The sequence below is a fragment of the Anas acuta genome, chromosome 9 (genome assembly GCF_963932015.1).
Source record: "Anas acuta chromosome 9, bAnaAcu1.1, whole genome shotgun sequence".
NCBI lineage: Eukaryota > Metazoa > Chordata > Aves > Anseriformes > Anatidae > Anas > Anas acuta.
Genome location: NC_088987.1, coordinates 7,758,706 through 7,830,794, shown reverse-complemented (window position 1 = coordinate 7,830,794; position 72,089 = coordinate 7,758,706). Strand labels below are relative to the sequence as shown.

The 72,089-nt window shown below is 37.4% G+C and overlaps 2 protein-coding genes across 3 annotated transcripts; one reads left to right on the top strand and one right to left on the bottom strand.

The window, feature by feature from the left end:
- The first annotated feature begins 34,187 nt into the window (after nucleotides 1-34,187).
- CCDC39 (coiled-coil domain 39 molecular ruler complex subunit) lies at nucleotides 34,188-54,779 on the top strand. Of its 2 annotated transcripts, none has more exons than XM_068692421.1 (20): nucleotides 34,188-34,286; nucleotides 35,478-35,597; nucleotides 36,705-36,851; nucleotides 37,908-38,066; nucleotides 39,001-39,093; nucleotides 39,179-39,307; nucleotides 40,898-41,089; nucleotides 41,885-41,988; nucleotides 42,352-42,484; nucleotides 45,268-45,462; nucleotides 46,166-46,330; nucleotides 46,823-46,960; nucleotides 47,345-47,553; nucleotides 48,792-48,915; nucleotides 49,561-49,720; nucleotides 50,642-50,748; nucleotides 52,015-52,155; nucleotides 52,300-52,479; nucleotides 52,713-52,810; nucleotides 53,512-54,779. In XM_068692421.1, the coding sequence occupies exons 2-20, from the start codon at nucleotides 35,487-35,489 to the stop codon at nucleotides 53,660-53,662; spliced, it is 2,736 nt and encodes a 911-aa protein (XP_068548522.1). In that variant the 5' UTR covers nucleotides 34,188-34,286; nucleotides 35,478-35,486; the 3' UTR covers nucleotides 53,663-54,779. The 2 variants fall into 2 exon arrangements, with proteins under 2 accessions (XP_068548522.1, XP_068548521.1); XM_068692420.1 differs by lacking the exon at nucleotides 34,188-34,286 and adding an exon at nucleotides 34,312-34,921.
- Nucleotides 54,595-63,269, bottom strand: TTC14 (tetratricopeptide repeat domain 14). The gene is made up of 12 exons (XM_068692422.1): nucleotides 63,049-63,269; nucleotides 62,821-62,942; nucleotides 62,464-62,663; nucleotides 61,799-61,883; nucleotides 61,584-61,713; nucleotides 60,847-60,999; nucleotides 60,074-60,145; nucleotides 59,648-59,767; nucleotides 59,434-59,556; nucleotides 58,665-58,782; nucleotides 56,610-56,719; nucleotides 54,595-56,069 (listed from the first exon to the last, which is right to left on the bottom strand). The coding sequence occupies exons 1-12, from the start codon at nucleotides 63,213-63,215 to the stop codon at nucleotides 55,112-55,114; spliced, it is 2,358 nt and encodes a 785-aa protein (XP_068548523.1). The 5' UTR covers nucleotides 63,216-63,269; the 3' UTR covers nucleotides 54,595-55,111.
- Nucleotides 63,270-72,089: the final 8,820 nt, after the last annotated feature.

The window sequence follows — 72,089 nt, the reverse complement described above, 5'->3', positions numbered from 1 at the left end:
AAAAGAACAAAATCAGCTTGATGCACTTGTTTAAAAAGTCTATGCTCTGAAGTTTTGTCTAATCTCTAAAATAGCTATCATTTAGCTATTCCAGCATATTTTCTATCATGGGGTATTTTATTCTAGAATAATTTTATTTCAGAAAAAATATTGTTATTCTAAACCAGAGAATTTATTTCAGAATAAAGTAATTCACAATCTGAAATAATACTTATGTGGGGGAATTAGTCCAGAGTGGCAAGAGTGAAATAATTTTTCTGGGATGGTTATAGAAGCCAATTTCTTAGTGTTGCCAAACTGTGAATCAACAGAATATGACCAAAATGCAGCTCTTACATGCTTGAGGTGGTAGATTAATTAGAGCAGTGAAAAAACAGAAAATGCATTGAAGTCTTGTGCGTGGATGGCTATTTCCCATGCTATTAGCTATGTTTCCAGTATCATTATCATAATTTTATCCTTATTTAGTTGTACTATAATAAGTCCAGAGACTTGAATGAGGCTACTTTGCTAGTTAGTGTTCAGGCAGACTTGATGTGGCATTCTCTCCTGGAGGGAACTTGGTAAGCCATGTAAGTAACCACAGAAAAGTAATAACTTCAAAAGGTGCTCACACAAGGAATTATCCAAGATTTTAGGCCTGAATTTAGAAACAATTTGCCCTTTTGTCTTCAAACAAGTTTTTTTTGTTGTTGTTTTGTTTTGTTTTGTTTTTTCCCTATTGCCCAGGTTTTTTTTCTATCTGATATCACCGTGAAGACATAAAAGTGAATTTGCAAAATCACAGCCATTTCCATGGCAACAGATTGTGATGTTATGAGGTCCACTGTTGCAGCAAACAAAAGAAGTGACCAAGCTGTTGGGATAAGGAAGGAGTGGGAGTATTTTATAACCGTAAAGATGTATTTACTGGTTATTGTCATATCTATTTCATAGACATTCACTATCACTTTCCTTTGAGGCCATAATCCTTTACATAAGTTAAAATGATGAGTTTAAGGGCTGATCTAATAAATAGTGAAGTCAATGCAAAGCGTGCCACTGTTTTCTTGGGAAGTGGATGGACAAGAGAACATGGCACCATGAATGGGACTTATGTAAGTATTATTATTCCTGTTCAAAGGGGACATAAAGTAACTTGATTCCTTGTGATTTATCCAGCATCATGTACTAGTTATCTGAAAGACCTATCATGGGAATGGAAAATTACAGAATTTCTGTCCTTTTTTATTGTTTGTTTTAATAAATTACAATCTAGCTTTAATATTCCACCAACTCTTCAGGTTTGTATATGTCCAATAAGGTGAAATCTACTCATAAGCAGTGAGCTTCTGTATTCTTTAGGAGATAAAATTATTGTCAATATTATGGGTTAAATTTAAAACTTGCTTTACAGTTCAAGCTTAAATGCACATTTATATTTCCATAAATTCCATAAAACTAGAATGAAAAAAAAAAAAAAAGAAAAAAGAAAAGAGGGAAAAATTAATTCTGTTTCCTTATACTAGTAACTAACTTGAATGTTATATTATTTGTAAAAATATAAATGTTATTTTTAAAACTATGGAACTCAGTTCTGCTGTCATTGAAGCCAATGGAGATTTTGTTTCCATCATCCCCACTGCCATGTTTATATTAAATATATATATATATATTAAAGATATATATATATAGATAGAAGGTGCTCCTTTGATAAATGGTGGCAGCAGAATGAAATCTCTGAATAACCTCTTTGAAACCTGCAGTTTTATGAGCGCAATGCTTTCTGAAGCTCCTAAAACAGTTATAGACAAATGGAGCCAGCTAAGGCTTTGCACACTTACATCAAACACAAGTGAGTGACTAAGTTAAGATGGCCATTAAAACTTCAAAGGTGAAGTGCAACCTGAATATTACTTGTGATAGCAAAAAATTTGCTAGTGAGTGGACCTGATCAACTTTTTTTTCCCAATTATAATCTCTCTGCCAAATGCCATGACTTAGATATTCAGTCTCAAATAAATATTTATTCCTAAGATTTCACTTCAGATAGCAGTGAAAGCAAGCACTTTCAAGCACTATCTGGATATTCATACAATGTTGGCTCCCTCTCCTTGCTTCCAGCTGAAGCTTGTCTCTGTCTTGCTAAAGATGCTGTCTTCATAAGCTATTCTCTTCTTCCTATCTGTCATGGTATTTTTGCCCAGAAAGCCTTTCCTTCTTCATGCCATAAAATTTCTTACAAATTTCTCTTCACAGCTCACTTTCGCCCAGTATTTCTCAAAGTATGACCAAACCTTAAGTTATTTGGACAGCTTACTGGCATGCATAAAGCTGGATGTTTGAGCCCAGAAGTTATTGCTTACTGCTCATCCAGAAAGACAGAAAAATGCGGGAATGCTTGTTACCCATCTGGAAGGCTACCATTTTGATAGACCAGTCATGGGGAGAATGGAAACGATCAAAAAAAATGTACATCAACTGCCAATGAGGGTGGTATTCGGTGAAAAACACTCAGAGAACCATTGCCACAGCCAAAACTAATTTCTCCAGAATCGCCAGATCTTTCCTTTTTAAGTATTTTTTTTAGAAAATTACATGACCCCTGACTGCATATATACTATAGAAAAGAAATATGCTAGGAAGCTGAAAATATAGGACATTTAATGGTTTTGAAGTGGAATTTAAGGCTCATTAATAGACTTTGGTTCCATTACTGGAGGAAGCTTTCAAGGGCAGCAGAGAGCTTAGAAACTTTTGAACTCTGCAATTTCCAGTTTAGAAAACACAAACTATCTTTAGAACAAAAAAGGATCCTTCTGTCTTCAAGTGAGTTCTTGGCCCCTCCCATTAGCCGTAAGAAGCCTTTTTGCTTGCCAGAGTATCTGCAGGAATGTCAGTCATAGTTTTTCTAGCTATAAGCAATGATAAATGGACACATTTCTCTTATTGTTTTAGCAAGCAAGGTTCCCTGTAATTAGGAGAATTCAAATGCAGGTGCAATGGCATGAGTCCCTAAAACTGATGAAGGGAAAAGTACTTTAGACAAAACCCTTAAAATACCAATCTTTCAACTGTTTTATTAATGTAATATGTTGCTCACAACAGAGAGATGACTATGAATTTGATATGATGTAACCTAGAGTGAGCATAAATTATGTTGTTATGCTAATAAAATAAATTTGAAATATTGTTTTAAAATCTCCTCTGTGCAGTTCCTGATTATTAGATTGACACTAAATAATTCTTAAAACCAAGTAGCAAGTTTCATGTCCATTAGTTGGAAACCTATCTCCAGAGGTAATACAAATGTTACATAATACACAGTTGAGTCAATAAAATTGGTCGTACTAGATTTAAAAAAATAAAATAAAATAGGGGGATGGGGAGAAAAGTTTTTTAAAAAATGAATTTTCAGTTGGAAGTTCACAGAATCGCAGTATATTTGAGGTTGGAAGGGACATATAGAGATAATCAAGCAGGGTCACCCAGAGCACATTGCACAGGATGGCATCCAGGCAGGTTTTGAGTATTTCCAGAGAAGGAGACACCACAGCTTTTCTGGGTAACCTTTGCCAGTTCTCTGTCACCTGCACAGTAAGGGAGGGTTTTCTCATATTCGGCTGGAACTCCCATGGAAATTCATGAGACAAGCAACAACTAGCAGCTCAGAGAGACAGCTACAAGTAATCTCTGAAAAAGATGGGGTAAAATCTTCTTGGGGTAAAATACAATGATGTCAGCACCTGTGGCTAAGTTGTCTGAAAGGTCCCAAGTGAGAAGTAGGAAGGGAGTCTTGATCACGGGAGACTTCTCTTTGAAAATATACATCAATTTTGAAGTCAATAACTTTATATTTGGCTTTGCTAGAATTCCTGCATCATTTTCACAATTAAGTTTTTATAATGTTAAGATTAAATTTAGATGAAACAGGCAATTATGGAATGCATCGTTGCTTCTCCAGAAGAAACCCTAGACTTTTAAAAGTTAACCAGAAGTGAGCTTAATTGCCCCTATGGTATTCTGCCAGGAGGCACTTCCATGGCTGTTGTTTACAAGTATCATCTTCAAGAGAAATCTGCTATAGCTAATATAAACCAGTAAAAACAGCAAGCAGCCAACAAATGGACCGTAATGTTGGCCATCTCAGCTTTCACAGAAGACAGTAAGACATCAAATGAAAAGCTAGCCAAAAAAAAAAAAAAAAAAAGTCCAGATTTATTACTGTTTATTACTGAAGGTGATTTTCCAGGTAGTGGGCACCATTTGATATTTGAAATACTCAAATGAGCATTTGTTGTATGAAAGTACAGCTCTACATGTACATATACATCACAAATTAGTTTGTAGCATCCTTACAAGTCCTCCATGATGGTGTATTTGGAGCAACCTGCAGTGACCAGTCCAGTAGGAAGTGCTGAGAACATAAGATTTGCCATCCTGGACTGAACCAAAGGTCTCTTCTGTAATTATTTCCTGACAGTGGCCAACAGCAAATCTTCAGCGGCAGCAACAAATGTTATTAATATAGGGCAAGTAAAGACAAAGGCAAATTCCCTTTAGAATGTGTTGGTGACTTGTAAAAAAAAACACTACAGGACTTGGAAGAGGAAGGAAATGTGCGTTTTACTTATTCATCCAATGCACACTCAAAAGAAGATATTAGAGTGCATGCTATTGCCTGATTACACACCAATTTAGAGGTATTAAAATGCCAATAGTAAGCTCATGAAAGTAAACCAACAGCCAACAATGGTAAACTTCTGCAGATCAGACTTTTAAATTATAAATTCTTCAAGGTGTCTTTCTTCCTGACAGCAAGATTTCTGTCATGCTTTTTAGTTTATTTGTTCTGTAGATACCTCTTGGGGCCCCTCAAAGCTTTTCCTTGAATGCTCTACTGGGTACAGAGCTGGGGGCCCAGAAATGAGAATTATTCCAGTCTTCAAGAATCAGCTATGAGCTTACTCACAGATTCTGGGAATCTTTCTGGAAATAGAAGAATCAGTGGCATGTAATCTCTGGGCTACCTCTCTTTCCTCTCTGCCCTGTTCCAGCCACCACTTTCCCCTACCCAGAGGCATGTTTCATTGGAGGCTTGTGAACAGATTTTTGGCCATGTCTGCATCTGTCTTTGGGAGTAACTGCAATGAAATCTTGCAGAACAGATAAGATATCTCCAATCTATTGCTTTCTGAAGGATCTCCAAGGATCAAGGGACAGCACCTGTTCTCTGGGCCTTATATTCATCCAATCTGTGGCCCTTTACACTTCCTCCTTTTCAATACAAGAACCCAAGAGGAGAAATAGTCCCACATCATATTGACCACATCTGTTAATGAGAAACAAGAATATCTGATCTTAAGAAGATTATATAATAAAGTAATGAATTACTAGGTCATTTGGAATCAGCTACCAGTTTCAAGCTTTATTGCTTTAATGGCAACTAGCAGACCTCATTTTTTAAAATTGAGTAAATAACTGTATTATATCACCACTTAATCACAGAATTACAGAATCATAGACTATGCTGAGTTGGAAGGGACCCACAGGGATCAGATGCAACTATTTATCCATTTCTTCTTGTGCATGAACTACCTCCAAATCTCCATAATTAAAGGATTTTTGCATAGAGTACTTCCCAGATATGCAAAGGCCTAACTTACTTTCCTTCAATACTCTTGCAAACATTCCTGTATTCATTTAACAACAACAACAAGTATGTATATCATGGGTGTTATATTTATATATGTGTGTATACCTATACAGACACACAAATTTATACTTATGCAAATATATGTACATATAAATGTACAGGGATTGCTCGAGATGCTTGCTCAGGCCATGCACAGTAGCTCATGTTGATGTATAATGAAGCACCACTAGACAGAACAGTCACTTGTGGCAGGTAGCTAAGAAATTTCAATAAAGTAAACTCTCAGTATTATCAAAATTATACATTTGGGGCTGTTAGCATGGCCTAGAAAAAGATGAGGACAGGCTCATCTCATTAAATGAGAAGAAATAGTGGAATTAGCTTGAATCTAATTACAAGCCACACTATCTAATGTAAAAACATGACTGTTTTTTCACTCCCATTCATTTTGGCTAGTAATTAGTTTTGGCCTCTAAAATGCCACCCTTTAATCATCCAAACACAGATGTGATTTGCCGTGCAATTTAATCTTGCTTTAATGAAGAACTAATGGACGCATCGCAAATTACTTTCCCTGTTGGAGAAAAATTCTATTTCCTGCTTTTCAAAAGATCAAGAGTATCTTGTGATAATAGCCCAAGCGGCCCTGGCAGCCTCGTCGCACAGAGCAAACAAGCTCTTTTACTCAACTCCCAATTCAATGGAGAAAAAGAGGCTACAATTAGCAACAAAGCAGGGGAAACGCGGCATTACAGCCGAATCACTTTCTGCAGCTCAACCCCCAGCAACCACTGCCTTGTTAGAGCCAGGTCTAAAGTGTCAGGAGCGAACAATGTGCTGTGATAAATTACTCTCTTCAAACAGCTGCACTGCTAATTTTCAATTATACACACAAATGGCTCTCAGATTGGAAGAAAATGGAGTGCATGGGGAGAACAGTAGTAGATTTCTATGTTTGTTTGGTGGTGAGTGTGGAGGCGGGAGAGTGACATCCTGAAAAGAAAGCTGTAGCATGTGGAGTTGGTATTTCAACACCGGATGATGAGCCCTCCCAAATCTTACAGAACCTGGTGGCTTCCTTCTCACATCTATGCTAGGCTGGTGGAGAAAAAGACACAGAACCAGTTAGATCCACTTTTAGAATAAAGAACTTTGACCACTGGCTACATCAGCAGCCTTTGCAGCAGATGCAAGACAGCTGATCAAGTTGGAGACAGAGCTTTGAATCCCGGAAGAGCTGATTCCATTTCTCAGCTTTTCAACAAAAGGGCAGTGGATTCCTTGTGCATCTTTAAGCGTGAGATGTGCTGAAGTAGCATAACCCATGATTCTGTGTAGACACTGATGATATGTGTTTGATACCACCACAAATTTGCCCATGATCAAGGTAAAACTCTTTTGCCATACAATCAACAACCAATTTTTTAAAAGTCAATTTTTTAATGCCTTAAAAACTTTCATTGTCCCACGGAAGACAACAGGTATACTTGATTTTGGCCCAACAAGAAAGTTTTGATTGATGTTTAATCATGATTTGGTTTCTTAAAGATGGGGAACAAGTATCAGACCTCTGCAAAATCAAGCAGCTTGCATCAAGGTAATGAGTTCAGAATGAGTTTCACCAAAACCAGGAAAAATACGACTGTTTCCCTTGCATCATTTTGCTTGACCTTAGTTTTGATGAACAGCAGCATTTTTTTAGTGTGGAAAGTGTCTTTTTAATATGTTTAAATGACTAAATTGAAATAACCTTTCAAATAATTTTCTTAAAATCTGATACTCAGATTTTGATTCTTGATATCAGAATTGAACTCCAGAAAGTAAACATTAAGATCATTTAAAAATCTTGGGCAATTTGTACATTTTCATATGGGCAGAGAGAGAAAAAGTGATTTTGACAGATCAGAGTAGTGAGTCTACAATTTGAAAAATTGAAAATAGCAACGTTGCCTGAATCAATGACAAGTTTCCTAAAATTCTTTATTTGTAGTATACCATCAGCCTTTTGCCAAAAAATGGCTATTCAGCACAGCTCTCATAAAGGCACAGGAAAGAGAATAGCTCACTGTATAAAAGGCAAACATGCAAAGCTAGATTCTCAACAACTGTGTTATTATAGTTCCGTTGATTTCATTATGAAACAACAGCAATGTGATTTACATCCTCTAAAGTTCTGATTCAAAATGTTCTCTCTTTGCACACCTTCATTAGCATCATACTAACCCTAAGTTCAGAGGGAGTTTTGAAACAGATTTTATGGTAATTGCACTCCATAGTATCACTGAGACAGTCAAATATGACATACGTTATTAAAATGTTTGTGGAAAAGGTTGGCAAAGTCATCATATTTGTTTTATAAATAGCTATCATTTCAAATGAAATGGGCAAAAAAAATTTAGTTGATTTTAATACTTTTCACCCTAGCTTTTTTTTTTTTTTACTTCCAATAAATACTCATATTGTGTCTCGTAATTATAAAGCACATTACCATACAAAAAGGATTATTCTTAAATTTAAAAATGCCAGTCACAATTTAAAATTACTTTTCTCAAATATGGCTCCTCAGAGAAGCTAAAGAGAGAAGAGAAAGTAAGGGGGGTTGGAATGAGAGGGGGAGAGAGAGAGGATGCAATATTGAATTGTAACAAGACACTTTTATTTTTTTGCTGAAGTGGGATTTCACTCCCTCTAGTTTATAATCGTTACAGAAATTTAAACCTCAAACCATTTCAGTCCAAGCTTATACTAAGCTTGTTAGTGGTTTCTGATGCTGCATATGATAGTGCTACAGCATTACCATAAATCAGCAGAATTAACTATGATCTTCAGAAGCATGCCTGAAAGTGGGTGACAGAAGTCTGCAATTTGGTGCTCTGAATATTATGATAACATTCTATATTAAATGTTTATAATCTACTTAGAGCTGAGCTTCAAGTATATTTTATATTTGTGCTTTACCCAATATTAGAAATCATGGACTATTATGGCCTTCCATGCCTATGTTGTTTGTAATATCCAAAATTATAGAAAATACAAAAACACAAGGTGAGCAAGAGTTTGTTTTCTCACCAATGCAATGTTATAAATATTAAGAAGTTAAAGTTTACCTACAGGTTTGGACATTTAAATGTACCTTGCAATAAATACACTTTACTCCTTTCCATTCATAAATAAAATAATCTACAGCACTGACCGGATTTTAGAAACTCCATCCTAATACAATTTAGAAACTCTCTGCTGGTGTTGGAGATACAGACTCAATTTTCCTTCCAGTCTTCATAAAAGTAACATATCTAAATTATTAATCTAAGGGTAAATAATGATGATGATTTGCAGAGAATAAAATTACAAACTCAACAGTTTTGCTGGCCAGTATAAAAATCAAGGTTGCCACCTTACACAAATAAATATTCTGATCCTAAGCAAGCATGATCCAAAAAAAAAAAAAAAAAAAAAAAAAAAAGTCCTGTCTGTACTAGGTAGAGGATCCCATTGCTATCCTCTCAACTTAAAAAAATAAAAAATAAAAAATAAAAAAAATTGAAGTAGCTAGTATTTTCCTACATATATATAGATATATAATTACAACTGGCTGCAGGATAGCAGCTTTTTTTTTTACATGCTTTTTTTATCACAGACTTGCTGCATAAACAGTCTGAGAGACACAAATTATATCCTCAAATCAATATCTCCGGGCATTCTTGCAAAAGTAGGTCAAATTTATACCAGCTGATAATCTAACTTCATGACTTTTCATGCCATTCTGAGCAAAAGCTAGAAAACAATGCTGCCTTTATTGCTTAAAAATGTGTTTAAGAGCAGCTTACTTCAGATGCAAACTACCAGAAATATGAACTAAGTAGGTGCTACTACACATTTTTTGTGGAAGGACCAATACAAACATCAACAGGCTGAACTTGCTGCGCTAGTTATCGGACGTGGAAGGCAAAACAAGGATACCTGACATATTTTGTTGTGCAACAAGATGAATTAAGCCTGAATCAGAAAAAGTTTTTTTAATTAATAGACAAGAAAAACAGAAATGAACAAGTTCATTGCTGTTTCTGCACCATCACTAGGCCCCAAATTGCCTACCATCACCAGCAACAAATGGAAAAAGGAACGAGAATGCCACCTCCATAGCATATGAACCCTGTGCTCTCCTGTATGCCCAGATTATTAGCACCCTGTCTGGTATGCTCTTAACACAGTTTACAAAGCAGGTGAAGAGACCAAAGGGGATTGTGCTGTGTTTGGGGATGCTTTTTCAGAGCAGCGTAGGGCAGCAGCCAGGATTCTCGGTGATTCGGTTCTTATACAAGTAAGCACATTCCCTTATCTCACACTGGTTCTGTTCGATATGCCCAGGGCTTTTTGTGATCTCAGCTATGATCTTATCTCGCTGCTGGAAAGATTCAAAGAACACCAAACAACACAATATGATTGTAAAAGTATGGAAAAATGGGAATTAAAGGCAAATATGTTGGAAAATTTAAAAGTAGCATTCAATGTTTTGGATTCGTAATTGCTGAAAAGGAAATTATCTTCTGCAAAGATCGCTTCACAAATTCTAACGAGACTGTAGGACCTATTGATCTGCTGTGTAAGTGCTGGTCATGCAAGTTACAGCTGTGCAGAGATAGCCCAGCCAGCGTTTCAGTCTATCTCAATTCCCCTCTCTTTCTTTCACACATGTGTATCCCACACTTGCCTCTAACAACTGTGAAATTTTGTCTGATTTTTTTTTGTTATTTGTGTAGTTACAGAAAAATAAATCTGTATGTCTGCATAGCCCATGAACCTTCAAGATGAACTAAAGCTGAAAATAAGGACAAATTGACACAGCAACATCTGCGGATGACATTTTCACACATACGTATCATGAAATGAAAGAGCACAGTGTGCCTGGTTCATCCCTAATAAGAGTAAACAGTGTCCACTCAGTGTGCTCTCTCCCAGCCAATCCTGCCCACCTGTGCTCTACACTCGCCACATGAAACCATGCACAGGTGCCTATGTGTTCTGCCCGGATGGGCTGGCTTTTTGCCTTGTAGATCCATACATAGTTAAATCATGTTGGTTCCCCTGTGGTTCAGTACTAGCGAATGACCTTGATGGTGCAGCTTTAGCACTGTTAAAGATGAACTACACCAATGGACAATAGCTACTCACCATGATACATGGCAGATAAAAGAGCAGCAAATGCCACCTCTTCTTTCATTACCTTCGTCCCCACCCTAGACTATTTTGGAGGTTCTTTACATGCTTTTGTATTCCGAATACATAGAAGTGTAGATGAAAACTCCAGCGAGTCGGTTTCCTGTAAGTTTTATTAGAGCTTTTAAGTTTCTTTAAGCTGTAGCATTTTCCAAAGTGAAGGACGAAAGCAGGGATTTACCCTCACGACATGCACTGAAATATATTTTTTGTGCTAGTATGAAAACTATGAATTAGCATATGGTGATGTTCTTGAAATTAGAAGCCCCATGAACTAACCACTTTATGATATTTATGCTTTGCTTCATAATGCATTCTCCACAGATGAATCAAAGGGCCAAATGCAATTGCTGTTGTGAGATAATAAAGCATGAAGTGGTGTGCTTGGAATTAAATTTACATAAGACGAAAGATGGTGGGAAAGTTTATGATGATAGTAACAATCGGTGGGCATACTGTGGTTCTGGCTTCTCAGAAACGGCTGAACAAAGTACCGCATCATGAGCATGAATAATTAAAGCAGTATCTGGGGATTCAATCAGTTTAAGAAGGAAGAAGGAAAGTTTTCCTGTATTTTCCTGGCTTTTATAAACAGAGCTGTCCAGGGCCCATATCCGAGTTATTTGCCCAAAATAGTCTCATAATATTGTGTGGTTTGCTGTTCCTGCATTCGTTTCTCTCACAGAGATGTGTCTTATAGTTAGCAGAAGATCTGCTGGATTAAGCTAGGCAGAATTCTGCACAGAGCACATAGATTCAGGTCAATCTATAGTTTCAGCCTTTTCATTTTCATTTTTCACTCTGTGAGTGAGACAGCCTTGTGTCCTTGACCCCTCTCTGCTGCTCTGGGAAGTAACTGCAAAGAGGCAGCCCCTACTTTGTAGACTATGGTCACTGCAATTGTGTCACAGTGTGGCACAGGGACATCTGCCTGTCCCACTGCCCAATGCTTTGTGAGCCCTCAGAATGACAACACACACAGTGATAACTATTATCATTCACATATTCAAAGTACCTCACAAATCAGTACTACTCTTATGCTCACATCACCTTCCTTGAACATGGGGGAAACTGAGGCATTGAAAAATTAAAATGTTTCAAACCCAACTTTTGCTTTCTGGAACATGAGGCATCTGGTTTCAAAGACTTTGTAAGTCTGCAGCTTTAAGTGAAGTTATATTCAAGGCATGTGAATGCTCAGGCCTTTTAGAGGAATAACTAGGTGGGCACAGAAAATTAGACGTTCCCTCAAAAAACAGATGGCTCCCCACTTGGTGTCACGTGGCACTTTGGTGGTACAGGCAAGACTAGAATTCAGGACTCTTCAACCCTTAAATTTATTCAGCCACTAAACCTACCTAAAATAGTCTTTATTAGATGATAATGACACTTTCCAGTTTCATTCCTGATTGGGCAATAGCTGCTTACCCAAGCAGATGAAACCACAAAGGCCACTACAGGTCACATCCACAAAGAGAACGTCATCTCTGCGCAGTGGCCAGCACAAAGTTTTATCAGCCCAAGCTGAGTGGCTGGAGACAGCTCTAGGCATCACGACAAAATTGAGAAATTAAGACTTCTGAAAAGTTCTAAACAGTATCAGCTGACACTTGCTCAGCTTTTCTGAAGCCAGCAGCACTACATTGCTCTAGAGCATGCAGTGCTCCCCTCCCCTCCCCGTGCTGAACCACTGCTGGCTCAGGGTGGCGTGCAAACCCCGGGGAGGGAAGGGGGAGGAGAGCAACTCGTACTTCCAAGAAACTTCACAAAACACTGCTATGTTGAAATAACATACTAGTTCAGTTGTGGGGGGGGTTGACCTGAATGCTGTTAGCAGTTAATGTCCTGTGGATAGACTCACTGGAGAACTGGCACCAGGAAAGCTCATCAAGACACAGTTTACAACCTCTAAGTAATCAATTAAAAAAAAAAAAAAAAAGGGTTTCCTTTGGCAGACGAGAATAAAGGCAGTCTTTTTCAGGTTTCTACACTGTGCTCAGGTTATACAACCTTTAAGACAATGACAAATTCTTGCATCTTACTCATGAAGGCCTCACTGAGTTTCAGAACACTCTGAAGTTGGAAAATATCTTCAAATGTATGTCTCTTAAAGAGATTAGAAAGCAGAACTCTAGTTAGCTTTTGTCTGTCTGTTTTGCTGAGGGTGTTATTCTAAGAGCATGCAGGAGATGAATGATCAACACTGAAAACCTTGACGCTTCTTTAAATGCCTTATTTTCATTTTTTAAGAAATATGACAGCAAGAATTAGTACTGGCTCTTCTCTTTCAATAATGGCAGTCATGTTGAAATGACAACAAACATCATTACATTTACATGCACATTTATGTAGACAAAAATTGTCATTACTTATTTCAGTGGAACATTTTATAATTTGCCCTATAAACAAATAAAATCTGTATAAGCTGTTTTTAGCCCTCAGCAGTATGTCAACACAAGCAACTTAGAGCTAGACTTACTGGCACTTACTGGAAAGTATATCCCTCGATTTTTAAAATGCTTAAGATTAAAAATATAGCATTTACTTTTTAGTTTTTAAGAATACAAGGAAAATACTTTTTAATTGCTGGCTGCAAATAAAAAGAAGATGGTAAAATGCCCTGAAATGTTGCAAATTTAAATGAAAAGGAGGGAAAATAAAGATATATCCATGTGTCTGTTTTGACTTTAATGTTCTAAGTAGGAAATATAACAAAAAACAATATGCAAACTTTTTCTAAGTACACCTCCTTTTAGTTCATTTGCAATGAAAAATTATTCTGATCTTCCATCCTGTTATCTACTTTCTCTGTACTCACTTCTGTCCTTTGTCTATGCTTTAATCACTGGTATAATCAACTCAGATACTTTGCACTATCCTACTTATGGTTAAGATCATAAGTGCTAGAGCATTTGGTATACGGATCTGTTAATCATCACTGTAAATTGGAATATTGCATAGGAGAAAGTGTTTCCTAGCACTGGAGGAGATGAACTGGCTTTTTCTAAGAGTTGCTTGTTTGAATGTACAATGGGATGATGACAGGAGACTTGGGAATTCTCTGGGCAGACTACTGAATAGCAGGACAGAGCTCCAGGTCCTCTATGCAGGTCTTCCATAACTAATGTTGGATTTAAAACAAAGAGAACAAAAGAAGTGCATCACCTAATTAAGATACAGAAAACAGCACAGGAACATTTGGCATGTAAAAAATTTCATATAAAGAGGTCTTGGATCAGCTTTCCAGCAGAGAAAGTGGGAACAGAGAAGCTAACTGGCTGTAGGGTGGAATTCAAAACATTTATGATCAGAATTATAAGGCACTTCTGTAACTGTGGTCTGGGAGGGTCCACACAGTCTTGTCCTAAGTTTCTATGCGAGCTGTTAGCATCATATAGAAATGTACGCTAGTCAGATCATTTGATTCAGAAGTAGGTACAAGATTTCAAAGACTGTCCTTATTACTTCTGAGCTTGCCCATGAAAGAAGGAGCTGGACTTCAGCAGCTGCAGCTGCAACATGTCTATGCATTGAGGTACTGGAGTTTCAGATTTTTCACATACATTTCAGTTATTTCTTCTCCCTCTTTTACACTTTCACTGATAGTGGCAAGTGATTGCAACAGGGACGGACTTTACGAAACAGAGTGCAGACAGAGCCCTGCAATATATTTGCTTGGATGGCTCCATCTGAACTCTAAGCATTGCCATGTAACACACTAGCTGAGTTCTGGTCACAACAGAGCCAAGCTCTGTCACTTTATGCTGAGCAAAGTCTGAAGGAAATCTATTGACTCCAGCAGAACCATTCTGCATATGCCTCCGCATGGCTGAAAACAGCATTTACAACTGAGAAGAGAACTTAACCGTTCTCTTTAATATCAAGTCTGTTTTCAATGTTGCTTATATTGGTCCAAACCCTGCTTTTTAAGTAGAGCATTATACACATGGATTAGCTTCACCGAAGTAAACATAGTCACACTATGTTTATCCCCATGCAATTTACCTGAGGATGTTATTTTCCTATTTCTTAGGGCATTTGTAGTAAAGATAGCCAAATATGGAGGACAATATAAACTTTGCTATCAAAGTAAACCGTGAAGAAAGTCATGTAATATAAAAAAGTCATGTAAGTGTGACATAACATGAGTGCTGATACAAGAAACTGAATAAACAGCTGAAGAACAGCTGGATGCAATCACCTGACCCGGGTTAGGGTTACAAAGGAGTACTATCTCTGTCATATGACTTGGGTCAGTATTATTGCTGCCAACAACACAGTCATATCTTCCCTCTTTTTTGAAATTCAAATGTGAACAAAATATATTGCCAACTACAAAGAACCAGTACAAACTAATACAACCCATCAAAGGGGCAGTTACTGCTAACTCCTAGCAGCTGTCACTATTGCTTCTTGAATTTTAAAAATATATAAATAAATAAATCATAATTGAAAGTTTCACTTTGTGACAAACTACCTGAGTGTTCCCTCATACTCACTGTAAAATATTATCCAGTATTATACAAGATATGCATTTAGCACAGTCTTTCCTTGCCTCAGAGAAAAATTCTGTGTAATGCCATTTATAGTTAAACAAGATATAACAGTGGAAAAAGGCCTTATGCAGGATGTACCTTTGGGTATCATAATTAAAAGAAAACCTCACAATAGTTTTATGAGTAAAAAAAGGAAGGCTTTGATTGGTGAAGTTAAATGGCTATAGCACATTTGTTGCTATTTTAAAATACACGTGAACCATAAGTGTATAGATCACAAATATATGTGTTAATGAAAAGTGAAAATCCAGCAAGTAGAGATACATGTGGTTTGCTACTCTGCCCTCATTTACATTAAACAACATGGACAATACCTTTATTAATTTTACTGTTCTTTTCTTCATGAAGATCTAGCTTCTAGTTGATAAAGGTGATAAAGCAGAGATTTACAATAGATGTCAGTGGGAGACAACATGAGAAATAATTTTGGTAAAAGCTTTTTTAAATATTGGGGAAGGGCGAGGGAAACCTAAAACTAAAACATATTCTCATGAGGAGAAAAAAAAAATCATTTAAAAGCTTGTAATAAATGAAAACAATTTACTTGTGCCAGTGTCCTTAAGTGCCACAAACTCTTCTGCTCCTGCTGCTACATTCTCTAATGATATTACTGCATATAGCACATCTCATCTAATCTGTTAGTAAAATCCTAAAGTCACTTATGTCAGTCTCTAATGCAAGCCAAATGAGTCTTCCCAGTAATAAGAAGCTTCGCAGAATTAGTTTTCGTTTTGCAGAAAATTGCCATTGGGGCTGGCACTTTTATCTAAAAATTTCACTCGTGCATAAGCAAAAAACTCATATATTATTTGGTTACATTCCATCAGTATGAGAAATAACATTGTGAGAATTCTATGCATGCTAATGATATATAGAAATCCACCTGCTTTCAGATAAAATGAGTTTAATTTTCTGTTGCCCACTGCCTGGTTGGCCTTTCATAAATTACTTATGCACAGCTATTATTAAAATAGAGGGAAAGCAAATTAGAAAGTCCTCATATCTCTCCACTGGATTTAACCAAGGCAGGGCTGTGACAGCTAGAGTCAGCGTTTTTGAAAAAATTCTGCTCTCTTGAAAAATTTTGCATCTCTATACAATTCTATGCCACTGTTGTAAACGTTCTGACCTGCCTTCTTACCAAATTAACCTAAATCCTTTCTATTTTTCAACATTAATGGAATCCTCTAGAGTCCTGCTGATATATATTAAAATATATTTATTGGTTAATTTGAATTCCAGCATTTTGTACCTCATTTCCCAGTACTTCTGTTATATCTGAACAGCTTGGAGCTTTAGCATTAGAAACTTACAAATTAAGATAAATACATCTGACAATTATCAGATCAAAACAACTTAACTTTCATTGGAATATATGATTGCAAATTTCCCTTCCTGATGAAAGAGAAAATGAGGACTGTCTGCTTGAAACAGTTAATTGGATTTGAAAGTACTGTACGTTTCAGCAATCGGTGCAGCTTTTGGTTGGTCAATGACTACTTGACCTCCTGGTTTTCCAACAGACAATTGGTTTTCATTTCTTGAGGGTCTTTTAAGTCCATAGTTCATGGTGACTTTAAGTTTAATTTTCTGTTAATGATATTATTTTGCTCTCTTAGGATAAAACTTTCTTGTGATGTGCTGAGCAGCAGCGGCAATCCCATTACTGTGTGAGGAAGGACACCTCAAAATGCTTCCTTTTTGTATTGTCTATATTGCTAATCTATTCTAAACATTATTTTAACATTTTAGCTTTGTAATTCATGTGCATTTAAACTGCTAGGTATTCTGCTCCTTGAGAAAAAATACAAATATTCAAAAATAAAATAAAATCACAAAGCCATTGCAGTCACCTGCCCTGTTAAGGCTCCCTTTTAAGTAATCAGGTCCTGATTCTAATCAGCCAGTAGTTTCCTTCCACTTCAGTACTGACTCCTGATTAGTGATGGTGTGGGTTAGTTTGGGCCAAGGATATGCCCTACAGGTTTCAGGCTCAATCTCTACATTTTCAAGCCCATTACATTTGCATCCATCCCATATAATAGCGCGTTAAGCCCATCCACACAGCAGGCAGTTTTTTAATGCTAACAACAATTTTGTCCATAGCTGACATCCACAGCACTTTGCTAAACCCAGCCAATCAATGCTGGCACTGCTAAGAAGTCTCTGCAGTTCCTAAACTAAATCAGCTTTCCAAACGTTGAAGCAGTAATTTCTGAGGAGCTTTTGACTAAATTTACATTAAATGCATATTTGTTTGCTATCTGCCATCTTTTACTTCATATCACATTCTCAGAGATGACTAGAGACATACAAGTGTGACCAGCTCTAAGGCTGTTTCAGACGTGAGCTGTGCAGCTCTAACAGCCTCTTGTCACCCAAGGGTCCGTCCTGCTCCTTCCTGGGCCTCTGTTGCACCAGCCCCCACGGCGAGGCAGTCCCCAGAAGTAAACCAGCAGAAAGCTATCCACTTTTTTTGTAAGGTTAGTTTTCGGATAGCTGAGCTTCCATTGCTGGTTTAGCAGAGGACTGAATAAATGCCACAACAGGGTAACAAAAGCAGAAAGAGCATATGGCTGGGAAGGGAAAGGAAGCAGACAGCTCTGTTAGGCAGCAGATGGCTAGTAAATGGGCTTAGGAGTGACGTGAAACCAGTTTCCCTGTCTTTTCTCAGCCGATTTAAATTCCAGTGAAGAACAAATGTTTTCTCAATGTTTTCATTTTAAATGTCCATCCATGAAAGAAGGCTCTGGAGAGACAGAGGAATGAAAAATTACCAGGTGTAAAACTAGACATAGATTGCAAAGAAAGTGCAGAGCTTTGAAAACCTGCTGGAACTGGAACTAGAAATGTGGATGCTTTATGAAGTTAACTAAAGCAAGAAAGTGTAGAAGAAAGTTTGTTTATACAAATTTGCTTTCTGGCTCTTAATTTTTGTGAACACAGGGCAAGCAGGAGGTGCTCAGCATTGAATTCTTTGTATGGCCAGAAGGCACAGAGCATCACACCATGGGTTTGGGGGTTTTCTGGACTTTGCATGCTTGCCCTTCCAGTGTTCACTGGATTCCTAGCAAAAAGGAGTTTTTTTAACTGTCTGATGTTTGTAAAATCAGTTCTAAATCTTAGAACAATTCATATAAAAGTTGAAAGCCTTTCTAACATGGAATATGCTTACATTCCTTTCTTTACTATTTTTAGATCATACATTTTCTGTCATTTCTTACACTTCTTTTATCTAATCAAGAGGACAGGTGGCTAGCTGATTAGACACCAGTTTTTACCTGTACCTAAATCATTGAAAAAACTCTTCAGCTCCTCCAAAGTAATTCCTTGTTTTAGCTATAAATATTGTTAAATTTGCCTCTGGTTTTGAGGCTTTTGTAATGTACTTCCATCACAGCCTCCAGAATTAAAACCGTGTATCCCTCTCCCTCCCTCCCTCCCTCAATTGTCATTGAAATGATCAAATTCATGACTCCAGAAATGTTCTTAAAAAGAATGTGTACAATGTAAAATCTTTGATAGAATTGGAAGAATTAGCAGATAGAGTGCAATACCAAGTTTCAGGCATATTATGTTAGTATGCTTGAATAAAACTAATGCAATCTACTAGACATTACAGAACACTGTAGAGACTTACCGCTCTCTGCAATATCAGATTTTTCCCTGCAGTTTCCTATCCTTCCTGCTGTTCAGTATCTGTGAATCACACCGTACATTTTGACACAACTCTTCCCCAATGCAGTCAAGACCTAAGCAGTTAAACTTCATATTGAGGTCTTAATGGAACACGCATAATGCAAAGGCTTTAGACAAAGTGATACAAATCAGCTGTGATGAATTAAAATAATGTAATGTTTATATTAAGGGAGCACACAGGGATCCTGGTCAGAACACCACTCTGATAGATGTTAGATGAACAGAATAGAAAAGGTCATAATTCCTGCAAAAAGTCTGCAATTAAATATCAGTGGTAGATGTATCTTTGAGTATAAAGCAATATGCTATATAAATAGCTTGTAAGAAGTCCATAGACTGAAATACATTCTCCTAAAACAGCTACAGATAATTTTGAACAATAAAGAGTGATCGTGTTTAAAAGAAAAAATCAATCTCCATTTGCAGTCTGTTCTTGAACAGAATTTAAAAGTATTCACTTAATATACGTTATCCAGATGCAACAGACAAAAATGAGTAAAAGCCTGTCATGAATTAAAAAATGTTCCAAACATGAACACCAAAAACTATGACTTCTTTCTGTATCCTCTCAAGTACAGAATGTCCTGTGCACTAGTAGAGGACATCCTATACTATAAGACTGTTGAAATGCTGTAATTAAAGGTCTGTCAGACTTTCCATTAAATCCCTGATTTTCAGGGTTTAATTAATAATAACAGTGAAAATTAATGTGAGTAGAATTAAAGCCACTGTCATAGCTCTACTGCATATTAATTCATGATTTTAAGTCTCTACAACATGTGGGACTGATCCAACTTTCCCTCCTCAGGCAAAACTCCCATCACAGGGGAAACCTCTTTGAATGTAATATTCCTTCTTGGAGACAGTGGATATTTGTCTGAGCATAAACAGATCAGGCTCTGAAATGCCTATAGCATTTATATGATAAGTTAGAAGAACAGAAAGTCAGGAATTACTGAATTGCATAGAGTTACAGAAGAAAATTTAGGCCCTGAGAGTCAATGTGTTAAGCATAGTTCAAACTCATAAACCCTAAAACCCCTGAACTTTCAGAAGTCATCGGTCAACTCTGTTATCATAGAAGCATATCACAGTTTGGTTTGCAAGGGGCCTTAAAGATCATCTAATTCCATCTAATTGCCATGGGCAGGGACACTAATCAACTCAGTGTAAGCTTATGCATTTATTTTCAAAATATTTGCATTCTTAATCACTGCTAATTTTTCCTAAGCAAGAATGAAGGGATTCATCCCATAATGGAAGATGTAGAATCTATGTAAGTACTGAGAAATGTGCTTTCCCTGGGAGTGTGACAGCAAATCCAATGTTCTGTTACTGAAACAAAAGCTATGGGCATTTTGGATTTGAGTGCAAATAGTTTGGAACAGAGAACTTTCCATAAGACTATTTCCTGAAAATAAGGGCTGGTTTTTCACCATACAACACAAAGAAATTTAATCTTTGGCATAAAAAGATCAAATAAAACTACCTTCATGTGGAAGTCTAGAGAAGGACCTGGCAGAGTACTAGATGATATTCAGCTCTCTTAGAAGTAAACAGTATTACAGCTCAAAAATGTGATAGCATGAAATTTTCTTAACACTGCTGTGAGAAACAGACCCAGAAATATCAGGCATATGCAAAACATTTCAGTGAAGGGTGGAGAGAGTACGTTCATGAATTGTTAAAAATATTAAGAATATTTTGTTTCACATAAAAGCACCTATTATAAAATAAACATTTTCATCCATATTTCAAATGAATAGCTGGCATCATTTTCTCTTACATTAAAAAGCTGTGTTGTGTAAATATCACATACTATATCACGTACTTCAATGGTCAGTGGAGAATAAAGGGTTCAAAACTATTTGCTGCTAGGGCTGTTAAGTAGGTTTAGGAAGTTCACAAGTGAAAAACTCCATGTCATAAAGAAAGGTTGGAACTGGAAATATAATGAAACCTCTACTGTCTCAGGAAGAATCACTACGAAGAACAAAGTCCACCTGAATAAAATTTTATATTGTGTCATAAATAATAAGTTGGAAGCAACAGCATAGAATATGATCTGTTTTCATTAAAGCTAGATATATTTGCATGACTTTTTGTGTATTTTTATCACAAAAAGTGTGATAGAAGGTATGCAATCAAAAAAAGCATGCAGTTTCTTCTGTGATCTATCCAAATTTGGGGATCTATTGTGTTTGTCACTGGGCAGTTCACTAAAAGACTAAAAGTCTTTGATCTAGAGATCTTAAAAACTAAACAGATAATATGCACAGAATGCTGGAAAATAAAACATTGCCACAGCTTCGTCAATCTAGAATTGAGGCTATGGTTCCAGAGTAACCTAAAGTAGAAGTGCAACTTCTCAGCCCTGGCTTTGTTCTCCCATCTCCCTGAGCTGAAAGGACTTTCATTGAGCTGGTTTAGTTCACTATTCCAGCATAAAAGTGTGCCCTCCAAACAGAGTGTACTGTTGAGAGTCTAAAGCACAGACATAGCAGAGTAAAGGAACTGTCAAGTACCTGAGACAGCAGGGGACACAAATGGGTGGCTGGGTGCAAGAGAATGGAGGGGAAGGACTCCTCCTTTGGGAAAACAGTCAGATGTAGAGATTAAGTCATTTATCCAAGTTAAATTAGGAATTATTACAACATGCATCATATAATTTTCTATTATCAGAATAAGTAGTTAAAAACAGATCCTGAATAAATTTAGGATGGACATTTCAGGAGACTTTTTAACCCCTTAAAGATCAAAAGTTTGCATCAGCCATCCTACAAGGTTAACAAGAGTAAAATTGTAAAGAGATTTTAGATGGAGCTTTGCATTATATGAAATCATTGACAGAAATGATAAACAGTCACAGTTTGAAAACTGGGAAGCGTCCTTTCCATTCTGTGCATTTTGAAATGTCTCAACAATTTCAGAATTAGGAGAAGCTGAAAAAAAGCTTCTTCAAGCGTAGTGCTGAAGGCAGTTAAATCAAATGAATCCCAATGCTAAAACCATGAAAAGGATATGCCTAGTTGTGCAACCCTTATGAGCTGAGAATGTACTGTTTAAAATCTGCCAACACCACTATAAACCAGTACACAAAGAACAGTGAGGCTCTTGATAGAGACAAGTTACCAATAAAAACAGGATAATCAGTATTATTAATCTGGAGTGTATCTTGTCCTACTTCCATAATCCTTCAGAGTTTAAGGAATTAAGGAACCAAAACAAAACTTTGCATAGGGATATAGTTTGCTGTAATCAATGTCATGCTAAAATAAGGAATGTGTCAACCAAAAGTGATAAACATAGTAACTGTATGTGTATATCCGTTGCTGAGCTATGAGTTCTTGTGTTAGATTTAAACTGAGCATCACACCATCCTCTTTCTCCTCTCTTTTATTCTATAATGCTGAAGTCACATGGCAAACATCTGGTGATCAAAGTGAAAGCACGAACTGGATGATTTCTATTTGGACTTTGCTTTTTGGCTCCACTTACTCTTGCAGCTGGAGCATTTCCTTCCAACAGCTCTATGTTGTTTTGTGAGCAAAGCTGGCAAAATGCCACAAATTTATGAGAAACTTTGAAGGGGCTTAATGTTAAAGACTCCTACTTTCAAATCAGGACAGATTGAATCAATAACAACTGCTACTAAATGTAAACAGGCATAATGGAAATTTTACAAAGCGAAATCATTTGTACATAACATCAAAAACAACACGAGGTCCTCTTTCCATAAGAGTGCAAATCACATTTAGAGTAAGACCAGACAGAAAAGCAAGATTACTTTATGATGATTTGCTGCAAAGTTCACTGCACTATTTGCTTGATAATGAATTTCAGTCATATTGCCATGTACTTCAGGCTTCATCAACGGGAGTGCTACACTGAAAAAATATGATTTTAGCACATTGGAACAAAGGTGAAAGAAGGAAAAATAGCACATAGAATATTATTTGATTTTCTGCAAGTATTAATTCATAGACATTTATGATTTTACTATAAACTAAATTGATGTTTCTAATGCATGCTAAACGTCGAAACAGAACTTCTTCACTTGAAGTTCTTAACTTTCATAGTCTTATATTAATTGCAGTGGGTTTTTCATTTGGCTTTATATTATTTCTGTGCCAGCAGACAAAATACACTATGCATTTCTAGGGAAGAATAGAAGAATAAAAACCAGGAAGACACAAGACTCTCTTTAATGCAGTTTGAGAAAAGAAAGAAAGAAAAGAAAGAATGAAAAGATGAAAGGTGCTGCTGGAAGAATGAACGTGCATTCTGGTATATGAAATATTTTCTAATTCTGTGATAAGATTTTGATTCCATTAGAAATAATAAATGGGAAGGGATCGCTAACCACATTTCTACTGCAAAGGGAAGAAAGGAATTTCTAGTATGTTGCACTTACAGGCATTTGAACTTTTTGGGCTTGCCATGCTTTACAGTATCTTATCTTTATGAGTAATAAATAAAAGACAAACTGTCTTCTATTGCCTCTCAAGTGATACTTCAACATGCCCTCAAGACCAGACGTGCTATTGCTATAAGCGTGGCTCCAGGCACAGCCAGAGGAGGCCTTCTGATCGATTGCATGCAGTGACTCGGTGTGCTGCAAGGCCTTCCAAACATGGCATGCATGAGCTACCTACAGGCAGTCAATGCTGACAGGAGATGAAAAGCTCCGGAAGCACATCATGCTCATGGCTGCTCCAAGTGTGCTTTTTAAGAGCTGCATACACTAACAGCAACTGGTGAATAGGTACAAGCAGCCTTCTTCTGGCTTTTGTAAGTGTATAAAGGTATGGCCCCAATTGTGAGTCATTAAAGGGTTTATTGGTCAGGTCAGGATACAGAAGCTGTAGCACACAACAGGGGGATAGCTTGTTTTTTTTTTTTTGTGGTTCAAATTCCCATGGGATATAACAGTTACAGTACTACACAGCTTACAGTCCTTCTCCTCTTACATTTAGACTCTGGCTGCTTCTGTTCATAAAGCCAGTCTCCTCAAGTCTGCGGCTATGCTTTTGAATTAACAGAAGTAACCAGACATGGAGACAGGGAATACATGTAGTTGCTTTTATATAGGTCTTGCAAAGAATTTGCTAGGGATTTTTGAAGAAAACTCTTCTCAGAACTGAAACTTTTCACAGGAATTTACCAATTTTAGCAAAGCTGTTAGAGGGAAAAGTATCTCAAGTCAACAACAGGATTTCTGACAAAGAAAAAGAGGCCTGGCCAGCACCTTGGGATATAGCCTAGAACGTCAAAGATGAGCATTAAAGTTCACATTCAAGTGACCCTGACAAAGTGTTTGTAAAGTTGTAAATATAATACTCCATTTATTAGAATACCTATTTTCTTCCACATTATTACCAAAATAGAAATTACTTGGATGCATGAGAGTCCTGTACAGTCCTGGATATTGACATGAGTTATGACCTTACAACATTGGAGCCATGCATAAAGAACCATCCTGAGAAAGTAAGAAGTACAGTGCTGGTTGAATGTACAGAATCCCTAGAAACCTCAGGCATAAGGGAGATGTAAATAGGAGCTTATCATGAGTTCAGATAAGAAACAACTGGAAAGTTGCCTAAGGAGTGTGAAAGTACTCTCACAACATCCATTTGCCAATGAAGTTACTCCAGTGGGTTCAGTGAAATTATCCACATTTTACACAGAGGTCAGAGAAAACCAAAGCTGCTTAAACCATAAAAACCTACCTTATACATCTTATCATGCAAATTAAATCAATCAAACAAACAAACCAAACAAACAAAACACCAACAACACGTGGAAAAATAGTCCAAAGAACTTTCTCTGCATGTGGCTGTAAGTCATTTAAGTTACTCAATGAGACGGGATAATGGCCATTATTTTTCACTTGGCCAGTTCATATTGTGACACTGGGAGAAAGACAGTCTGTCAAGTTTTTGTCTGCAGCATCTAATTTTTCACCACACTGCTCCTGCCCTCCCTCCATTGTGTCAGGAGTACATTAGGTGTTGGAAGGGCAATGAGAGACTCAACCAGTGGGTGGAGAGGCTGGAGAAGGGGAACTGAATTATAGGCAGCCTGCAGAGACTATCTGAAAGGCTGTGCTGTTTTTCTTTATGACTGATATGTATCTATGTCCCCATGCCTTATTACATGGAAGGGATTAGAAATAGGATTTCTGATATTTCAGCCGACATGTCAGGAGAGATCATTTCATGCAACTGTCTGTGTTGCAACTTAAATTCACGTAGTCTGCCTTTTAAAGCGATCATATATTTTTTCATCTGTACTGCTAGGCACAAAACCTTATGCATATGGCTGATGCTGCAATAAAATGCACTTCAAAGGGTCTAATGTATAGGCAGTCTTTTATATTTGTAGATGTACCCTACTTCCCAGTGACGTAAGCGACTACGTAAAATGGGAATAAGCATTTAAATAGCTCCAAAATCTAAGTGTATCACAGTTCCTAATAGTTTGGAAGTTGTTCTGTAAATTAAACATTAGGATTTTTCTTGTTGTTCTTCTTTTTGTTTAGTCAAGAGAGGGCCAAGAAATAAAGAAAAAAAGGAGGGGAAAAACATTTCACATTAACTGTAAGTACAAGATAGCTATCACTGTCTGTAAATATAAATAATGCTGCCACACATAAATCTTAAAAATAAACAGCTTACTGCAACTACCAATAAAACTTAATAGTATTTAAAAGGTTAAAAGAAAATTACAGGATCATAATACCATAATAAGATTATACTATATCCTATATAGTATTTTACTGTACATATAGCAGTAACATGACAGCAAATATGCACTTTAGAAATATAAATTAACTAACTGTAACATTGTGTGACAAATATTAAGCACAGTAACAGGTCTTAGGACCATCTGATCTCCCCATACAAAACATTATTAAATTCTTGATAGCCTCATTGTATGTCTCATGGGAAATGTATCGTTTTTTTATGTCCCTGTGAGAATATGCTTTGAGCATTCCAATTATAATGTATGGGTGTAAGATACTCTAACTGTTGCCCATTGAGGCAGTAGCAATTCCAGAAATAGTATGTAGAAAAATTGTTTGGATCCTGTCCTTGTGGGACTTTTGCTAGGTTATATGCATTTCTGGCACTCTTGCATTGGCATTTTCCATGTTGAATTCATGCAGACCACTGTCCACATCAGATACAATTTAGCACAGTTCTGTTGGTTCAGATGAGATAGCATCTAAAGATCTGTTTCACTGCTTTTATTAATTTTGTCCAGAATGAGTAACAACTCTCCCAGTGAAGAATTTCATCATAAGAATCCAATTGGTAGTTTAGACCAACAGAGGCCCTTCTTCTGGAGTACGGAATAGCACTAGAAATATTAATTAGAAAGTTCTGCTTGCTAAAAGTTCTACGTACTGAAGAAAACCAAGCTCCCTCTCCACTGCAAAAGACTAAAACCGTTTGATTTATGGCAGTATTTTCTTACGGCCTTGTAATGACCTTGCACAACAGAACAAATACATAGAAAAGCCCACTTTGGACCTGCAATTATACACCTGAACATATATTAGAATGTTTTTGTCTGAAACATAAGCTCCATCTCATTATGTTGCACTGTGTATAACTTACTTTCACTAGCCCTCAAATAGATACTGTTTGCAGTAAAGGGACCACACACATGTTTATATGATGAACAACAAAAGACCTTGGTTCTCTGGAGGACGTTCCTGTCACTTTTTCTTCTACTGCTCCCCAACAAAAGCTGTTGCCTTGACAACAATGGGGCATTTTCTGGCTCTACGTATTCTGGTGGGAAGAAGGCCAATTTCTTTCCACACACACACAAAAAAAAAAAAAAAAAAAAAAAAAAGGTAAGAAATAAACAAATAATAACTGCTCCAATTCCCTCAGTACTAGCAAAATAAGTAAAAAAAAAAAAAAAAAAAAAAAAAAAAAAAAACAAGGAATCTTATTACAGATGCAGGATTTTATAAGCCAGAAACAGAAGGATTCAAGCACTGGGGATTTATAGACAAAAGTCGGGAACAGAAGAAATTGCAGTGTCTTGAGACTTCACCAGCATTGGGAATGGCTGTTGCTGAGGTCAGGGCCCAGTTCAGTTCTTCTCTTTGACCACCTTCCTGTAACTGTAATGCCATTACCTTCCATGGCATTGCCCTTGCTTTACCACTACAGTTTATAAAGAAAGTGGTGTCAAAAAAAAAAAAAAATATATATATATACATATAAAGGATCCATTTGTAATTTCTGCTACTTTTGCATACAACCTTTGACAACTTTATGTTGAATTTTGTGTCCCATTTTTCTTTTTTGAGAGCAAGTCTTCTTCAAGGAAACACATCCCCAAAGTAAAAAAAGAGGATATGAAAATTGAAGGTCAGGAAATTAACAGATCACAGTGTCTGCATTTCACTGGAAAGAACAGGAGACAGACACTGTTTATTTGTAACATAGAGGAAACTATGAGTGTGCTGCCTTGAAGCTCTGGTCTTTTCTGTATCCTGTAACTGACCCGGAGACTTTTCATCTATGGAATACTCTTTTGTATGGTTGTTCTGTACCAAAAATCTGAACACATCCACAAGGAAAATTATATTCCTCAAAGCCAAAGCTTGTACAAAGAAATGTACATATGCTGTCATAATCTTTAAATTTTTCACTGCTTTAACCATATATCATGTTTTATGCCATTTCTCTCGAGTTATCAAACCTTCACCTACAACTACTGGCAATATAGATAGCTTATCTGATGATTACATTATGTGCATCCTTTACTGAAATTGAGTTATTTTGGGAAGTATCTATTATTAATTACAGCTTGATTTTCAGTCAAAAGAGGCTAAAAGAATCTGTAATAAACAGCAATGTACTGTGTATTGCAAAGAAACTGCAGTACATAAATAGATATGTCTGGCAAAAGCACCTAACGTCATTGAAGTCTTACCATACATTTTTTATTGTATTTTATTCAAGGAAAGGAAAAACAAAGGCTGCTATAATAACACCTCTGCTAGCACTGTAAAATCAACATGCAACCATCTATGGCTATCTAAGGCCAGGCTTCATGGTATACCAGCCTGCTAGTCAAACTAATAGCATTTCTATTTTATATTAAATGGAAGGGGATTAGGATAAGAAAACGCCCTTTATTGACCAATGAACACATGACATTGTTTATTACATAAAAGGTAATTGCTTGGAGGATATTCTCTCTGCTTTTGCTGCAGCAAATGTCTTGGTTTGCCATTAACCCTTCTCCCATTACAGTGTAGTCACATATGTACCACTGCTCACAGGAGCGCAGACAGCCTTCTGCATGATTGAGGGCAAGAACTTCGTAATGCACTACCTTTATCTGTCATATTTTGGTCTACAGCAGTAAATTTCTTATGCTTCTACAGACTACTCCCTGGAAATATGGTAAAGATGTGGCCTTTTATACAAAGATAAGGTACAGAAACGATATCCAGAAAAAAATACTGTAATAGAAAAGAACAGGCTCAAGCAACAATGAACAGCTCACAGTCAAATCCAAAAGCATTAGAAAATTTCAGGCTGTGTTGGTAGAGTACAAAACCATCTTGGATCAAATTATTCACCCATTTACTGTGGTCCCTTGCTTGGCCTGGCAATTAGTTCAACTGTGGAATGCTACTTAAGGGTACATTCACAATCCCTACATATTCTCTACAGCACAAATGGACTTTGGAATGGAATAACTGGATACAGGCTATTCCTTGTAAATAGAATACCAATTACTTTCATATAGGATATTAAATTTTTGTCTGAAAATAAAATGCAAGTAAAAAATTTTTATCTCTTACTTTGTGTTCCAGGCAATTTGAGGCAAGTTAGTCAACCTCTTTGTGCTTCTGTTTATCCATTTTTAAAACAATGATCATACTACTGCCTTTACGGGACTCACTGACTATTTTTGGATGTGATAAAATTATGAACTGTCCTGTTACATGTAACATACATATTCAATGGAGTTTGGGAATTTCTGTGCACTCTTGTAAAATAATGCTCTCTCGTTAGGCCATCTTAACATGGACAAAACTGCTCTGCCAACAAAAAGTTACAGTACCAAAACTCACTTAGGCAAATCAGTATCTATGAACAAGGAACAATCAAACCTGATCTTCCACATGCTCTCGAGAAACTCATTTGATCAGACTGAAGGTAGAAATGAATGTTGCTGGACAGTCCTCACCTGCAGTTGATTTTTCCATTCTGTTGAAAAAGAAATGCTATTTTTAGAATTATGATTTGAAATGCCTGAGTTAGAAATATTATGAAAAGCAAAAGTATATTATACCCTTTTTTCTTCATAGTTCTGATTCACTATTGCATGATACTATTTCTACAATAATATACAGTGAAATATTATGGTTTGTCTAATCCCATAGTGATGTAAGCTACTCTGTAAACATGTAAATAAAACTCCTTTATCTAAGCAGCAAGTCTCAGTCTCTTCCCTCAAACTGTTAAAAGTAATTTTGGTTTTAATTAGGAACCCCTCAGAACATAATTATTCTGACTGAAAACTTTGCTGTAGAGACTCCCTTTCTGTCAGATGGGTTTTATTCAGAAAGGTTGTTTTGGCTAATAATATTTGTGACCTTTTCTACCCGTCCTTCACAAAGTTAAAAGCTCGAGTTAACACATGATGTCTTCAAAGGAAAGGAGCACATCTTCTACTCTTTTAGAAATATACTCTAACCTCAATCATAGGAATAACTTCCGGAGGAAAAAAGTAAAAATTTGTTCTCCTAGAGTAAGTCCTTGGCTTTACTGCCAAATTCCTGAGAAGGCTAATCTAATCACAGCATGAAACAAAAGGGTGATTTTTAATAAGTTTTGTGCTTGAGTCTGTAGGGTTTGCTCATCTAAAGCAGAGTGCTGCTTATCCATTTGCGTTTGCCTGCTTCCACCCAGAGTAAGCAGATCTTTAGTTGCCTTTCAGCTGACTAGTGTCAATGATAGTAACAATACATTTTTATTTTTAGAACACTCAAATCTAAAGGCAAGTTAGCACTGCACATGTATGCATGCACACACAAATGTAAGTAATATCTGAACATTTCCAAAGGGCAACAAGTCCTTTTGGAATAGTAATGAATAGAGAAATCATCTTGTGCCCTGCATGAGATAGGTGCATTTCAAGATTTTCCTGTATAGCTTCCATGAAAATTGGCCCCTAAGCAAGGGTGTGAGTCATTGATGAATACAGCTCTAAGGCTTCACGCTGTGCAGCAAGAGCTGTAAAAGGCATTAGAGGAACACAGGGGAGGAGGAGGAGAGAGAGAGGGGGTTAGGAGGTTATTAAATAAAACCTAGTAATGGTTTTACATGAACATTTTCTGAACAGTGTTTTGAAAACGTACATCCTAACCCACTGGGCACCGATCAGATTGCTGGCTGCAGTGCCCTCTGTTGGCTGATGCTCAAAGGGGCTGTACAGATACTGTCATGAAAAAAAAAAAAAAAAAAAAAAAAGCTTTTGTCTTTTTTTTTTTAAGCTTTTTGCTTAAAACGATTTGTTGTCACAGTTACCCTAGCAGAGTCTCCCAGTTGAAAACTCAAGTTGTAACAGTGCAACCACCCTATGCCCTATGTCAGTATGGCGAATAGTAATTACTCAAATCAATATTCCAGCAAAAAGATGTTTTTCTCCTTTGCACAAATATTCACCACACAAAAGCCTGTGTCCACAGCACTGTATCAGCACAAGTCACATCCTTTACCAGAACAACTGCACAAAGAGAATCGACAAGAGACAAATTTAAACTTATTTAAATTTTCATTGGAATTTGGCTTACATTTGTATATTTTCCTAAGACCAATAAATTAAAATTGCTGTCAGTTTATAATATTCAATGGTTAACAATTGTTATATGTAACTGATAACACCCCAGTCTTGGATTATGAGCAATTTACCCTTTTATGTGACTGTATCTCTCCTATCCAAGTTGGAAGATCCTGGTTTCTATACTGACGTTTTGGTCAATATGTAAGTCATTGTCAGACCAGATCCTTCAAACTTCTGACTTGTTCTGATCTCATAGTCACTAGTGCTGTCCCTTCAGTCTCTCTTCTCATTTTTGCTTATTCCACTGCATTACCAGTCTGAAAGAAAAGATTCATACATGCCATTATAAAACACCTTGAGACTTAGTTGAAAAGATTTACATATAAAATTTATTATAAACATTGATTACATGACACTAACTGGGTGCATTGTTTTAGTTACAAATAATCCCAAAGCCCTTTAAATCAGTCTTTTTTTTCAATAGACACCTTAGATCAACATGCAGGAAAAAATGTTTTCTTGTATTTTAGATTTTAAAAAAAGTATCACTTGTTAGAAAGCAAATCATAATTAAGATATTTAGATATTTATTTTCACACAGATAACTGTTTAAAGAACTTGGGAACAAACAAAATAAAATATATATTTCTTTTTTGTATAACAAGTACAAGAAGAGCCATAAGTTTTACAGGCAAGAAACACTCATTTTACATTTATGTACATTGAATAGGCATAGTGGTCTACATAACTGACAACTCAATTCAGAAGGAATATTAACACAGAAAAAGAGTTTACCAAATTACAGTTACTTTTGTTTTTCCCATTAACCTTAAAAATAGCACTGATACATTTTACAAGGGAAGAAAAACTGTTTATTTTATTTATTATTATTTTTTAGAATATATATTTTCCCTTTTAGATAAGGAGTTTGATAACTGTTAAAAAAAAAAAAAAAAGAAAGAAAGAAAAAAAAACACAACTGAAATACACAGACATGCAGCACCATCTGCTGGATTAGCATGTCTGTCAAAAATTTCTGCACTTACCAAACATACTACTACACACAAGGGAAGAACAAAGCTATACAAACAAAAGCATACCATGGAGATTTATTTAGTATCAGGAAGCTAAATTAATGAACATGCAATTTCCACAAAAATTGTGAAATAATTCTCTTTATGCATATAACACTTTATACTTTTCAGACACAATATGTAAATACTGCGCTCAAAAAAAAAAAAAAAAGTGGAACATTTATGATTACAACTATTCAGAAATACGGTATGTGGTTTAAATAACTGCATTAAATTGATTGTCTGCATTACGGTAGATGATTATAAATGACCATTTTTTTTACTGTGTGTTTGTGAACAGAACTGACTGTTCACCTAATAATAAACAACTACCCCAAAATTTGCTTTCTTATTATCAGGCACTATGTGGCCTCATGTGTTATTTAGCACACAAGCTCTGCTTGGGTAATACAAAATTATCATGTGCTCATCACAGCAACAATACTTTTCATTACAGATTTAAAATCCCTGCAAGATGATTTGCATTTATTTTGCACATAATGAGTACGAAAAAGTTCTTGTTCTGGGTACAGAAAGAAGGATCCCCTAACATGTATAGGGTGACATGTCATTGCAGTCTGGTGTACATCTAGTAGTCTCTGGCATCTTTGAAATTCAACCTTTCCATTCTCTTGGGTCACCTAGCCACACTCTAGCTCTTAGCACGCTCCTTCCAGCAGGTCAAAAAGCACAGTACTCAGCAGGCAGCCCTTTCACCTAACACCTTCCAAACAGCTGGAGCTTACGCCTTGTTATCACAGCAGTGAATCACCTCTGCACTGATCTGTTTTCTGATTATCCCCATTTCTGACACACTACCAGGAGTTGCCAGTCCTAAGAAAATTCAAAAATTTTGAAAAGCCATCCATCTTCACATGTCAAGTTTCTAGAAGTCTCCTCTGCATACTCTAGAATCAAGAATACTTGTATCTTAAGAAGCCTGATTTTTGTGACTATAGAAATTTTCCATCTTCTTTTTGATGGTCATGTATCTATGTATCTTAGCTATATTTTATCCTCCTGCAGATGATCATCTTTGTCTTGTTTACTCTGGTTACGTAGGTCAAATCACTCCACATTCCTCTAGAAGGCACTAACTGCACTCAACAAATCATTTCCAGCATCAGACTGACATCATTGCTGAGCTGCAGACTGTACAAGTGTATGGCAAGGATCTCAAAACACAGCACGTTGGCAATCACAACTTCATTCTTATCATAGGGCAAACAGAAATGTGACAGGAGGCTGCTTGCTCCCTATTACTGCCTCAATCAACTACATTTTCCTGCTGTTTACCAGGACAGGGGTATGATCAGTGAAGTGACCAATTACACAAGATCAACAATAATCTGCAAAACATGACAGGTCGCCATTTTGAAATATTCTCATCAGGCCCGACTTCCACTGTTTTTCTGTGACTTTTCTTCTCCAAAAACATTATTCCATGGGATATACAGATGTTTTAGTCAATATTTCCTGTCAGTGTTGCTACTATGTTATAGGTCTATGTTGTGTGTTAAATCTCACTGCAAACCCCTCACTCTGCCAAACCTTCTGCAACAATTTGTCTATTCTCTGTGCTCAGGCACATTTCAATCATGTTTTGACTGAGTCCTTTAATGTCTTTTCATCTATCATCCCTTCAAAGGCCTGGCAATATTCACCCAAGCTTTTCATGAGAACTTTTCCTGAGAATACAAAACTATCCTTTCTCATGCCGTAGTCTTAGCTACTTCTTGCTGTTTACTCTGCATTCTCCTTTTTGAGAGAAGATTATGCTGGTGTAGAAGAAGCCTGGCTAATTGGATGTTTCAAGCAGACCAGTGAGCAGACAGTTACTGACAGGGTTTCTGCAGCAAGACTACATTTCCTTCAAAGACCAGCACGCCTTTCTTCACCTAAGAATCACAGAATTCGGTAGTACAGGATGATTTTGCAACCCAGAAGTTTAAATGGGTTCAGGTTCAACAAGATACTAGCCCAGTTTATGAAGAATATAGCATTAGTGTTCATAATCTCTGACTCAGGAAACCTACCTATTAGGAGATAATGCTTGAGATCTGTTCAGAAGCTGGACATGTACCATGCATGTGTGGAAGTATTAGGCTTATCAACAACAGGTGAGCTGTGCTACATGGTTTGACCCCAGATTTTACACAGCTGTGACAAATTCATGTTCTGTCAGGAAGCACTGAACTAGGGGGAATTCCGCAACGCTGCTAGCAGTGTGTCAGCCAAAGGCATTTCAGTCTGAAGAGTTTGAGTTCAGCAAGGTTACAGGTGAGGTTGTTTTCAGACAACTCTGGTAGCTGCTACAAACAGACCTACTTATGAGCTGATATAAGCACTTAGAAAATTTCAGATTTCTGAGACCAAGAAGGCAGAGAGAATTGCAAAAGGGAAGGGCTGTGTTTTTATAGTCTCATTACAGAGAAGGCAAGTTTTGGGGTCTGGCAGACTGACGGTGTCTGTGGTATCTGAGCTCTGAGGCGCGAAGTGCTGACTGAACGCCCGGGCTGAGGTGGCACTGCGGGTCCCATACTGTCCCCTTCCCGGCTCCGGAGGGGCCCTGCAGCCATCACACGGGGCCGAAGAGTCTTGGCCACCCCGGCACCGGCTGTGGCTCCCTGTGGGGCCGTCTGTAGGGCAGAAGACCCGCTAGAGGGATGCCGCCAACCGCCGGGGCAAGGCGGGCTGGGCCGGGGCGGGGCGGGAGGCGGCTCCCGGCTCGGCCACCTCCCCTCAGGTCGGTCACCGGGGCCCCGCCGTTGCCAAGGGGCCCGTCAGCGCCGCTGCCCGCGGCCATGGAGAGCACCGGCAGCAGCTCCGCCGCCTCGGTGCTGGCCGAGCTGCAGTGGGACGATGGCTACGCCGTGCCTATGGCCAGCGCGGAGAACAAGGCGCTGGAGGACGAAGTAAGCTGGGAGTGAAGGGAAGGAGCCGGCCGGCGCTGCCCAGCGGCTCCCGAGGAGCTCCCTGACAAGCGGTGGGGGGGGGGGGCGCTCAGGGGCTGGGGGGGCGGCAGCCCCTCACAGCGCTTTAGCTGCGGGTGAAGAGGGTGCGAAATTTACCAAGTCGGGAAGAAAATCATGAAAAAAATAAAAACTGCAAGGAAAAATGGGAAGTGAGGTCTTCAGCTAAGTGCCACCGCCCTCAGCAGGGTCGAGCAGGGTCTGGGCCCTCAGCCAGCAGGAGCACTTCGGGACCTATATGGGTTTGGGTGAAGGATGGTCCAGTGGTGTAATCCCGTGAGAGGTTTGGTTATCTCGGTAAAGAGAAGTACTTAGCGGCTCCAGTGTTTTTGTCACTACCTTTTCTTTTGAAGTCTCATTTGATTTCTTTGGAGAATATGTAGGGCAGGCATTACACTTTATTTGGTCAGTAATTGCAGTGACTACATATTTTTAAGTAGCTGCAGGTACGAATCACTCAACTACAAATGGTTATTTGACAATCCTGACTTTTAAATAGCTGCAGAAGATGCAAAAAGAAAAAATGAACCTTCAAAATCAGTTGACTGACTATGAAGAGCGTATAGAAGCAATGACGTCTCATTTGAAAAATGTAAAACAAGAGTTCACCTTCACTCAGGTAAACTGATGCATCTGGTAGATCTATTTTACGAGACATATTTAATCCGATTACCTTTCTGTGGTTGGTATCCCCGTCTATTTGGCAGATCTGTTGGAGATTTGTCTGGCCTTTCTTCCAGACTTTCACAAGAAAAAGTCACAAGAAAAGCCACGTGTCTCAGTGCTACTACTTGATGGTCAGTAAAAAGACCATCCTAGATCAAATAGTTGTACCTAGAAAAAAAAAAAAAAAAGCATTTTAGAATTCTTTTTGAATAGGCACTTTGCTAGATTAAAAAAAAAATAAAAAATCAGTGTAAGGGAAGAACAGATGCTAAACTTTATAAAGGTCAAGAGTTAATTATGAAATTCCAGTGAAGAGTTAATTCATGGATATGAAGAATGAAATTAGATAGTTACAGTACAATTCTGCACTTTTACTACAAAGTAATTGGCAAAAATAGGTGGTTTAAATTTCTAAAGAGTCCCAAGTCAAAGCTGCATACCTTTCAGGTGAAATATGCAAGGTGAAAAAGTCTTAAGAAACTTTCCTGCAGCTGAACAACTTTCATGTCACTGTGCTAAATTTGCACATTTTAATTTGCACATGAAGAAAGAGGCCAGAGAAGCTTCTAATAAGTATTAGATTTGTATTATACAGGGAAAAAAACTCTCAAATCACTTTTTCAGAAAGCTTAGACAATACACTGCTATAGGCCAGCCTGGTGGTGTTTTTGTCTTAGCACAAAACACTAAAAGCATTTATTTTGCTGTGTCTCCTGAATCTTACGTAAAGTTGCTGGAGATAAAGAGACTAAGATACCAACTTTTGAAAGATTATGAATTTAGGGTGAAATAACTTTTATATTGGGATTTTACTGCTATAAATGGTTGATCTATGGATATCTGATATAATAGCGTGTGTGTATGTGTGCATGTAAATAAATATATTTATATCTATATTTAAGATAAAAAAACTCCAAACAATATTGTTATTCTGAAAACTTGTATATTTACATGAGAAAATCATGCTATATCTGACTTTAATTTTGGTTGTATGTAAAAAATAAAATGTTTTGGTGTTGAAGACCTATTGTTTATTGTAAAGTAACATATTATTCTCTAGTCTCTTTACAAAGCCAGAGAGAATGAAATTGAAACTGAGCAACACTTTAAAGCCATTGCTGAAAGAGAATATGGACATCTTAAAAATGAGATTAAACAAATGGAAGATGAGATAGTTGCCTTAAGAGAAAAGAAAAACAGTCAAGAAGTAAGGTTCAATTTTTTTTTTTTTTCAAAAGAACTTCTGCATTGCAGTTAAATTTTAATACCTTTTTACTCACTTACATTTACAGATGTAATAGTCTGTATATAGCTATTTATAATTAAAAATTATAAACCATAATAAGTGATCTGGATGTGTTTTGTAATGTAGGTAAGTAGAATGACACTAAGGATCTCCTTGCATAGACTGGTCAAGACTTAGCAAATAGTAACTAGGTATTGAAAGACTTCCATTCTTCATGCCAGATACACAGCCATGCATCTGTATCGCTGTCTTGTTAATTCTTGCAGGTATCTTCTTTGTGTTGTACAAATTAAATTGTTGGTGGCAAAGTTTCTTTCTCCCACAAAATAAACTCAGGGTATGATTTCAAAATGAAAAGTTGCTTTACTTTTTTTTTTTTTTTTTTTTAAGGTAACCTACTAATGCTAACTATAATATTTTTCTGTTTCATGGACTTTTTTCTATGAATCATTTAAATTGTTTATTTTTTTGTATTTTTTTCATTTTTTTTCATCAAATCTGTTTGTAATCTCCAGTTTCTTAGAAAGTGTAGCAGAATAAAGATATCCTTGCTATTCAGCTGCATCCAGATTCCATCCTATTTATATTAGGAAGTCTCTTCACAGTCATATGGGACTATATGTAAATTTGTATGCAGGATCTAAGAACTGGGCCTTAGTGTGTGAGGGAGAAACTTTACCCTGTGATGCCTCAGATCAGTTTATTATGTGGACCTAATATCCTGCATATAGATATGGCTTGCCAGGGGTTGACTTTTCTGTTTGATATTATTTGCATTTTAGGCTTATGGTAACTTATTGTCTTGTTTCGTCTTTAGGATGTGTGTTAGCATTTCTCAAGTATAGGACACAATTAACAAAAACAAAACAAAACAAAAAAAAACTATCAGTTATGTTGGAAACCAGATGTGTGTAAACTTGTTACATACGATAGCTTGAGCCAGTTGTTTCAATTACTAATCAAACAAAATGTTAGCCATCTAATACTAACCTTTAAATTTATTCAAAATTTTATTAGAATACTATAAATAAAACCACTAAGAAGTTGGAAAGCTTAAAACAACAGATGAACTGCGATGAGGAACTCCTGGAGAGATGGATAAAGGAATCAAATCGCAAATATGATGATGCTGATGCAATCCAGAAGTATGCAAAAAAAGATGAAGGGAAAATAGGCGTAAGTAGAAATGACAGTAATTTTCAGAAACAAAACAGAACTATTTTTTAGCATCTGAAGACTGTTATCAAGTCAGGTAAGACTGACATTTTAAACTCTGATAATTTCCACATAGCTCGAGAGTGCTAAGAACTCCATGTAAGGCTCATTTCAAAGGTCAAAGAAAATAGATTTGACAAAAGATGAAAGGTGTAATTGAAGACTAGTTTATTTCTTCATCTGGGTAAAATTTAAGTTTGAAGTTTTCTGAGTGCACAAATAGCTAACAAAGACTCGTAGTGATTAGAAAGCTGAATTACAGTAAATTAAGTGGGGTGTTTGTTCAAAAATGCATGCCAAATATGGACAAGTAATGTAGATTTTCCCATTAGAACAGAAATCTTAATATTACTGAGAAGAAAGTTCACTAAAGCTGCCTAGAGTAATGAAAGATGACATAGACACTCCAATCACAAGTTCAGACTTCTTAAGGGTTAGTTCTCAGATATAATACTAATTTAGAGATAAGTATCCTTTCTTTTTAGCCTTTAAATACAGTGGGGAGAAAATTGATTTTTACTCATTAAATACTTAACACAAAAACGTTAGCTTACACAAATAGTCTCACTGCTAAATTCTATGTTAGCAAGTCACACAGCATGCTAGGAAGAGTTGAATTAAATAGTTGGTGCTGAGGACTCTGTATACACATTATATACATGGTGAAAGGGTTATTTTGGCCTAGCTGCACTCTGTACCTAAGGGCTGACGAGAGATAATGGCCTCTTGCATGAAGAAACATTTGAAAGGCTAAGTTCTCAGTTCTTTGTTCTCTAAAATACAATAAAAACAATGCCTCAATAATTCCATACTTACTTCTAGCAGAACTTTTAAAATTTAAGATATTGTTTATTTGTTTTCAAGTACGTTACATTTTCATATCATTTCATTTCAGGCACTAACCCTTCAAGTAGAAAAGTTAACCACGCAAGCAAATCAGAAACGCAGAGCTCTTGATAATGAGCGTACAGAAACCATAACTGCTCAGGTTTGTGCATAAGGTTTTTGAAGATACCTTTTTATATATGAAATCTTTAAAATCAGAAATCATCGGGATGCTTTCTTTTAAACAGATAGAGCTTGACAAGACAGCTGAAGATTTTCGCCGAGTTCACCAGGAAAGGCAAGAAGTCATCAGGCAGTGGGAGAATGCAATACAACAGATGCAAAAAAGAGATCAACAGATTAATCATTGTGCTCTGGTAAGACTGCTGTTAATTGGTTTTATCAGTATATCAGCCTACTTCTGTATCTATGAAATTGATAGGAATTTTGATAAATATACATGTATTTTCATATATTACTGAAATGTACTCAGAATTTATTTTGAAAACAGTCTCTCAGTGTAATAGTGCTCTGCTTGAAGCTATATAAGGTTTAATTTTCAATCTGATATTTGTTGGAAAATGCAAAGCATGCCAGTTTCAGTACTGTTCTGTCTGATCTAAGAATCAACAAGATGGAGTGTAGTTTCTTATTGCAAGGACAGTAAGCTGAAATGGAAATAAAATAGCAAGCATTTAGAATTGGAAGAATTAGCATTTCTACTTCTGTGAACAAATGTATGACTAGCATTTCTTTGGTCAGAATTATAAACAATCACATTAAGATTAAAAATTACTCCTTTGCAGAAGTACGTTCTGCAACTGGGGAGAGCTCTTGTAATCAAAAAAGATCCTGTTGAACATTGTGAGTTAGTATTACTTTCTAACAGTCTTCATAGTTTAATAGGAGATGTAAAAAGAAAGTTTTTATCCTTTGTCTGGAGAGGTATCAGATCCTCAGAAAGTTGTGAAGGGCAATAAGAACAGATGCACCAGAGAAAAAACTTGAAGGATCACAGTATAATTTTGTAAATGTGGACTCCAAAGTAACAATGGCTTTTCTGAAGGGGCAGAAGAGCATGATCACATGTTCAAGAAGACTCTACCTAAATCCTTAGTTCTGGTAGTATTGCATGTTCTTGCTGAAAGAATTAAACTTTTATATTGCCTATATAAAGTATACTCTTCAGTACCCAACTAGTTTAGGGTAAAACATGGTTCACCCATCATAGCTTAAACAAGCTTAAGATGTAACACTAAAAATATAATCATAGAAATTTTTAAGCCAAGAGAAATACTACCAAACAGAAAACATAATGGTCTAATTTGGCTGAAATATTTTGGATTTCGTGGTATTGCAGATTGTAAGATTCCTAAAAAGAATGAACAACAAACAAAAAAAAAAACAACAAAACAAAACGACTCCCACCAACACTGACCAAAGAACACCAAAAAGCATTTCTGGCCACCCTTCTGTGTGTTATTAGTTCTACTGATGCTTTTGTAAACTTTTTGTTGTTGTTGTCAATTAGAACTACAGTACAATTTTCACAGTAGCTAATCTCTTACTTAACCTTACAAAATACAATTTTCCCTGAATAGATGTAAATGTGTCAGCTAAGGTAAGCATCAGTACTGTTGTAATATACCTCTGCTGTTTTCTTCATTTCAAATATATCTGAAGATATATTCACATAGGGTTTTCTTTCCCCTATTCAATCAATACAAATTATTTTTATTTCATGCAAGTTTATAGGATCATATTTTATTTAAATTACTGCTATATTGTGGAAATCGTTGATCCAAAACAATTGCAGGTGTTGTGATGTATTAGTGGGATAAAGTAATTTACAAATGATGTGAAACCTCGGGTATCTTAAGCAAAGGAGCCTTATCTATCTTCTAGTTTTGCCCTTTATTAATCTAACACATCTTAACTAATGCAAGAAATGTTTTTTATCCTGATAGCTAATAACAGAGATAAAACAAGAGATGCGAAAGAAAACAAGTGTGCTGAAAGAGAAGACTTCCTTTTTAATGAATGAAACTAATAATAACAAGGAATATGAAAAGAAAATTTCTTCTGCTAAGCAGGAAGCTACTAGCCTCCGGAAAGAATATCAAGCTCAGGATACTTACAGAGTTCAGCTGGAGGAGGAGGTAAGGATGACCAAGAGTTCAGAAAACCAGACTGAAATTATAACTTTTAACTTTTAACTAGGTGGAAGAAATACAGGAATAGAATTTGCTTTTCTGTTCTCATACTAGACTTCAATAATTCAACAAAATTTCTGGGCTCTTAGTTTACTCTTGATTATTGGGATCTTAACCCTGAACTTAATCCTTTCATTGACAGTGCTGAAGAGAAGCAAACATGCAGCCACTGAGATGAGCTTGTATTCTCTATTCTCTGTATAGCTATAAAATGAATTAATTTTCTCTTAAATGGTGTAACACTATTACAGGCTTCAGAAGGTGTATTTTGCCTTTAGCATATATAGACTACAGTACTGTATAAAGATGAGAGAAATCTCTTCTGAATAATTGGTATCCTGTGCTCTCACAAGTGAGTGTTGATAGATAAACATTTTCACATAACTTTCTAATCATGAGGCAGTAGGATAGGGCCATCCTGTGAAGAAGCCATGCTTTTTTCATACTTTGTTACTTACATTTAATCTGCATTTGTAGCGATGGAATGAGCTGTGTTGCTGTAGTCTGTAGAAGTAGTTCTAAGAAGTACAAGTCTCATGAGTCTGTTGAGAAGGGATACGCTTGTATTATGTAAGTTTTCTCTTAACAAGAAAATGGTAATACTGGGCTACTCAACAAACTTGGCAATTAAAAAAAAAAAACACAAAAAAAACAAAAAACCAACAGCTTCAGTTGCATTAATGTTGGATAGCTTTTCCTTAATGGGTGCTTCATGAACTGATATCCTAATTAATTTATTAGCTGGACATTTTGAAATCCAATGTGGACAGAACTGCTTCTGATTTGGAGTCTTTAAGGATACAGGTAACCAATCTGAAGAAGGAAATTCAGAAAAAAAAAGCCAGGTAAGAAACAGACCTTTAAAATACAGCTTGTAAGAATTATGGATATCATCAGATCCTTGATCTAGCAAAGAACCTTAAATAATGTTGATTATTAAAGCCTGCAGCTTTCTGTTTACTTCACGTCTATTTCATGTCTATTCTACTACTGTGTATTGTAGTTTCTGACACTGGGAAACTTACAAAATACTTCTGGTAACTCTTGTTTTTAGAGGGGATGTAAAGGTCAGCTACGGCCTTAGTTTTTATAGATTTGAGTTCAACCTGCTTTCTTAGGCAGCTGCTCAGTATGATTCATTAGTAGGTTTTAGCAGTGTTATATGTACGTTGCACATACAACTTGTTAAATCATCTGATTTCATTTAGATTAAGCATTCTTAAAGAAAGAAATGCAGGTCTTTCCAATAAGCTGAAGCTTGTGACTGAGAAGACACTCAATTCAGAAGACAATGCCTTGAGGATGGAAGAAATGCTAAAGGAAGAAGAGAAAACCGTCAAGGTAAAATGTTTTTGATAGCTTCTGCAAATGAGGCTTCATTTGAATTTGCAAGCTCTATCTAGAATACTTTTATGTTAAAATGCACTGTAAATATTAATGTGACATACAGCTACTTCATCAAATGATGAAGTAACCAGCAAGTAGATGGGTCAGTATCTGTGCCAAGAAAACTCTGGAGGAAAGTAAGTGGTCCTAATCCAGCAGATGGTGTCCCCACATATCACATAGGATACTGGAATTGTCATTTTACATATCAGATATAAAAACCAGTAGTCTGACTGCATACTGAACAATGCATTTACCTCTGATACCAGCTAAATGTTACCTACAGCTTTTTGGCTAGATTCAAATGAAAGCTATTTACAGGAACACGGCAAATTTTGTTATATGGTAATGTTTTGCTTCTGGTTTGTAACACTATTGAAAATTTTCAAAAACTTATATTGTGCTTAGTTCTTTCAGGATTCATTCAGTTTCATGGGCAGCAAATGTACTTGAAATTCTTGGCCATTGTTTTCCCATCAATAAGGTTAAGTACTGTCAGATTATTTTCAGTAACATTACCACTGAAAACTTCTTGGTGTTAGTAAAATACAACCAAAACTTACCAAACTGCAAAGAGTTAGAATTTTGGCAAGTTGGGATTAAAATAATATCTTGACATGTTTTAAGTCATACTTGGTTGGCCTAATGGCCTCTCGCTATTTTAATTCTACTGCATGATAATTTGATACATCTGTTTTCTGATGATGTTGGCTGTTAAATAATTACTGGCTCATATTAGAATTCATTTTAATGATAAATAAAAATTTTGATTTGGGAATTAGCATATACAAGATGTAAAATTTGTCTATTTCTTTTTTAGCGTGTTTAATAGCACTTTATTGAAAAATAACTTTTGTATTGTAGACTAAGTACAGAAAGAAAAATATCCCAATTCATTATCATCTGATGAACTGCAGTGGCTTTTAAATAAACACAATGTAGTAATGCAATCATCTGAACTTTTCTGTATTTCAGAAAAATTTTCTAGTGTTTTGCATTTTGCTCCTAATTCTTTTATTTTACTAGTTAGCTTCTGACTGAACTTGATACAAATCCCTTTTGGATTTTGCTGGACAAATGAGTATTGCTTATGCTAACGCTCTCTCTACTGTAAAATGAGCAGGTTACATGAGAGTGACAGAGCAGGTGTTCGCTCCATTTGTGCAAGCCACTGCATATACTTCTTTTCCGTTTTGTTTCCTGCATCATTTATGTGAAATAATTCATTTAGTAGATGGAGCTTTATTTTTCAAACTTCCTGACTACACAGTTATTAGCTGTACATTTTAAATATACATGCGCAAACTATAGATGGGATGTCTTTGCTTTATAGAGTTTCTCAAATTACAGACTTTATTAATGTTTTGGTTTTCTAGAGAATTTTAAAACAAGATGAAATGAAATGACTCTCCATTAAAATGAAAACCTTACTTGCTTCTCCTTAAGACTGTTACCAGGGTGGCTAAACCATTAGCAGGGTTTTTCCACTTGTATCTCTGGCGGATAACCTAAGATGACACTGAGCTTGGCAGCTCCACTGCTTCAGGGTGGTATTTTAACTTGGATGCAATATTCTTGAACAATATCTGTAATGTATTAGTCAGAAGGATGCTTTCCATCAACATTAGACACACATGACTATTTGCGGCATCTATTAATTTACTGTGAAGAGATACTTACAGGAACAATGTGGATGAAATCTCGCCATTTTATGCTTTAGTTCTCTGATACTTCTCCCTCTTCTGTCTGTGGCAATGCACTGTTGTGGAGTGAAGTTTATTGAATATCCTATCACTATTGACAACCGCACTCAATGAGAAAAACAATTCCTATTAAATAAATAAATTTAGATATGCATGGGCATGATCCTAAGCCCACTGAAATCAGTGAAAAATTCTGTAGGAATTAACAGATTTAGTATTAAACTTACACCTGCTTTTCACTTCTGAGTTATCGATTTGGAATTGCACTTGACAGCACAGTCGAATACAAAAAATTCTGGTGAGAGAGTTTGATTATGAATTCTTCAAGGAGTTAACTAACTTTACACTGTTACTAAAGCCAGCAAAATGGTTCATAAGCACAATTCACAATGTATACTTAGAAAATGAAGATTAAGTATATTTTAAAATCAGTTTGAAGAATGAATTCTAAAGTGTTTTTCAGTATCGATTAGAATGTGCGTATTCAGACCCTACAAAAACAGACCCTACAAAAACCTTATCTCCTGTACCAATTAAGATGCTAAAGGTAACTTGCCTATGTGAATGAGGAACTGATTTAAAAATGTGTAAGTACTTTTTCAAACAAAATTAAAATGGAATAACTAAAAATGACATAAACACATACATACAAACATGAGCTGAGTTACAAGTTTCAATAAACAGTTGAAAAGTTTTGTGTTATATTTCTCTAAATACTGACATATACTAGAAGCAATAAGCATCCTTTTTTTTGAAAGGATGACAGGAATTCAGTTTTCCGAAAGGCTGAAAACAATACCATTCCCATAATGTAAAGAAAAGATCATGTAATAGTAGAGTAGAATCCAAGTTAAAACAAACAAACAAACAAACAAACTTCTCTCTAGAAGTCAAAGATTTTTCTTCACAGCCATTTTAAAGACCTATTAAATTCCACGTTCCTATTAATATAGTATTGAATTTTTTTATCTTCCTGTATGTGATCAATAAATCATCACAACTTACTTATGTACTTAACAATTAATTTGTCATCAGGAAAAAGAAACTGAACTGAACAAGCTAAAAGAACAATTTTTCAAGAAAACTCAGGAGTTAAAGGTGCAGAAGGACAAGGAGACGTGTGTTCTGGCAGAAATTGAGGGATGTCGAACATCACTTAAAAATCTTAATAGTCGTCTGCACAGACTTGATGCAGATGCATTAAAACAACAGGAATTAATGTATAACCAGGTAAAATATGAATATCCTTTAATACTATGATTGTTCCTTGGGTTTAATCAGAGTAAACTGCTCAAGTTCCATAATCTTTGCCAGTATCTTAGTTTCCAAAATGCTAGGCAGTATTAATCTGAAGTATGCATTTGTCTCTAGTTGTATTAATAAAATTGAAATAACTGATACTTGCTATGTTTCACCTATATTATGTGCATGTGTGTTTCATTATTTTTTGTATGTGTTGCTTTACCCACTAATTTCTCAAATCAATTCTTTACTTTGATCCCTGTGAACTGCAGACACCTCGGGGTAAATTTTTAAAGCAATACAAGAGGTACATGCCAAAATCCTTTTATTTACTAATTGGATTTTGTGCAAATTTCCTATGCACCACTTTGAAAATTTGTTCTTTTATATTGGCATCCACTAGTAACAGCAAAATGACAACTTTACTGTAAGCCTCCCTTAGAGCAGACTGTGCTGAGTGTGCTTTGTTATTCTAGAAGATTACTTCTGAACCATCTTTGCCCATCAGTCATCTAAGAATATTTTGCTAAGGTTTCACATTTATGAGGCCTATAAGCTATAAATTATTATAAAACAATGGCTTAATTAGGTGACTATCCTAAAGCAACATTTAGATCTAGCATTCTAGCTTTATAGGAAGGCTGTAATTGCTTATCTCAGACTATTAATTCTCCTAAAATTATTTTAACAGGATTTTTACATTCAGCAAGTACAGAGACGGCTGTCACGGTTAGAAGGGGAGGTGAATACAGAAGAAAAACAAGTTTTGGAAGCAAAAATTGCTGAACTTAAGAAAACCTTAGAAGAAAAGAAAAACACATGTGATGTTTTACATGCACAGCATAAGAAACTTCAGGTAACTTCCTTAGAACTTCAGATTGACTGTATAATAGCTAGAAATGATGTTCCCAGGCTGGAGTATTACCAAAGTTAGGTGGTTTTATCAAGATGAACTAAGAGTATCAAAGTCCTGGTCAGACATGCCAAGTGTTTTTTTTATATAGACCAAAATACATGAGTATATTAGTATTGCTTTATTGGCTGAAAGATCTATATTGAAAAAATAACAATGACTGGACTCCAAATAAAACAAGCAATGACGTGAACATTGCAACAGCGCTCTGTGCCAGGACTGCAGTGCTCTTGGCACTGCTTGCACAACAGAATACGGACAAAAGATGGTGATTCCTGCTCCTAGCACTTAAACAAAAAAAATAGTACGTGTGTGTGTGTGTATACATAAACAAAAATTAACTGGTAGGTTTTGGTGTGACCATTTAATGAAATAAATTATATATTTCATATATATTCATATAATTTAATGAAATTAAATTATACTTGCAAACAGAGTGATGTCCAGCTCATCAAGAGGGCAATGGAAAAGACTGGAGAAGAAGCAAATGGTCTGATGATCAAGATAAATGAACTAAATCTTTTCAATGAGAAATCAGATCAAGAATTAAAAAAAGCTAAAGCCATTAAGCAGGTACAGTATTACTTAGCAATTCTTATAACACCGTGTGTTTTTTTTGTTGTTGTTTTTTAAAAAAACAACCATCTGTTATGTTCTTCCATTCATAATGCTAAACTGAAAGTTGTAGATGGAAAAGTATAACAACCCACAACTCAGTCTGAATTTGAATAAAACCATTCAGGAAGCTATTTACCCATATGCACTAACCATGCAAACTGTTAGCAAATGAGAAACTAAGAACCTCTTAAATACAGAGCAAAATGACTCTTACAGTTGTATATATAAAGGATAACACAATAGAAGCTTAATATATTAAAAAAAATACTCCTTCGTAACTCTTATACCTTAATTAAAAGTGATGCTTTCTTATTTTGAGACCTTTCTGGTATTTGTTAGGAGATGATGATTGAAGATAACCTCCTAAAACTAGAATTGAAACGTCTTCAAGACACCCTGTGTAATAAGACAGAGAAAGTTCTAACACTGGAAAAACAAAAATTGGAGATAAACAAAGCCATAGCAGAGAGAACTGAGGAAATTAAGGTTCATAAGGCAATGCTGGATTCCCAGATCAGACTTGTGGATCAGGAACGACAACGCATAAGGTAATTATTCTTTATTTTAAAAATCTCTGTTGCAGCAACTCAAAGTCACCAATATAACTTAAAACATACTGTAAGATATTTCCCTAAAAATCATAAAAAAAAAAATCATCCTCCAATTCTTTCATCTTCAATGTAATTTAGAAAAAAAAACACACAGCTTGTAGGTTTTTTTGTTATTAAATTAACAGTTGCTAAAAAAAAAAAAGAGGAAAAAAATTATCAAGTACCTTTACATGGGAACTTGTTTAAAAAGAGAAGCATTTACCCAGTTTTACCATTTAGAGGAACTGAGGGTGAAGAACATCTTTTAAGTCATAGAGTAAGACAGTTGAGGCTACTGAGCAATCTTTTCTCTGAAACCCAGCTTGCAGCTTTAACCACTAGGCAATTTCTCAGTCTTTACTGTCCATTATTACTGGTGAACAAGAAATTACAGTTTGTTCTGTTACTGAAGATTAATGAAAACCTGCTGAAGTATGTATGTCTTATTTCTTACCCATGTATTATGATATGGGAGATGCCCTCTTATAAAACAACCACATAAAGATCACTTTTCCCTTCTGTAATAATTGCTGGGAGGTATTTGGGGCAGGCTTTAGCTCTGAAATACCAATACCTCTATCTAGCCCCAAAGCAATGCTCAACAACCGATCTGGTGAAATCTGGCAGGCTTTTTATTTGCTCTTCTGCTAACCACACCCCACGTAATCGGAAATTAGAGTGATTTAGTGTGACTAAAGCTAACTGCTCACTGAGAGTGCAGACTGGATTTTTTGTGTTTTTTGTCCTTTGATAATTACACAGTTAATTGATACTTCCATGTAATTCGATTTGGGGTTGTTGCCTGCTGTTGCTTATGCTCATCTAGTAGTGGCAATATTAAGATAGCAACAGCAGGGGGCAGCTTGTACAGTTGTAGGATTTAAATGCCAAACTTTTAAATATATTCAGGGAGTTCTGTGGGGCAGCCTCTCATGATGTGCTGATCTGGAATATGAAAATAAATTTGTCTCATTTTAGAAGTGTAATAGAACTGTAGGTAACCAGAAAACCTGTGGCTAGAGCATAGAAAGCATCAAAAGCTAGGAGCAGCATAACTGCTGCCTTGCCTGCAATCTAATAGATGGACAGACTGCTGGAGTAACACCAGTAATTTAGACTGCTATAGAAAGAACTGCCCAAAAAACTACTAGACAAACATCTTCTCAAGCTATTTATTTTTCCGCAAAATATATCAGTGCTGAATTTCAAGATCGCCTAAGTAAAATCGATAAACTGAGATGCAGATATGAAGTTCTTACTGTTGTCATGATGCCACCTGAAGGAGAAGAGGAGAAAACCCAGACCTACTATGTAATTAAGGTATTTTATTAACATTATAATTCATTATAATTCGAGTATTTAAGTTACAGATTTCCCTGGGCTCCATTCAAATAACTAAGACAACTTCCTTGACTACTGCTTAACTTCGTCTGTTTTACATTTTCTGACGCTGATTATTTAAGTCATACAGCAGTTTCAGATGAATCTGTGGTCAGTCCTAATGTCAGCAGACTTAATTTCAAACTTAATTTGAATAATCTCCATAATATTACCAGGCACCAGAGTGAGACCGATAAGCCTGTAATTAACAGGGTCTTCTTTCTTACCCTTCTTGAAAACAAGGACAACATTTGCCAGCTTCCAGTTGACTGGGACTTCTTCAGATTCCCAAGAATCTTGAAAAATAATTGAGAAGATGTCTCGCAGTGACATCAGCCCGCTCTTTCAGTACCCTGGGATGAATCACATTGGGCCCCATTATGTGCATCCGAATTCCAGTATTGTAAACAACTACTCTTGCCAGTTACCTTGTAACACAAATCTCAGTCCAATCCTGATGACATCAATAATCTCAACATCTACTGCAGATGTTAAGCCCTAAATTTTGAATGTATTTTTAATGTATAATTGTCCTAATGTTTTTAGTATGTATTCAGTCACTTCAAGTATCAGCTTTATTTTCAGGCTGCACAGGAAAAGGAGGCCCTTCAACGTGAAGGTGATGATTTAGATGCAAAGATCTGCAAAGCTGAAAATGAAATTGTAGCTCTGGAAAACACTCTGCGCATACTTAATAACTGCAACAGCAATTACCGAAACTCTTTCAAAGAAGTCACTGAGACAAGTATGTAAAATGTAAATTGCTGTTTGCTGTACAAGTTACGAATGATGGTATAGCTCTGGCATACAGTGGAGAAATTCAGTGGCACAAAATAATGAATCACAGCCAGACACAAAACAAATTACTGGGAAAAGTCATTACTGGGAGAAAGGAAGGCCCAGTGAAATATACAGGACTGGTATATAACACTGCACAGTACAAAAAGCGCTACTTTATCTGCAGTACTGCATCTCACACTGCTACTAATTCAAATTCTGGAAGCAGAACAAGCTGTACCACTGGTCAGCTTCTTTTGGTGTAGACTGAGCTAGCTCTGTCACAACACAGGGCAAGCAGGCTGATTCCAGTGGCAGCTGTTACAGCCAGTAACAATGTTAACAGCCAGAGTTACGTGCGTTCCAGTGATGCTGACACACTAGCCACAGTTATACCTTATATTTGCATGGAAGAGGAGGGAAAAAGTAGGAACCTGTCATCTGGGGAGGTAATGAGGAAGAACAAGAGAAATTGCACTGTTTTCTGGTAGTGTCAGCAGTTTAAAATTAGACAACCAAGCTATAAATGTTTGGATGATGGAACTCTCTCAAAATTCTGCAAAATAGCTTCATCTGTTGCTTGCTCTCCTTCAGTGAAACTTCATTGAGCTTATAAAAAGCACAAGCAATTACATAAATGTAAGGCTAGAAAACAGTGCCAGAGGCAACTTCTGTGGTTTTTTTTGGCTTCTGGAAACACCGGCTTTAAAGTCATTATCTTTCATGAAGCCAGTTAAATTTTCCACAGTGATCTGGAACATACTGTAACAGTAATATAGTAACACTCTGTGATGCAGTTACTTTAAAGTGCAACTTCTTTTAAAATGAAAATTGAGTTGTATACAGTACTTGCTCAGTGTCAACTCTGCCGCTTTGTTTGGGATCACAGGTGAGGAGTATGAAGAAAAACTGAAACTAGAAGAGGAGAAAAGGGCTGCTGATGAAAAATACAGATATAAACGAAGACAGATCAAGGAACTTCAGGAAAACCTCCAGGTAAAATACAAGAAAAAGTCCCAGTTAGTCAAGGCTGCGGGATATTGCCACACAAACCATCTCATTGAAAGCATAGAACATTCTGGAACAATATTTTGTCCCTTCTCTTTTACATCATATAGGTTGTATCAATGGATACATTTTTTTTTTTTAAGAAGGTTCTACATCTCCTTTCAATAATCATTTTAATAATCATTATCTGAATTTCCTCAAGTCACAATGAAACTCCAGGCTTTTTAGTCAGGTACACCTTGAAGTTTTGAAACCCCAGGTTCACAATGGCAGATGCTCCATGATGGCATCCAAGAAAGGAGTTGTATTTTCATGTAGTGTACTGAATCATCCTGTCCAGTACAACATAACTTAAAATCCACACATACGCTCTTCCCTAGCATTTTTTTTATATTTAGTACTAAGGATGTTGCAGTTTGTGTACACAGCATTATACATGTAGTTTACCAAAAAAGAGAAAAAAGAAAGCAAGCAGGTTGAGCACTAAATGTGGGGAAAGGATAACCTGCATTCAGTCTCCACATCAGGGACTTGTTCTTGGCTCCCCTTGTAATCAAAAAGCACACTTGGTGCTTACGAAATAACAACATTTAACTTTAACATATATCCCACGTGGTTATTCTAGGCCCTGAATTGCTAGATACAGGTCAGCAAGCACTCTTTTTGGTCATTCTACCACAGGACATAGACCTTATTTAAGAAATAACATCCCCAAGACTGAAGAAGAGGGACGCCTATCCTCAGCAGGGACTAAGCCCTAGGGTATAATGAGGTGTTAAAACATCCCCTTTCCTACCCTTTTATTTATTTAAAAAAAAGAGCCATCCTTATAGAGCTGATTTTATTCACACTAGTCAAAAGTATTCGATCTTCTCAGAAGAAACAAATGATAGTTATTTTTCTTAGGACAGGTTGTACTGGAAAGTTAAGCACTGCAATGTTCAGTACTATGCCACATAAATCCTTCGTAGACACAACTCACAGCTACATCCAAAACCACCCATCTGTAATTTCATCATTAGTACTTCTAAAGTCTGTGTTAATATACTGAAATAGCTTAGTGCTCTTTGTCCACATATTTATCCACTGAACAGTCTGACAGGCATAGTTGTGTTATCATTAGTACTACCTGCTTGAGCAACATTTATAAACAAATTGTCAAGAGGATCTGTTATTGCTCCTAAGTAATATAAAAATTGAATGACATCAGAACTATTTTATAAATTAAAAACAATTACTCAAATGAATTTGCAGAGCATGGAAAAAAATTTGGATATACTCCTGAAGCAGGAGGCCTTACTCCAAGAGCAAAAGAAGGAAAAACAAGCCGTTATATTGCAGCTGAACAAAGACATAGAAGAACAGAAGCCAAAACTAGAAAGGGTTATAAAACAGGTCTGTATGTTGATTACTGGTGACTTCTAACTTTATAGTGATAAACAGCAGTATGGTTAAAGCCACAACATTTAAACTCAGCAGGTTTCTTTAAGAGTGCTGCATTTTCATAATAGCATGTTTTAAACTTATGTATGTTAAAAGTGTTCCAGGCTATCCAGAGAAATTCAATCTCTAAAGAAAACTAAAACAGAAACACAGGAAGAAAAAGACATTGATCTTCGTGCTTTGAAAAACTTCAACAAAACCATTAACAAAGTGTTAGCGGATATTCTAGAAGCAAATCCTGATTTAACTACATCCTTTCAAAAGTACTTTCACCAGGTGAGCTTTCTGGTTAACTGCCTCCAAAATTTTGACTGATAGCTAAAGTCTACTGATGAAGTGCCTTTTAAGGGCATGTCCTTAATTCAACAATAAAGTATACTTATGGGAAAACAGCAAAAAAGTGCTCGTCTGCTTTCAACATAACTTCAGATACAAAGGATTATAGTTTCCTGATATGCCCAGGCCATCATACAACCATTTTAAACTTTTTTTCCCCTCAAATTTTCTAGTTCAATTTAGAGCTGCCTACAATTGCTTCTGTTGGTGGTAGTCAAAGTTCCCGATCACCGTCCACGCAAAGCCTACAAAGCTCACTAACTTCTAGCAGGTAAGTGCCAGCAGTGTCTTTGTTTGTTTGTTTTGTGGGGGTGGAGGGATGGACACAACACCAGTAGCCATTTGGTTTTGTTTTTAATTTAAAGCTTAGACCAACAAAATTATTCCCTACATGATAGCATTCCTCACCCTTGCAGGTTTTCTCAATCTTGTCACTGCATACTGAACACTCTATTAAAATGTGTCTACTTATACTCTCCCTCCTTTAAGTTTACTAGTTATTTTTTGTTTTGTTAGCACACAATTAAGTTTACTTCGGTATCCATCACAGTTCAAAATAAAACAGTAACTGCAAAAGAAGTACACTGTCCTCTCATTTAAAAAGGGTTTTACATTACGAAAGCACAAGTTTGAGCTCCAGCCGAACTTTGCACTTGATTTTGTGAACGCCATTTCCTATTTCATTAGGCAAGATATATATTATCTATACACTACTTTATTGATACCTTTTCCCTCTGTTCATCATACATTTGACTAGCAGTACTGCTTGAAACATACTGAATCAGCTGTGATCTAACAACATTACCCCAGGTTACTTAAACCATGGCAACAGCTACAAAGATTTTTGTAGTGGATTTGCCTAGAACAAACACTGGTGCTGGCTGGCTTTCTGTTAAGCCACCATTTAGAAGCTCCACCCTCTTTTTAAAAACAATGTGTCTGTATACTGATGAATAAATTTTTGTCTTTCAGATCCTCCAGAAGCACAAGTTCTGGCTCTAGTCAGACTTCATTGCTCAAAGTGATAGACCTGAGCTTATCTGTCGACACTCCTGCAGAAGCAGCTGCTGCCAGTTCACAGCCATCCAGTAGAACTAGCAACCATGAAGGAAGTCCTAAGTAATCTTTGGAAGGTGACGGTGAAGGCCTTACACTATTTAAAGCTTCTAAATTGGTTGAGTTGTAGCTTAATTTATACAGATCTACCAGCAATCCTAGCACTTCTATCTGAAACATATGTTTTAACTTCCATCAAAAGTATGCAATATATTATTTAAGAGAAATTTTAAGCATATGTTTTACATAATAAATTAATCTTTAAACTACTTTATTCTTTTGCTGTTGGATAACAAAAGATCTGCAAAACCCTTCAGAAACCCTTCATTTGCATTCTTAATGATAGTGGCTTTGACGTAGTTAACTACCCTTAATTTCCGTAAAATTACTGCTGCCTCAAAGCTTAAACAGGTAAGGGTCTCCCAAGTAGTCAGCTGACTACAGCATGCTTATTCTGTACTTGCAAAAACTAGAGTAGGGGCAGTGATGATGTAAAAGAAGCAACAAGATTAACCCATGTAACAAAGATCTTAGTTTTTCATTTAAGTATTTTCCATCCTTAACAACAATATGAAGCACTTGCAAAAACCTGGGTAGATTTTTTTTTTTTCCTCAAAGTTTTGTTTCCATGTCAATCTTGACTTTTAAACAAATAGTCATTTCAGATCATATCTTAATCAAAAGATGATGACAATATAAAATTAAAGTCAATAAAACTGTACTACTTTGCAAAATTACACAATGTCTTTTTGGCAACTGACATATTAGGAATTACTCTGAAAACTTGGAGATTGGTATTGTACAGTCAGCCAGATGTTAGCTATTATTTCAGGGGTTTTGTTAGTTTTGTTTTTTAACAACAGAGAATGTGTTTGATGTGCTTAAATAACATTATATATGTGCTTTCTCACAGATGATGTGGGGTTCAGTTCACTTAAGCAGCATATATAACCAGTGCACCAGTATCAAACATCCCAGTGAATAAACAAAACCAAGACACAAAATTAAGAAAATTTAATGATGAAATGAGCTATATACATTGAAGGAATATGTGTGTCATTTACTTATGCCCCTTCAATACCTGGAAGTTGAAGTTTGATACAAAAATAGCTAACAGTCAATAGTACCCCAGGGGAAGAAGGGAGAAAACAAACAAACAAACAAAAAACAACAAAAAAGAAAAACGCTTGCTTTAAAGTGCATATTTGATGTAAGTTACACAACTACAGTCCAAGACAATCAAACAATTTCACCCCATTACACAAAAAAATATTGTACAGAACATCCTAAGTTAAGAGCACAGGAAACCTTGATTTTAAATAATAACTGATACTTTATGTAAGATATCCTCGCATGTCTTTCTACCATACAATCTTTACCTTAAGAAGCCTGACATTCTGCAAGACATAACAAATTCTGCTTGTCACTTTTCATATGCATTTCAAGAGCATTTGTTTTTCTTCAAGAGAAATATAGATATAAATTAATTTTTAACTACATCCAGCAGAAAATCATTTTATGTACTTTGTTTCTTCTGCTTACTTCCTTTTTCCCTCTCAAATTCAGCAATTTGATTGAATATGTTAACTAAGTTCTGGGGCAGGTTTCTTTTAATGCCACTTTCTGTTTGTTCTGCACCATTTAAAGTTTCCTTGTCAGGTTCCTCTGTTTTATTAGACTCCTCATGACACCTTTCCTTACTCTTATACCCACTTTCACTTCTATGCTGACTTAATGCATGCCTATCACTACTGTAACTTTTATCACCTTCATGAAAATGAGTGCTAGAATATGATCTGTACTTTCCCACTGACTTGCCAGAATAGTCAGACCCTGACGGAGACATGTAATACCTGTCTTGATCTGAGCCATGCTTTTTAAACTGTTCTCTTCTCCCCTCTATGTCCCTTTCTGATTTCCTAAAGTAATGCATCCTCATTTTGTCATCTGACTTATAATACGAACCTGAATATCCCCTCCTACTGGAGAAAAATCTGTCCGTTTTATGATATTTTTCACTTTTGCTACTACTTGCCTGAGTTCTAGAACTACTGTAAGAATCTCTCGAATCTTCAGACCTACCTCCGAAAGTGTCTTCATCATCACCTGAAGTCCTCGACAGAGAACAGTGTCTGTCTTTCTCTCTTACCTCTGTTTTTGGACACGCTAAGCTGTCCTGCCTTTCCAGCAGTTTTTCCATTTCAAAACTTTGGTTCAGGAAAGAGGCAGAGGTATCAGCCGGAGGTGAATACCACTCCTCTTTCTTAACCTGATCTTTGTAATGTGAAGAAGCTCTAGAGGAGCGTTTTTTGGAACTACGGGAAGACTCTGATCTACGCCGATGTTTTTTCTTGTGTTTCTTGTGATCAGAGGAAGAAGAGGAAGAAGAAATTGATACGTCTGATGAAGAGTCACTTGAGGACGACGAGGAGGAGGAAGAGGAGGAAGTTGATCTTTTCCTTTTCTTCTTCAACCTGAAAATGTAATTAACCTGTGAGATAATCTTTCGAATCAGGAAAAAAAAGTAGTAAGTAAATCAGTACTCCCCATAGTATGGCTGAGATTGGACCGGAAAGTAGAAATGGAAATTGGGCCTGACCTGGCAAGACAATTTCAAATATCCTTTCTTAACTAAGAAATCCACTGAACAATGTATCTTAAGGCCGTTTCAGTGGTTAATGCAGGGACAATAACACAGTTAGGATTGCAGATAAGGACTTAATAGCAAAATCTAGTAACAGCTAACGTTAGAGCTTATTTTACCATCAGCCTAGGTTAAAAGAAAGTCATTGGGACACAACCATGGAACTGTGTTGCTTTATCTTTATGCACCATCCTTTGTCAGTACCTGCTACCTGACTTGTGCTTTAACTACCAGAAATTCTAGTACTTAAAATGGGCCCCTTAACAGCTCATAACTTACTGGTTTGCTGTGCTTTTTTTTATTAATGAAAAAAGCTCGCATGCTGGCTTAATAGGCTCAAGAATCAGTATACCGAATACAACAAGGTTACCTTTTTTCTTCTTTTAAAAGCTTACGCAATTTTTCTGCACTTGTTTCTATTCTCTTTTCTTTCTGTCTCTCTTCTTTTGCAGCTTGCTTCTCCCTCATTTCCAAAGATTTCTTTTTTGAACCCAAACATCATTAAAAAAAAATGTATTGAAAGTGTTAACACAGGTATTTTTCCCATGTCCCCAGCCCCATTCAAATGTATAATTACAGCAAGGATGTTTTTACCAGGATTCCCAGATCAAGAATTAATATTGTTCAGAAGTTTGGCATTGGCCGTTGTAATAATCAGGTTTATGTTAATGACCATATTGCAGTTTTTATCCATTAAAAATATATTTGGCCAGCCATTGCAGTGGTACCCGTGATCCAGCACACCGTGAAGCACATACCCCAAAAGGTATAGATAGTGTATGCAGGAAAACCACAATGTTAGCAATATGGGGAAAAGAGGGGAGGAAAGGAAAAAAGATTTGAGGCAAAGTATTGTTATTGTAGTTTACAAGTAAAATATGGCAGAGCCCATTGTAAAATGTGTTCAAGTTGCCCATGTTTGCATACAAACCATTTTGTAACAATTTCACAAACCAGTTTGACGCATAGTTTACGTAAGAAATCATGTTCCAAGGGTTTGTTGGTGATGAGCAGCACCAGATGTCAGATACAGCAGCAACGGTCCAATTCAGAAGAAAATGCATCGAAGAAGAACACATAATCAGTATTACAGGAAAACTCACTTTTGTGTTGTTTCAGCCATTCTAGCACAACTGTGACAGTATCAGACGTACATATTAAAATACATCGAAAGGCAACAGTGTCTGATTATCAGCTGACCAATCCTCAAAGACACACTATTAAGGTCTCTTAAAGATCAGACTTCTGAAATCTATGGTCCTAAGTAGTAGCTCTATTCAGAATAAGCAGAAAGCCAGATGATAGTTTTCACAACTTAGCAGTTGCCATAACAAATAAATTAAAGAAAATCCTTAATTGAACAAAAGGCTATGCAAACCAACAAACAAAAGCTAGCATCTTGTTTATCTGCTTCATCAATGAGAATATCAGAAAAATTCTGAAGGAGGGTAAAATGTTCATCGTTTTAGAAAAGACTTCAAGATCTTTCTAAAGCAACCGAATGTGGATAGTGCTCAAATACCATACAACAGTTTATCTGTAATGCAGTCAGTTTTTATCAAAAAGCTTGTCATAGCTCCTCTTTCCCTTCTTTCAACACGATCTGTCAGCATTATGGCTCCACCAACTGAAGAAGCGTCAGGTAAGGCATCTACCTCAGTCTCTTTACTTCCTTATATGCAGAAGCACAGAACACAACAAGCCTGTTCCTCATTGCTATACCTTAAGCTGATCCTCTCTGCAAGACAATACAAGTAAAGGAGGTAAACAAAAGGAAAAAGGAAAAAAAGGACAACACAGATTAGCACAGACACTCACCAGGGCTCACCTGGGAAACATGCTGTGTGCAAGGGAAGAAAGAAAAAAGACACCAGAAAAGAAAGCTAAGATATTCAAAACTGTCTGTCTGCTCTCCAGCCCTGCTGTATTCCTTTAAATCACCTACTCGTTTCCCCTCATGCAATCTTCCTGTGAGTTAGCTTGGGCAGGTGTTACTCTATCTTTTTGCAAACGCAAAGCATCCTGCTGGTATGAGGGCACACAATGCTTTTTGACTTGCCTAAGGGTTTTGTACTTTTCATGTTTCTACGCACAAAATATTTAACATTAATAATCATGCTTCTATGATGGAATATTCTCCTCCATGCTTTAGCTAAGGCTAACGGTTTTATCCTCTTTCCTCATCTCCATTGTTAGGCATTTCTTTACTGTCCTGCTTAAAACAGCGGAGTCATCAAGAGGTACCTTTCTTCTGGTAGGTACAGCCATAATGCTCACTATAAAAGATTTATTGTGGAGAAGGGAAGCAGAGAGTAAGACAAATGACCAACTTCAAGCCCCTCTGTTCGAAAGATTTAATACGATTTTTGTTATTTATTGTAATTAATTCTGACAGAATTAATATGAAGAGAAAGTAAAGAATCACCTGCATATGCTTACGGAGTTTCGTTAAGGCCTCTTCTGCTTCCTGAAAAGTCTCATCCACGCTTAGGGCTTTTTTGTAGTAACTCTCAGCATTCAGTAGTTTGTCTTCCTCTTCCAACCTAACATTCAAATTAAAATTTATATACAGTTAAACCACAGAACTTGAGTTTCTTTTTAGGACAATCTTACTTGCACTAGGACGCTGCCACTGCATCCCTCCAAGACCCTATCATCCCAGCCTATCTCAGTACAGAAATGAAACAGCAATAGAAACATTTTTGTCTCCTACTCATCATTAGAAATAATATTCTGTAGAATTTCAATTCCAGTTTCAAATATACTATGTATCTTATTTACACAGGTCTTAAGAAATCTATTCCCTGAAAATTCAGAAGCTAAATTTTGTGTTACATGCCTAACAAATATTTAACAGGACACAAGTGACGGAATGCGATTTTGTAACAAACACTTTCTTGAGGTATACAATACATATATATATTCCTATACATATAGGAACATCTTCAGACATTTCACAAAACTTCACACAAACCTGGTAACCTACCAAGGGAAAGGATATCAAATCTTAACTATCTTGTGAGGATTTTAACTAGAACAGAGTAGAAAGTGTAAACCATCTGCACAAGCAGGAGTATTTCCAACACACACACACCAGGAAGGCCAGATGGCAATCTGTGCCCTAAGTCGGATCGTATTAAAGAATGTAAGAAAAAGTGTTAACAGCCAAGCAAAAACACAACCCCAACACTTACTGCCCGCCTCTTTCCACAAGTGTCTGACAAAGGTATTTTCTTGCATTCCTGTGGGTAGGACAGTTTTCTAATGCAATTTCAAAATCACTTATGGCTTTGTTCAGACTTCCTTTTGTTGCATACCTAGAATAACACATGTTGCACAGATTTTAATGATGGTCGTCTTTCACAAAGTAAGAAACCCGCAGACCTACAATGAAACAAGCAGACTTACAGAGCTCCACGGGCTACCAAAGCTTCAACATTCTGTGGATCTATTTCCAAAGCCTTGTTGTACTCATTCATGGCTTCCACGTGGCGCCCATCCTTAAAATAATCAACCCCAGCCTTCACACTGGAAAAAAATAGTTTAAAAAATACTATGTATGGTTAGTCTACAGATTGTGTTCTCTCAGGAACTCACAAATTAGAGTTCCAAACAAGCAATAACAGAACTTTATCTTCTTATAGCGTACTTAAGGCTAACATTTCAAATTAACGTGATGTGGACATTCTGCTTCCGAGCAGGCCTTCTTGGTTACATTGCAGCACATGTGCGCTGTGGAACATATGATAAGTCCATTTTCTTTCAAGAAATGTAAGCCATAGCCTAATCTAACATTACAATAAACTCTTTACAAGAAAATAACACTCTACGTACCATTTTAAGGCCCAAGCTGCAGACTGCTTTTTCCTCAATGCAGGGGCAAAATCTTCTTCATCAATATTTTTCCTTTAAAACAAACAAACAAAAAAAACACCTCGAGTTGACTTACAAACGTACAAAATTAATCTTACAATATGTAATGCATTTGAAATAAGCTGAAACATTATTTATTGAATGCATTACCACTCTCCCACAATTGGGCATGCTCTTTCACATTTCTGACACCAGATTTTCCCAGCCTGTTCTAAAGAGCCAAACTGAACCAGCATGGCTGCAGCACATTTAACAAAAATACAGCATATTCACACCTGCTTCGGGGCATAATATATGGAAGACCACAATAATCATTGCATATATATGAGCACTAAACATATATATATATAGCATAAACATTTAACTTAAAGGACAGATCTATTACTCCAATAAACATTGTGAATAAACTTATGTTTTCTGCCATATTAAAGCTTAAGCATCCTGCTTTTCAATCCAAAGATGTTGACAAGATCTAAATAATAACTTCACAAAATCTTGGCATTAGACGTGCAGTTTAATAAGGTATCTTATTTACTTGAACAAATAGAATGTTAATTTCTTATTCCAGAGGTGTATGCTTTTAAAAACATTAGGGACACAATAGCTGCAATCTTGCAAGTTGAAATTTCAGAAAAGCATCAAGTAGTTCAGGACTTTCACTCACAAACCTATTTCAATGGATTAGAATAACCTTCACAAAGCCATAGGAAAGGAATAATGTAAAAATGACTTACATTTGAAGACTTCTCATCAAAGACGGTGGATTTGATTCACTTATTCCTAGTTTTTCTGTTAAATATTCAATTAACGATGGATTATCAAATCCTCGGGAACGATGCAAAACCTCTTCAAATGTCTCTGCTGAATTAGCAACTTCTATGCTTCGCCTTAAAGAAAGCACCAATGTACATAAAACCTCACGGACACTACACTCATTTCTATATTTACATTTAGTCCTTTTTATTAGCATAAATTTTCACACTATTTAAGCAATGCTTATTTCCTTCAGCCTAAGACAGCTTTTGAAGCCTATTCTGGCACCAACCTAGGCATCTCTAGGACATACGAAAGCCTTCAAAAATTGCAGACAGCTGTGTCCTTCCTTCTACTAAGGGAAATCTTAAGCATTTAATACGTCAGTCTCTCAAGTCTTTTTATTTACTTATTCATTTAAGCTTACTGTTTATTGTTGCTAACCCAGTCCCATAATGACAGATACCTCAAGTTTTACATTTAGAGAACACAACCTCATTGTGCTTTTTACTTTTCTTAAGTTTTGAAACAGATTTTTAAAAACCAAGCACACCCAACACATCTAGAAAAAAGTACGTGATAGCAAGTAACAATAAAATGTATGTAGTTACCTAATTAAATCAGAAACAACCCTGACAACTTTAAAGGACAGCCTATCAAAGACACTTCAGACACAGTGAATATATCTAATTAGTATAACTGAATAGCATGTGCTTACTTATAATGTAGAGGCAAGTCATCAGAGGTGATTACTCCTAGCGTTATACTAGAGAGACTTGGTGGAAGAGCTGAGCTGTAGAGCGATACCGTGATCTTCTCATGGTAACGATCAACATCCTTGACTGCAGCTACAGAAACAATAGAAGTTAAGACAAAATGGTAGAAGCTTCTCAAAAATGAGACAAATTCCTGGCAATGTCTGTGGCTACTTGCCTCGAATAAGATCTCCAGCTTGATAATACGATAAAGGATCTCCGTGGTTGCTTTGAGGAGGCACATCTCGCAATGGACAAAGAGCCTGCAAGAGAGCCAAGGAAGGATCGTGTAAAGAGAAGCAAGCAGCTGGCATCACTAACTTTCCATGTTTTCACCATCAACCCACAATCTCACCCGCACAACTTTACATGTTGAAAGGTTGTTATCTTATAATACACATATACAGATGTTTTTAAATATAGCAACACTTTTTCCTCTGAAGTAAAGCATATAATAACAACACTGGAGCCAACAGACTAGCCCAGTTTTCCTCATGCTTAATAGATAATTAGTTGAAAGAGTTTAAACAAAGCTTTTTTTGTTCCCTCCCTAAAATTAAGATTAATTTAATCTTTAATGTATGTCAAATTAAATATATGGCCTGGTTCAAATCAAAATCTATGCATCCATAAATGACGAACTTTCCAACTCCCAAGAAATACATTTGGAGTATGGGACATAACGAAAGCGCTTGCTGACCGAGCAAAGCATCACAAGTTGTCCTTAATGTCTGTTAGCATTCACTATCTTAAAGCTCAGCTTACCTTTACTCCTAGCGCTCGGTTACGAAATGTAAAACACAACCCCACACCCATAAAAGAGTAACTGAATCCATATCTTACAGTGATTTCTAAGTCTGCAATCTGCCGTATCAAACCGCTTCCCAGACACATTAACACCATGAAAAAGCCAAATTCACGAATGGAAGTAATCCTCCCAATCAGAACGTCGCCGCGTTCAATGTCTCGAAAAAATAATTCTCTCCGGAGCTCCCCGGGAACCTCCATGAACTGCTCCAGCGGAGGCATGACAGCGTAACACTCTGCAACACAGGAGACAAAACGACCGAGCTGTAACCCGAGAACACAAAATAACTGAAAAGCCAAACAGCAACTTTAAAACACGGCGCGTTTACAGCAAAGAAAGTTCAGGCTTGGCCCAGAAGGCACACCAGAGAACACCCAAGCCCCGTCCCTCACCATCATCTTCCTCGATGTTTTCGGCGATGGGGCCGTTGGGCTGCCAGGACTGCGCGAACAGCAGGTCGGCCTTCTGCGCGATGAAGCGCTGGATGTCGGCCTCCAGGCCCGTCACCTCGCCCCTGCGGGGAACGACAAGGCGCTGAGGGCGCTGGGGACGGCCCCGGGACCCCCTGGGGACCCTCTGGGGATCCCTTAGGACTCCCCCAGGACCCCCCAGCCCCTCACCACACAGCCTGCAAGCGGGACGCTCCCCCGCGGGGCGACTCGGGGAGTGCCCCGGGCGGTGGCAGCAGCCCACGGAAGTCGGGGTTGTCGTGCTGCTCGGCCCGGAGCAGCGCCAGCAGCCCGGGGCCGTGGTAGTTGAGCACCTGCCGCAGCAGATCCCGCTCCATCCCGGCCCCGGCCCCGCACGGAAGCGGAACGGCCGCAGGGGGCAGCGGGGAGGTGCCACGGGAGGGAGGGAAGGAGGGAGGAGGAGGCGGCCGCAGCGCCCTCTGACGAGCTGGAGGCCTCGGGGAGGTGCCCGCGGTGGGGAGCTCTGTGTGGAGCCGCCCGCCCCGCGCCGCCGGCCTGAAGGGGAGTTAAAAACGGGTGGAAACGGCTGGAGGTGGCCCCAGTCCGTGCCCGGCCGCGCGGTCACAGCCGCGGCGCTGCCCCGGGCCGCCAGGGGACGCTGCGCCCCGCGGCAGCCGCCTGAGGGAGCCCTCGGCCCCCGGGCTGAGGGGACGCGGGGCCCCCTCACGCCTGCAGTCGGTCCCCGGTTGGGGGCTCGTCCCAGCACCGGGTCACAGGGGGAAGGGGAAGCCCGGTGAGGGAATGTGGGCTCTGCCCCGGGCACAAGGGGCAGGATATCGCCAGCGAACTGCCTGTAATGACGGGCTTTTCTTACAGACGTTTTCTTCTGCAAGTAGAAATCAATCGCACTTGAGGGAATTCAGTGGTTTAAATCAAGTTAATGCACAGCGTAGCTAGTTATCCACGGACATAAGGGTTAATTTCATAGGTGAGGTGATTGCTGCTCCCTGTTTGCTACTGCTGCTATCAACAGGGACGTCTGACAAGGAGACAGCACATCAGCAACAGAACGGTGTAAAGAGTGATTCTGGAAAGCTCTTTTCACCAAAAAAATAAACAAGGATATAGTCAGCTATATTACACTTTACCTGGGCCCAACAAATTCTGCAGTTACTTTAATCAAACACACTAACACAGGCCAGATCATTCCATCCTCAGAAACAGCTTTGCCAGAGCAGGACAGCTGCTAAACAAGAACCTTTGTGCATGGCCCCACCTCACCCAGGGCACTCACTGGCTGTCCTTTCCTCTCATGGGATACCACCTGGGTATTCTCTGTGCTCTTAAAAACCTCCCTTCATGTTCTCTGTGGTGATTTTTTTTTTTCTACACAAGCAAAGGAAGTGTCCTGCTCCTGCAGGAGCGAGTGGCACAAGCCAACACATCGCCCTACTCAAAGAGGAGCATTCCAGATACTCTGAAACCAGAAATGTCCAAATGAGTTTGATGTCAGTCTTCCTACAGTTTAGCTCAGTGCATGATAAAAGGCAGCTCCCGAGATCCATCACGCACCCTATAGCTTCAGAATCCAAAGCTGTGACTTTACACCAAGCTACCTCTAAACCCAGGCTCCAGCTCACAGTGGCAGGGCCCCTGAGCAACCCCCAAACCGATCGGAGTGAGAGAATTTTAAAGCGGATATGGGAAACCCTAAGCAGATTTTCATCAAACTCCAGTAAGCACAGCTTGAATGCAGCAAGGTCAAGCTGCTTTTCAAACGTTCCCAGGTATACAATATCAGTGGTAAAGCTTACAAGAAAATTGCATGGAGGAAAGGATTTTGTGTCAAGAGCCACATTTTATCACTGACAGAAAGATTAGATCCTCCAAGATCACGCTTGTCAAAATGTTCTGTTCTGCAAAGGTTGGACAGATTTGAGGCAAATTTTAGCCTGTTGCAAATGGGAGTGAAATGTGCAACCAAACACATTTTGGGCTAAGAAAGACGAAATTAATGGTACTAATGAGAACTAACGTGAGGAGCTGTACTTCCAGCTCCTTTGTCAGAGTGGCTTTTGGACAGCTCTCCCCAAAGCAGTCCTGCTGCCCAGCATTTCTGATAATTTATGAGGCAGCAGAGGGTTTGTTCAGAGATGATGTGATACCTGATAGACTTAGTTTAAGAGTGGTGAAGGGAAGTTTGGTGCATAATAATTGCTAGCCAGTTAGCAGCTCTCCTTTGTGCAACACATTATGTCTGCAGACATAAGCACCGAATTCTGATGGAGGAGGTGTGAACACAACACCAAACTCTGAGTGGCTGTACCACCCAGGCTGTGCACATTCAAGCATTTCCCTTTTTAACATGTTCCTCCCGAATCTAACTTTGGCATGGTCTGCGAGGGAGAGTAAGGTTTCAGTGACATGGAGACTCACTTGGAGATAAACTGAGCACCCGTTTGTGATACCACGAACCTTTCCATTTCTCACATTTCTTGCATTGTGCAGACAAAGAATACTTGGTCCTGTGTAACAATTATGCAAAGACGGACAGTGGAAACTGCCCAGGCTCTGAATGAACAATTAGACACTGCTGGAGTACAACAGAAATAACAGTTAAGAAATGTCAGCTGAGAACCCCCTGTGACTGTCGGCAATTTCTGTCAAACTCTGCAGGCAGTGGCACTGCTGAGCCTTTGTGTGGCTGCAGGGATTACTGCTCGAGCACTTGGTGCGGCATTTTGTGCCTGCAGATTAGTGACAAGGGTCTGAAGGTTTCAGGTGAGACTGAAAATGTTACTGAAGGAAACATTGACATTGACATTTTTTCACTTGCATGTGAAAAAAACAGGCTGTCATGAGCGAAGGTTTGCTTATTCGACAGGAACACCAGTCAGGCAATTGAGTGATAATCATGACACAGACAATATGCGTACACCCACCTGTACAGCATGCAACATGTCGAGACACACTGCCTACAGCGCAAACGCCTGTGATACGCGAGGGACTCGGCAGAAGGTGCTCTGCGCAGACAGGTTTCTGTGTTTTCTACAAACTTTCCAGCCTCTCACTCCACAGACTGATCGTATCTGCTGCTTTATAGTGAAGGATCTGTCATGTTTTCGGAGTAAACCATTATGACTTACAGTCAGCACTGCAGCTTTTCAGTCAGGAGGCAGATCATTACTTACAACCCCAAATTAGAGTTCCAGCACATAGCAAAATACAGGAACAATATTTGATCTCAAGTCTGCAAGTGCTATGAGATTTTTAACTTCAAGCATATGGCTCTCAATTATTAACAGCCTCTCATCACCAGTAGAGCAGTGTTCACATTTTTGTTGTAAAGTTCTTTCACCACAATTCTCATCTTTCAAAACTGTCACATGACATATAGGAAACTTCCTAAGGAGTTTATAGAAGTCCCTAAAGTATTTTGAAAATGTAAATCCATTGGAGTTTTCCTGTTCCTGTTTTAAAACAAACAAACAAACAAACCAAAACAAACAAACAAAAAAAACTCCTCTCTTCCTGTATCTCATAGTGTTTCTCTAACCTTCCATTTATGCAGCATACACAATAAATACTAAAGAGCAATTAACAAATATTGGAAATTATTTTATTAAAAAATAAAAGCTGTCTTAACTCAGGAAGAGTTAAACAGTTGGCAGCTTCTCACTATATATTATCTCCATGTTTGCTCCTATTTGGTATAAGAACACAGCTTTATTTGAAACAAATAAAATGTATCAAAAATTGAGTTTTGTCCTAAATAGGAGAAACTTCCAGTAAAGCTGATATGCTGAGATTTTCTGATATAAAGCCCAATTAGTTTTCCTTTCCTGGAAGAACTGTCTAGAAATACAGAGATTAAACAAATACTTTTGCAAACAGAAAACAAGTTAATTCTCATATTAGCTGGATGGTATAATTCCACTAGCTAACAGCCATGAATAGTGACCTTCACATGTAGTAAGGGCACCCATTAGCCTCCTGACAGAAGAGGCTTGGCTTTCCAATCAACAAACAAAAGCAGAGACTGAAACCACAATATGGAATCGCGAAACACCAAACTGATATATTAATATGATATCTATTTCTTTAAACATTTTCATTTTCTGTGAATTCCTTACAGTGTTAAATCCAGAAAGCTGGATTGATGTGCAGACAAATTAACATGCCATAAAAAAATTTTAAAAAAAAAAAGTATATGTGCACTGAAATGGATAATTATTTGGTTTATAACTTTAATCATTAGAGGTTTCCTTTTTTTTTTTTTTTTTTTTTTTTTTTTTTTTTTTCTCCTTCAATGCCAGGCAAAAGTAAAATCTGTTGCCTTTTGGCTCTATGGACAAGTTATAATGGCTGAGACAGCCACAACTGTCACTGATTTTAATGGGAAATTTTGTGCCTCTGATGAAATTTGGACGAAGATTTTAAGGGTTCAGGTTTCAGGTCAAGCATGAAAGTCAGAAATCAGTCATTAAGTTCTCTGTGCTTGCATTGCTGTCTACAATTAGGAAAGTATTAATCACTACACATCAGTGCAATCAAGTGTCAACATCCAGACACTGTTTGGCTGCGGCTGTTGAAATGTAAATAATAAACATCTGTTGATTTTCTCCAGCTTCTTGTCTTAATAAGGCAGTTGAACTCACATACATAATCACAGGGAACAGAAGGTCTGAAGCAAATAAAATCTAACACAGAAACAAGGAAATAGGAAGTGTGAAAAAAAAATACTTCTGTGAAAGAAAGGTGTGTATATGTGCAGGTAAAAATCATTGACTTGGACTCAAAATGAAGAGACACATGTCAGAAGTACAGCATGAGCCAGAATTTCTCTCTCTGTCTCTCACTCTCTTTTTTTTCTAGTACAATCTCTAATATGGCATTCCAAATCTAATGCAGAGTCATTCATGTTCTCTAAAATGATATCAAATTCTTTATTTTTAAAGAAATTGCCAGCTAAAGTCACAAAATGGTGCCAAACAAGGTTTCCAAAAACATGTAAGTAGGTTAGGTGTGCAAATACCTTTGAAAATTCTGCCCTAAGAAAGGATGATAATTAGTACCACAAATGAAGTTCTTACATATGCAAATGGATTGTTTGCTGTCACAAGGAATTACAGACGTAGCTCTGTGCCTGGTTGATTGTAAGTGCAGAATAAACATATAAATGTAAAACACTGGTGTTTAAAACTCTCCTCCTGTAATTGTGATATGATCCTCCGAAAACTGACAACTCTATACATGAGGTACTGTGTGTACATGTGTAGGAGAACAGTAAGTGGGAGAAAGAAAATCAAATTTTCCATCTGTACAAAATGTCAACATACTCTCTATAAAAAGCCAGCAACAAAATCCTGATAAGCACAATTCAGTCTGGTCAAGTTCTAATTTGCATCTTCACCGACAGCGAGAGTTTATCAGAGATCCAACACAACGCTTCCTTACTTTGAAAATTTAGAAGGAAATAATGTGGTCCTTTCAAAAAATGCCCTAAGACTTGGCTTATGCTAGACAGAACATGTACAATCACAAGTTTACAAAAGTTCACTAATCCAGGAGAAGGTTGGTCCTGAAAACTAACATTTCAAGCAAACGTGATTGAATTGTCTTGTCGGCTCTGAAAAATAAAAGGAACATTTTTTCTTCAAAAGCAGTGAATTCAAATAAAGTACTGCATCCAAACAGCCTCGGGGGCCCTGCGATCCAGAATAGGTTTGGAAGTTTCCAAATGTGAGATGGATTTCTCCCAGTACCCTAAATGACCTTTTGATATTGAGTGCCAAGAGAAAGGAAAAGCCTGCCCCAGCCAGGGCTAACAATGCCCTCCTGTAAGCGATGGGCAGCAGGGAAACAATTTACAGGGTCAGGTGGTCAAAAACTACCTAGAGTCTGAGAAATCTCGTGTAATAAAGTGCTGTCCAAAACAAAACAACAACAACAAAAAATGAAAAAGAAAAAAAAAAAACACAAACAAACAAAAAAACACAAGTAAGTGGAAGATATGGGACAGGGAAAATGAGATTAAGATACACAGTGTCTACAGTAGGGCCAAATGGAGGTATTAAAATATAACAAGGTATTGAAGTATAACAGGAGGGCTATAATGAGAAGTCTAAGATTGTAATTGCAGACTGGGAGCAGCAGAAGGTTCCTGTTGGGCCATAACCCTCTGTATTCTACTTCAGAAATGGCATCTCACGCAGCTGGGAGATGAAGCAGCCATTTGGGCTCTTCAAGGGCTATGTTAGAAGCCACAAAGAGCAAGAGAAAGTGACAGCTTGGGTAGCTTGGGTAGTGTGATATAAAAATCTTTTTTTTTTTTTTTTTTTCCAGAGGGAAAACATATTATTGCCTTCATGCTTTAAAATAATGATTACAGAGAAGACAAATATATTATAGAGTAAGATAAAAGTAAAAGAGCTATTTAGCTTCACTGGTACCAGAAGTGCAATGCAGTCACTTATTTGTAATTTAGCTGGGAAAAAAAGAAAAAGAACAAGAAAAAAGAAAGCCATTACTGGAGAAAATCCTTAGGTAGAGAAATGTACAGCATAAATAGTTTACATTTTCAGAGGGGAGCATCCTTTGGTACATCAAGCTGTCATGCAGCTTAGCAGCATGACACATCTTAGTGATTAAATGCCAGCTCCATGGCAAAACCCGAAAAAACAAAACAAATGAAATTTTCAGGGGAGAAAGCCACTGTTCTATAATCTTGCACATTGGCTCTCACAGCTGAAAAGACACAGCAGCAGGATGGTAGAAATTAAACTCTATCAGCAGGTGAACTGTAGCTTGAACAAACCACTTCACGGTCAATCTCTATCTCCCTTCAGTCTCACTCGGCCATTTGGGAAAAGTGCTCCATTACCTAAGAAATTGACTTCAGATGTTGGCTGTGTGCGATGCTGGACCTCGGACAGCAATCGTGGAAGTCCACGTAGTTTGTCTGTAAGCCCCAAAGCAAACAGAGTTAGCTGAGTGCCCAGCTACACCAAGTCTGCAGTGACAAGGTGTCGGGGAGCAGCCAGGGCTGCCAGCAGCAGCTGGGGGTGAGCAGGTTGAGGAGCAGTGAGTCAGGGTCGGGAGCATGGCTGGGGACTGTGACCAGGGGCTGACACAGCCCAGGCAGCTCCGAGCCAAGGAGAATAGCTGGGATTTGGGTGTGGGTACAAGTCTGGAGGTCAGAGCTAGGCGCAGACACAGCTGTGAGGTAACTTGGGGAAAGGGAGTAAAGACCCAGCTTAAAGCAGCTCCGAAGGGAAGGAGGGACAGGCCTGACATTCAGCTTTCCTCACAGCAGCTTGTGGCAGCAAAGGCTCAGCCCTCTAAGCCCTCACTTCAGCCAGCTAAACTCCAGAAGGGCATGGGCCCATGGCTGGAAAAATCAATTAGAGCTTGGCATGCCGGTCTCCTTCATCACACAGGTGCCTTGTGTGAGACTCAGCAGCTGGTCTGAAAAAGTAAATCAGCTGTATTCCTTCAAAGCTACCACTTAGGCCTTTGCTGTTCCCTATTACCAGTCTCACCAATATGTATCCATCTGAAAACTCACCTTAGCTTTATTCCAAATGTTAAAAACCAGTATTATTCTGGGGGGTGACTGAGCAGTGTTTATCCACCTTTGCTTTCTTCGCAGTGTTTGCAAGTGACAGGGTCCACACTCAGCAGCTGACCATGAACAACGCTCTCTGTAGACCACAGAAAGCTCCTGGGAGCTGAGCACAGGCACTGCAGTCAGGTGGGGGCTGATGAAATGCACTGACACTCGATGGGATAGTGAGTATCCCATAGTTTAATAATAACATGTTAATCATCTCAGAGTCATTCTTCACCCCCAGTCATACAAAAAAAAAATAAAAAATAATTCAACAAAGAGGACACTTCTACAAAGCAAAACATACTGGAAAACTAAAAGGATCCTGTCAGTGAAAATGGTCTCATCACCTATCCTAGAACACAAAAACAGCAGAAATTTGGTATAGTATTGTGCTACCTCCTGGTACTCAACTCTAATTATTTGTGACATAATTTGGGATATACTTACATAGGTTCTTATTTACTTTATTTACATTTAATAATAATATGAATATAAAGGCATAACTTAGTCTTGGCATCATATGAACACAATCCAACAATTTTTCAGTCTTTCATATTACTGCTCTCCAGATTTGTCCCTCACAGTAAACATGTAGATTTTTTTATTTTTATTTTTTAAATAGATTAGCTGGCATTTCTTCCTAGTTGGATCCTTTTTTTTTTGTTGTTGTTCTTGTTGCATTTCATCAAATTTTTAAGACTTCCAAGATACAGATGAGCTGTTTCCCAGTTGCTTTCTATCCTTTTTTCACAACTCAACCAGAGCACATCCGTAGCATAATGAGGAGGTTTCATTACAACTAATTACTTCTTTTCCCAGACTCTTAGCGAATGCCTTTTCTTAGGAGCTAGCAGTGATCTCTACTGTTCAGTTAGTCACATTTTTCTAACTCAGCATTCGCCCTTTTGTTAAACTGGACCTAGATTTTTTTCTTGACTCACCACTAGCTTTAGGAAATAAATAACTGCTTGGCTTCCATTAAAAGGTATCATATCAATTGAATCATATTCCAGGAATGGAGATGACTGTAATTTTGACCTATATATGCACAGATATACATTTAAAAATGACTGTAATTTGTGTACAGATTATAATTTTATATTTCATACTCAAAATTATTTCAGTCTGCTTCTAATAATGTAGTAGATACTGCAGCCACCGCTGCCTGCAGCAATAGCTCATGCAAGTTTGCAGCCTTGCACATTATTACAATACACTGTGCAGCCATACACACTGCCCTGGATGCTGATCCACAATTGCCAAGAACCTTCTGCAAATGCCTAATAACAGAATTTGTCTCAGTAGTCATAGAATTACTTCTGCTTAATATCTATCTACAGAAGAAGCTTGAAAGCCTGTTTGAGGGAGTTATTTTTAGATCAGTTGTCTTTTGATAAGAAATTCTTCCCTTCTGCATGCCAGCCAGAGCAAATGAGAAGGCACTGAGCTTCTGGAAGCAGAGCCACCTGCATCTTCCTGGCCTCAGACTGCGTCGCTGCTTTGATTCTGACAAATAAGACATCATGTAGCAAAATCCCACTGTTTGGGGCTTACAGCACCTGCTAACAACATCTGGTTATTGCTATTTAGCTAGAGCTCAGATTCTTTTCTTTTCTGTCTCATGTGTTTCCTCAAGCTT

Coding starts and splice junctions, on each gene's coding strand:
- TTC14 (XM_068692422.1), bottom strand. CDS start 63,215: ATGGAGCGGGATCTGCTGCGGCAGGTGCTCAACTACCACGGCCCCGGG. Junction 61,714..61,798: donor AGCTGGAGATCTTATTCGAG/GCAAGTAGCCAC, acceptor TTGTTTCTGTAG/CTGCAGTCAAGGATGTTGAT. Junction 60,146..60,846: donor TTGATGAGAAGTCTTCAAAT/GTAAGTCATTTT, acceptor TTTGTTTTAAAG/GAAAAATATTGATGAAGAAG.
- CCDC39 (XM_068692420.1), top strand. CDS start 34,673: ATGCCGCCAACCGCCGGGGCAAGGCGGGCTGGGCCGGGGCGGGGCGGG. Junction 41,090..41,884: donor GAGTTCAGCTGGAGGAGGAG/GTAAGGATGACC, acceptor TTAATTTATTAG/CTGGACATTTTGAAATCCAA. Junction 52,811..53,511: donor AGCTCACTAACTTCTAGCAG/GTAAGTGCCAGC, acceptor TTTGTCTTTCAG/ATCCTCCAGAAGCACAAGTT.